Below are 67,653 nucleotides of genomic sequence, written 5' to 3'. Positions count from 1 at the left end.
AAAGAATTTTAATTGCCTGGAAATGGAGGGGCCAGCCCAGTGACCAATTTAAAGAACTTCAATGTATTATTGTTTATTGTTCTATTTATTATGAGGCCCATTTTCAGTACTTTTCTATACAATATTTCAAGGAGTGGCAACATTTGTAGAAATTTTGGGGGTGTCTAGAATGCCAAAAGCCCACACCATGTCCCCACCCAACTTCCCCTGACCTGCCATAGGCCAGATTTACACTAGAGCTGGAAGGTCAGGTTAAGGTATGCAACTCCAGCTATGTAAAATGTATAGCTGGAGTTGGCTTACCTTAAGCCGAGCTTGTCACCGTCTTCACAGAGGGAGGCCAATGGGAGCAAATGCTCTCGTTGGCTTCCCTTACTCCTCGTGACTGCGAGGAGTACCGGTACCAATTGGAGCCACCTTCACTGTTCGATTTACCGGGTTTTAACTAGGCCTGCTAAATCGAACTCCAGATGATCAGTTTCTGGCACAGCAAGTGAAGACGTGGCCTAAGGCCTTGGGTTGGAGAACATTAATTGCTGGTGTTAGGAAAATACGGGTTGTCCAGAATGCTCTGTTTCTTGCATTTTCCTGTTTAGCATCTGGTGAGGGGGAGGGGGCTTGGTCTCTGTTGGAGATAGAATGCCACACAGGATGGAATACTGGCCCATGCTGTATAACACTTCCTACATTCATACAGATATGCAATAGACATCCTCAGGCAAATGCCTGCAATGAGATGAGCTTCTAGCTGATGAGGGGCCTGAGCTATATATTTTAGAAAGACGAACAACCCCGCAGAAACAAGTGAGTGTCTATATATTCTTTGCGTATATCATTTTGATTAGAATTTTTCTCAAGTCCCGCCCCCCCTTTTAATGGTCTCTCTTTGTCATAGTGCTCACTACTTAATTTTTCACCTGTGTTTATAATGATTGTTTCATTCTGTTTATTTTATGTATTTGCTCCCCCCAGTGGAAAGCACAATCAATAACCTAGAGTTTGAGATGAACTTTTAAAACTTGCACTGGTTTAGTCAGTTTAATATAAGTCAAAATGAATGTCTCCATTTCTAGTTTCGAACAAATTAGAATGACAGAGCAGCTGAGTCAGACATAGTTGTTAGTCTAATCCTATAAAAATCTATATCTGTCTATCATTTCTCCTGTTAATAACCATTTACTGACTTCGGTGGAACTATCTGTGTAAGTTCTCACGAAAGTGAGGAAGGTCTGCAAAACATAGCCCTAAGTTCCCTACTCTTAGCATTGAAGTTGAATTCTTACTTTGCCATCTTATAGAGTTTCATTGTACATTTGAACCAATTAATTAACTGCATTGTAATAGCTGGAAAAGCAACCAGTTTATATGAAAACCTTGATCCAGGTTTTATTGCAGTTTGCAGCACAGAATTATACTGCATTTAAAGGCTTTTGTATTAGAGCCTTGCGACCTCATCCAAACCAGATGAGACCCAACCACAAGCACTGGATTCAGGTTAGTGGAAAAACAATCCACTGTGTGAAATCCATTCTTTCTTCTGGGAGGAAGACAAACATGGCACACTCCGTGCAGGTAATAACAGCATCCATCGCTGCTGTCCTGGAAAAGGGATTTAAAAAGAAAGGCAAGAGAACCTCACCCCCTTCCCAACTCCCTCTCTAAACTCCCTGTTAGCACTCACCTGTTCATAAGCTTCTTGGTTGCTTCCTCACTGCCTTATAAAGCCCTGGAGTGCCTAAAAGTCCCTCCCTCTACCAAGGCTCAGCCAATCAGCAGAGGCTTCTTGTAGCGCGCTACCCACCCCGCCACAGCGCCACCTGCCGTCGGGTCAGGGAAGGGCCGGTAGGCCTTCAGGAGGCAGTTCCTCTGCCTCCGGTACAGCGGGCGATACGCCTGTCCCACTGCGCTACCGTGCCTTACAATAGTCCAGGGTAGTCTAGATGAGTAGGAATATGTATTCTTGATCTTATAACTCAATTGGTTAGGTCCAATAATGGTGTCAGCGGAGTAAATATGTGGACAAAGCTGACAATGGGGTTTGTTGCAAGGAAAAGTTCCAGGGTTGGTATTAGTGTGGTATATCCTGTGGTTGTTGGTAAGAATCATCCTGAGGTTAGGTGGTTGTCTGTAGGAGACTATGGGTCTGTCTCCCAGAACCTCTCAGAGTGTAGTATTGTGTTCTAGTATAGGTTGTAGTTTATTGATAATGTGTGGGACGGGTTTAAGTTGAGGGCTATAGGTGATGACAAGTGGTGTTCTATTGTTTTTCTTGGGTCTGTCTTGAAGTAGATGGTTTCTGGGTATTCGTCTGGCTCTTTCAATTTGTTTGTTTATTTCTCCAGGTGGGTAATTGAGGTTTATAAATGCTTGGTAGAGATCCTGAAGTTTCTGGTCTCTGTCAGTGGGATTAGAGCAGATGCGGTTGTATCGACGGGCTTGGCTATAGATGATGGATCGTATGGTGTGTTCTGGATGGGAGCTGGAGGCATGAAGGTAACTGTATGAGTCAGTGGGTTTTCTGTAGAAAGTGGTGTCTAATTTACCATTGGTGATTTGTACTGTGGTATCCAGGAAATGGATCTCTTGTGTAGAATGGTCCAAGCTGAGATTGATGGTGGGGTGTAGGTTGTTAAAATCTCTGTGGAATGTCTCCAGTGCTTCTTGCCATTTCAACCAGAAAGGGCATTGTCTCAATGACTTGATTACCTGCATACTGCTTCAAAGGCATTTTCACACCAGACTTGAAAGAGAAACCTCTGAACTGTCATTCATGCTTAAATTTGACACTTTACGCAGGGGTCTTAACAAAGACGATAATTACCTTACCAATTACAAAGATAGTTTCCCCAATTATCACCTCTAATATCATTAGCTCACAGACATTTACCTCCCGCCCCCACCCCATCCTGCCTCTGTTCTGAAATTTGATTTGTCCTTTTTACGTGTTCACTTTTTTTGATTGTATCCCTTTGGTATATGTGGTCATGCCTATTTTCTTTCACAATTTGATCTGAGGAAGTGGGTCTGGCCCACGAAAGCTTATCGCCTAATAAACCATCTTGTTAGTCTTTAAATTGCTACATAGTCCTGTTTTTTAAAGCTGCTAGAGTTCTTTGAGGGGGTCTACAAACGTGTTCAAGGGGGATCCAGTGGATATAGTATACTTAGATTTCGAGAAAGCCTTTGACAAGGTCCCTCACCAAAGGCTCTTAAGTAAAGTAAGTTGTCATGGGATAAGAGGGAAGTCCTTTCGTGGATTGATAACTGCTTAAAAGACAGGAAACAAAGAGTAGGAATAAATGGTAAGTTTTCTGAGTGAAGAGAGGTAACTAGTGGGGTCCCCCAAGGGTCCATCCTGGGACCTATCCTATTCCACTTATTTATAAATGATCTAGAGAAAGGGGTAAACAGTGAGGTGGAAAAATTGCAGATGATACCAAACTGCTCAAGATTGTTAAGACCAAAGAAAACTGTGAAGAGTTTCAAAAAGATCTCACCCAACTAAGTGATTGGGGATCAAAATGGCAAATGAAATTTAATGTTGATAAATGTAAAGTAATGCACACTGGAAAAAATAATCCCAACTATATATACAATATGATGAGAACTAATTTGGCTACAACTACTCAAGAGAAAGATCTTGGAGTCATTGTGGAGAGTTCTCTGAAAACATCCACTCAGTGTGAAGCGACAGTCAAAAAAGCAAATAGCATGTTAGGAGTCATTAAAAAAGGGATAGAGAATAAGGCAGAAAATATGTTATTGCCTCTGCATAAAACCATCGTACACACACATCTTGAATACTGCATACAGATGTGGTCGCTTCATTTCAAGAAAAGATATCTTGGCATTGGAAAGGGTTCAGAAAAGGGCAACAAGAATGATTAGGGGTTTGGAATGGATCCCATATGAAGAGAGATTAAAACAACTTGGACTTTTCATCTTAGAAAAGAGGAGACTAAGGGGAGATATGATAGAGGTCTATAAAATCATGACTTTGTGGAAAAAGTGAATAAGGAAAAGTTATTTACTTATTCCCACAATAAAGAACTAGGGGTCACAAAATAAAATTAATAGGCAGCAGGTTTAAAATAAACAAAAAGAAATTTTTCTTCACTCAGCGCACAGTCAACCTGTGGAACTCCATGCCAGATGTGAAGGCTAGGACTTTAACAGGATTCAAAAAAGAGCTAGATAGATTCATGGAGATTAGATCCTGGAGGTTTTTCGCCTTCCTCTGTAGCATGGGGTACAGATCACAGCTAGAAGATTCTCTGCATCTTGGGGTCTTCAAAGTATTTGAAGGCTTCAATATCTGAGATATAAGTGAGAGGATTATTCTGGGAGGGGTGGGTGAGATTCTGTGGCCTGCACTGTGCAGGGGGTCAGACTAGATGATCATGATGGTCCCTTCTGACCTTAAAGTCTATAAGTCTATGAGTCTATGAATGGTGTCCCTGGCCTCTGTTTCTCTGGCGGTGGGTGACAGGGGAGGATCACATGAGGATTACCTGATGTGATCCCTCCTTCTAGGGCATTTGGTATTAGCCACTGTTGGCAGACAGGATACTGGGCTAGATGGACCTTTGGTCTGACCTAGTATGGCCGTTCTTATGGTCATGGTCCATTTTGGTCAATTTCATGGTCAGGATTTTTTTTAAATGGCAAAAGGTCACTATTTCAGCAATTTAAATCTGAAATTTCTGTGTTGTATTTGAAGGAGTCCCAAAAAGGCTCCAAAAAAGGAGTCATGTGAGATCACAAGGTTATTGTAGGGAGATATGGTACTGCTACCCTTATTTCTGTGCAGTTGCAGGAGGAAGCATTGCCTTCAAAGATGAGCAGCTGGACAATAGTGGCTGCTGGCTGCAAGCCCAGCTCTTGCTGCCAAGTACTGAAATCAGCACAGAAGAAAGGATGTTAATATCATGATTCCCTAAAATAATTCTGTGATCCTCTTACAACTCCATTATGGGTAGGGACCCTGAAATTGAGAAATGCTGTCACCCCCTATCAAATCTATAGTATAGGGTAAAAAGCACACAAAAGACCAGATTTCATAACAGTGACACATTTTTCATGTCTGTGAATTTGTTAGACCCGGATGACAGTCTAAAAACATGACTAGAACTGAAATAGAACAAATGAAATATGGGGAGCTGAGAAGGGGTATGAAGCAGGTAGCACAATTTAAATAAAAATGAGCAATCCTAGTAATTTATTATTTTACTATACATTATAGGCTGTGTCTAGACTGGCTACTTTTTCTTGAAAAGCAGTCGCTTTTCTGGAAAAACTTGGCAGCTGTCTACACTGGCCACTTGAATTTCTGCAAAAGCACTGACGATCTCATGTAAGATTGTCAGTGCTTTTGTGAAAATACTATGCTGCTCCCGTTCGGGCAAAAGTCTTTTTCCGAAAATCTTTTGCAAAAGGGCCAGTGTAGACAGCGAAAATGGCGATCGGGGCTTTTTTGTGGAAAAGCGCGTCTAGATTGGGCACGGACACTTTTCCGCAAAAAGTGCTTTTGCGGAAAAGTGTCCTGCCAATCTAGACGTGCTTTTCCGAAAATGCTTTTAATGGAAAACTTTTCCGTTAGAAGCATTTCCGGAAAATCATACCAGTGTAGACGTAGCCTATATTTAATGAAGTAAAACTTAGAGGAAAATGAGCCCAATAAATAGCAAGCAGACAGATGTTTGAGCAAATCAGATAAAACTTAATATTTCTTTTCTTAAAATTAACCAATTATCTGCAAGAGGGAACAAAGCAGTCACACTATTTTGTTGTCAGTAAATATAGCATTTTGTAAAACTTCTCCCAATAATTAATTGTAAAGGGCTTGGATGGGCTTATTAGGGGCTACATCTAGACAACAGGATTCTTTCAGAAGAAGCTTTTTTCAGAAGAGATCTTCTGAAAATACTTCTTCTGAAAAAGAGCATCCACACAACCAAAGTACATTGAAAAAGTGATCTGCTTTTTCAAAAGAGTGGCTACATCTAGACTACATGCCTCTGGTGACAGAGGCATGTAGATGAGGCTACCAGGCATAGGAAAATGAATCGGCGATTTAAATAATCGACGCTTTATTTAAATTTACATGGCTGCCGCTCTGAGCCGATCAGCTGTTTGTCGGCTCAGCGCGGTAGTCTGGATGCGCGGGTGTCGACATCAAAGGCATTTGTCGACCACCCAGGTATGCCTCCTGGAATGAGGTTTACCTGGGTGGTCGACAAATGCCTTTGATGTCGACACCCACGTGTCTAGACTACCGCGTTGAACCATCAAACAGCTGATCGGCTCAGCACAGCAGCCATGTAAATTTAAATGAAGCGGCGATTATTTAAATTGCCGCTTCATTTTCCTATGCCTGGTGGCCTCATCTACATGCCTCTGTCACCAGAGGCATGTAGTCTAGACGTAGCCAGTGTGTCCAGACTGAATGGACGCTCTCTCACATGTAAGCTGTGATTGCAATGGACAGAATGGCCACTAAGGCACCTGTGCTTTTTCCTCCTCTGTCAAAAGAACTCCCTCTTCCCCATCCACACATGCCTTTTTGTGAGAGTTCTTTTGCAAAAAGGCGTCTTCCTGGTAGAATGAGGATTACCAATGCCAGAAAACCCCCTCTGTTCTTCTGATTTTCTTGCAGAAAAATGCATAATGTAGGTTCCTCAAGTTTTGTCAGACAAACAGCTGTTTTTCTGACGAAACTCTGTAGAGTAGACTGAAAAGTGCAAAGGCTAGTGGAAAATAGTGGATGTTAGCTAGCTTCCTCTGGTCCATGACAGTTACTGAGACCCACTGACTTTTAACACCTGGATATAATGAAAACCAAATTAAGTGGGCGTGGGAGGGGGAAGCAAAGGGACAAGTATGTAGCAGCACTCTCAGGACCCATGGCCCACAGTGCAGTGTATGGACAGAGAAAGGTGGTAAGAATCCGTTCCAGGGGAATAATTTAAAGAGTGACACAGGCGCCTATACCCCACTGGCCTATAGATGTGGCAAGGGTCGTACATCAAAGGGGCCCTCCAGGAAACTAGCCCAAGGACTATTTGCTGCGGATAAAGCTAACCCCGCCTGCGCCGGAGACAGCGAGAGACAACAGCAGCAGCGCTTCTACCCGCGCACGTGGGGAGGAGCCAGCCACAGGCAGTCCCTGGGAAATCACTTGCGACTAGCGAGCGCCCCGCAGGAGGAACACACGGCTACGGATGGGGGGGAGGGGTGGCCTTATTTTATAGTCCCGTCCGCGCGCCGCCCCGACGACTGTGATTGGCTTATTGAATTGACGCTCCTTTCCCCCCCTCCCCCTGTTACCAAGTAACCTCGCCCATGCAGCCTGCCAGGCGCCTGGTGCTCTGTTCCCCCGCTTTGGTCCCGCCCCCGGCCCGCAAGTACGTCATTGCTGCGCGGCTGGCCCCGCCCCTTTCACTTTCCCTCTGAGACCCGCGCCGCCGGCACCGGCTGTCCCGTGCGCGCGCGTCTCGCCCCGGCCGCCAGAGGGGCCCCGCGTCTCCCGGGGAGATGTCCCGGCCCAGCAGCGTGTCCCCCCGGCCGCCCAGCACCGCCCTGTCCGGCGGGGGCCCGGCCTCTGCCTGCGGCTCGGGCAGCGGCCGGGCCAGGGGGCTGAAGGACATTCGCATCGACGAGGAGGTGAAGATCGCGGTGAACATCGCCCTGGAGCGGTTCCGCTACGGGGACCAGAGAGGTGACCGCGGCCGGGCTGATGGGGAGGCCCCTGGGAGGGAGCCGGGAGGGATTCCCGGTCAGGGCTTGAGGGGGGCGGGGTAGGGCTGGGGATGTGAGTTGACCTGGGCAGGGGAGTGGGGAGTGGGGGCCGGGTGAGAGGTGGCGGGGGAGGTATGTTACAACACACTGCTGCCCCCGTTCACGTGGCTGAAGCGCTCTGAGGACACCCTGGGGCTCTTATTTTGGGAAGCCGGCTGTAGCTATTGACACTGACAGGAGTCGCTATTGAGGTGAATTTAGGGTGATGGGTCTGGTAGCGAGTCACGTTTGCGCTATATGTGTCTCAAGTGCTTTTATGCGTTTTTGACTGGCAGACACTGCCCATTTAATGAAGCTCAGTGCCACCCTGTTACCTTTTGAAGTGCCATGGATGCTTACTGCATCTTTTATCCCCGTCAGTTGTGTGAGCTCTAGCCCAGTTTATGAGCCTCCTATACCCAGTCCTTGAATTGCCTAACTGCCATATTGGCCAAAGCATTCAAGGGTGAATGATGGACATGGTTCCCTGGCACTGGTTTTGCTAAGATCTGACCTGGGCCTGGCAAATGACTAGATGCTTGGAAAAAGCTAAGAATCCCTACTGGAAGTAGTAGCATGGATTTTATATATGTAAGCGGAATATAGTTATATTTCGTTAGTGACATGTACAGATTTGCCTCCCCTTTTGGGAGGTTTAGATTAATTTGTTGTAGTTTAGCAGAATGGAATTTATTTAAATCATTGATTTAAGTCAAGTTACCAAAAAACCTAAGACTGACTGCTTAGAATACACTTAATTGTGGAGTAAGCCCAATTTCTGTTTTTTGAGAATACAAATATAGAATGGGGTTCCTTTAGAAAAGCTGAATTAGGCTGAAGTAAAATAGGAATAAACATATGGCATCACCATTATGGGTTTGTGGCTATGATATTCCAACATAAAGGGCATGTATTATGTAATACAAAATAAGAAAATGACACTCCGTGGTTCTAAACCTAGTTTAGCTAATCCTTATAGCTTGTTTAGTTAACTAAACTTGTTTTCTAGCAACATCCAACACAGTAAACAGCTTGGGAATTTACTTGTCATATCACCCTTCTTCTAAAAGGCATAGGGAGTTTCTTGAAGAATGATGCATTGCAAAGTGAATTATTTACGTTACTAACCAGCTGATTCACTCAGCCATATCCACATCTTCACTTAGTTTTCTCCCAACATGCAGTCTACCGTATGATATTTTAATTCTTGCAGCTAGGCCTTGGATCATCTTCTTGCACTGCTTATACTTTATCCTTTTTCCCACAGGGAATTAATTTCTTCAAAGTATTCCCAAATAGTGTGTCAGTTTTTCTGTGGCAAAAATGTGGGGGAATATGAGAAGCTGTGGGTGTGTTGAATAATGTCTTCCCTTTTTCATTTTGGTCCACTCCCCTGTTCCTATCTACGTTGCTTCCGTCCTTTCCTTCATATTGTCTGTAAGACAATGTCTTAACTAATCTCTACCATACGTGGCCAGGGAACTCCACCAAATAAGCACAGATCTAAATCAGTCCTGTCTAGGTTGTAGCTTTCTTTGAACATGTTACTTTCTAATCTGTTGAGAAACAGAAATCGACAGCACGTAAGTTTCAAGAAGCAAGAGCTAGTAGTTAGGCTGGATACAGTAGAGCCATTAATTCACTTTTATAAGACTGCAAGCATATGTATAGCATGATTGTGATAAGATTTAATTGTAACTGTTAGTTTTAAATTAGAAATTTAGTATTTTAATGATTATTTTTAAAAAATCAGTAAATCTGATTTAAATTTAAAAAAATCAATTTTTATCAACTCTGCAGATTAGAGATCTGTGCATATGATTTCTTGGTGAGATTGCGTATTTCCATGTGAAAACAAGCAAATATTTTCATTTTGTTTGAAATAGGAAAGAAGTAGTATGTTAGTTATGTGATGTTATATCTGCTGATTTGTTTTTGTTTCTAGAAATGGAATTTCCTTCTTCTTTGACTAGTACTGAAAGAGCATTTATTCACCGACTCAGTCAGTCTCTTGGTCTGATTTCGAAAAGTAAAGGGTAAGTTACTGTGAAGTTAGTCATTTTAATTACTGAAAATGATGGTCCAAGAGTCTCTTTAAAAGGCAATTTATACTTCTGATTTTTATTGTACCTGGGTGGAGGACCAGATCATTTATTCTTTTCCAGGGAACAACTTTTGAGGAGTATCTAGTTAGGGAGGAGATACTGAGATTCCTTGCAGGGCTCTTTGAGTGCTATTTCTGTAGTCAAAGAAATTTGTAACCTGTACGGTTTAGGAAGCCTTGCCCCCATTCTCTACCTTATGGATCCATGAAATTTACGAAGTAAGGACTCTGCACACACAGCCAGGAGTCATTCTTTTCTGAACTATATTACCTCCTGACCAAGATTCTGGATGGAATCTGGGAGCTTGATAAGGGACAGTATTATTGAGAGCAGCACCTCTTTTCCTCCTAGAAATTTGTGGGAGTATCTACAGAAGAGCATCTGTACAGAGTAATGGAGGAAGTAGGTACTGCAGGGATGGATTTACTCCCCCAGTTGTTCCACATGCCAACCTTGTAAGTAGAAAAGGAGAGATCTTCATTCAGAGAACCCCTTTGACATAGAGATAAACAGAAGCTGATCAAGGTCCAGAAGTTGTAGGGTCACCCAATAGAAGAAAAACAGATCAAAGTATATATAAGGGATATAAAAATCTGGATTTGCTGATAGTTCTGTTGGAAGTATCCTAAGAAATGTTTTGCTCAAACTCAGTCTTTTTTCTTCCTATGATTCTTGAAATAACTTCTGAAGGTGAACCGTCAAGGTCCAAAAGCCTCATCACGACTGCTTAATCATCACTCTTAACTGCTTTTGCTGAGTTTAAAATGTCTTCCTGAATCCTGACAGTAAAATTGATACTTCAGAACAGGAGATCAACATTTTTATAAAATTCACTTATAGTATCTTTTGGTATTACTTAAAATTCTGTACACAGCAATTCCTTGAACAGGAGTATCTATATAAATAATTGTAGTAGTAGCAATCATGTATTTCATAAATAGATGTGGATGGTAGAATTTATGCCAGTGAGAAAGTGAAGTCACTAGGTTTATTAACTTTTCTTCTTGAAATGTGCCATTTATTTTAATTTTAAACTGCTACTTAGACATTCACTTGACACATGCTTTTTAACCACTTTTTTAGATAAAATTTGAGTAAGTTTTAGCCTTCTGAGGTAAGTATGATGTGCTGTTCAAGTAATGTAAATGATTAGATGGAATTTGATTTATTTTGCAGTAGAAATAATATCAGTTTTAAACATTTTATCATGATCTCTGATTCATGAAAATATGGAGTACTATTAAAGATATTTTTACTCATTAAAATTAAAAAACCCTTTGAAACAGAAATCTAACGATTTTTGTGGGCACTGGGGGTGGGAGGTGGCAGGATATGGAATTTATAAATTGTATTAAGAAGCAAATAGAACAGCAGTTTCTTTGAGAATCAAAATACAACACATAATAACTGAAAAACCCCTTTGGAAATATGCCACTGAGATAATAACAGGTCATAAAACCAGGTTGATGTTTTTGTTAGACATCCTTTTGGATCTCTTAAATTAATAATGTGCTGGGTGTTTTTCTTATTCTGTATTTTTTGTGGTGTTTGATATGTTATTAGACTTACATTTTTTGTAGATTACCTTAATGCAATTTAGGAGTAAATTGTCAGAAGATCTGTAAGTATAGGTAAAATGATTGCTGCTTAGCTAAATGAAAAAATTCCTATCTCTTTCAGCAAAGGAGCAAATAGATATTTAACCATTAAGAAGAAAGATGGATCAGAATTGGCTCGTACTGTAATGGCATGTAGTTTGACACCCAATACAAAGCATGCAATTAGAAGCCTAATTCAGAGATTTCCTGTGACCAATAAAGAACGCACTGAACTTCTACCAAAAACAGAACGAGGAAATGTTTTTGCTGTTGAAGCTGGTATGTGTAGTATAATCTGATAAGAGTTTCTTAATCCATAATGTGAAAAATGTTGTTTTCTATTATTGACAGTTTCCTATTAAAATAAGAAGGAATATTTGTGTTCCATTGAAAATATTCCCATTGTAGACATGGTCTGTAACATACAGAGTTTACAATTCAGACTTCTTAAATCTCTAACTGAGAGAACGAGTTAAAACACACATTTGATAAATTACTTATGCCAGAACACTGACTTTTTAAAAGATTTGTTACTTGAACATGTATTCAGCTATGAGGCCTTAGGTGGTTTTCTGTGTAGGAGGTTTGGTCTAGTGCACAGAAAATTCTTCTTCCTTTGCATTTCAGCTTTTATGAGGATTATGTTCTAAATACTGCATGTCTTTTGATAGTCTTAAGGTCATATTATATTAAGGTTAATAAGACATGAGTTTTATGTGGTTGGAAGTCATGGTTCAATAGCTGGGTGGCAGTCCTTTATGAGGATGGGTGTGTATGCCTTGATACAATAGTACACAAACAGTAAGTGTATTTACCTATTGAACCTGCTTACCCAATTGTTTGTTCCTGTCCAGGTCAACCTGGTGGCCTGTGTCAAGAAGTGGAAATAAAGGGCTCAAGTTTGTACTGAATTTGCATCTTCTGACTTTTTCCTAGTATGAGGGTGTTTCTTAAAAGTTAGATGTGACAGTCATAGTAATCTTATACTAAAACTGATGTTTTGCAGGATGCATGAAAACCTTCATAGAATTAAGTTTATTCAATAGTAATCAATATAAATTGGTTTTAGGCACTCTTGCAGAATAACCTTTTGTGTGAAACATTTTTGTGATCCTTGCATGTTTATGGTTAGAGCCCTACCAGTTTCACAGTTATGAAAAATGCATCATAGAGCATGAAAACTCATCTATCCCTCAGTGAAATCTTGTCTTTTAGTATATAGACTTCCCAGGGGAGACAAGTGTTTCTTGAACAGGGGATCTAACCGAAAAAGGAGTTTGTAAAGGGGGCGGGAGGGCATTATTTTAAGAGGGTTGCTACTATTACCGTGAATTAGCGAATATAACTTGCGGGTTATACACATTTTTGCAACACCCCCCGCCCTCCACCGCGGGGTATACATGTCTGCATCTTATACAAGCTGATTTTTACTCAAATTAAAAGAATACCAGACCAACATGATAAAATCAGCATCTTCAATTTAATAAGAGCGGCAGTGTTGTTGTGAGTACTAAAATACATTAAGGCTGTGTCTAGACTGGCCAGTTTTTCCAGAAAATCAGGTGCTTTTCTGGAAAAACTTGCCAGCTGTCTACACTGGCCACTTGAATTTCCACAAAAGCACTGACTTCCTACTGTAAGAAATCAGTGCTTTTTGCGGAAATCCTATGCTGCTCCCGTTCGGGCAAAAGTCCCTTTTGCGCAAAACTTTTGCTCAAAAGGGCCAGTGTAGACAGCTGAGATTTGTTTTGCGCAAAAAAGCCCCGATCGTAAAAATGGCGATCGGGGCTTTTTTTGCGCAAAAGCGCGTCTAGATTGGCCACGGACGCTTTTCCGCAAAAAGTGCTTTTGCGGAAAAGCGTCCGTGCCAATCTAGACGCTCTTTTCCAAAAATGCTTTTAACGGAAAACTTTTCTGTTAAAAGCATTTCCGGAAAATCATGTCAGTCTAGAAACAGCCTAAAAGTTAAAACATTACTTACTGTGAAGCTACTAAAAAATAAATAAATTTATAATACAATTTTAAAAAATTAAAGTTTAAAAAAAATCCATCTACGCATTGTCATAAAATAAATAGTACATGCTGCGTGCTGAATAAGTTTATTCTGTATCACTTGAGTCAGAACTAGCGTCCTCCTCCTCAGCGTCTGAGTTTTCAAAACCGTCAAAACTTTCATCATACTCGCTGTCTTGAAAAACTTCCATAACCTCGGCTAGTCGTGCTTCGGTGATGGTTGAGGTCTGTGGTGCTGTGTCAGAATCGCTATCGTAGTCACATTCAGAGCTAGACAAGTCGACTTCTGGAAGAATTTTACATTTACGAAATCCATTGAGAACAGTAGCCGGTTTTATTCTTTCCCAAGCTGCCAATACCCATTTGCAAACTTCCACATAAATTGCACGGTGCTGTCAATCTGCCAGAGTGAAGGTGTGCTCCCCATTTGTCATCCAATTGTCCCATTCCTCATGGATGAAGCACTTGAATGGGTAGTTGACCGCCTCATCAAGCGGTAGCAACTTGCAGGTCAGTCCACTTGGAATTACGGCGATATGTGCTCCCACGGTGTTGATATGTTTTTGAACCAAAGTTTCTTTATGGGTGGCCAAGGCATCTAAAAGTAGCAGAGATTTTGGATTAAAAAAACTGTCTTTTAATGCACAAAAGCAGCTGTCTGTCCACGTCTTCATCACATCTGTGTTCATCCAGCCCTTTTTGTTACAGACCCCTGAAACTCCGGCTTGTAGTTTTTCTCGAGGCATCGTCACCCTCTTAAAAATTACCGTGGGTTTTAATTTCTCACCACTTGCCGTGCATGCCAAGACAACCGTAAAACAGGTGCGTTCATGACCTGTGGTTGCTAAACTGACTGTCTTCACTCCAGTTGCTGCAACAGACCGAGTTGCGGGTATATCAAAGAACATGGGCACGTTGTCCATATTACTGATGTTATTTGGTTTCAAGCCCAGCTGGTTAATTTCTTTATGGACAAAATATTTAAAATCACCCATCTTCTTCCATTCATCAGGAAGCCGTTGCCCAACAGATGTCCGTGCTCGAACTGAAAGGTTGTTTCTTTTCATAAATTTGTAAACCCAGTTACCTGAGCTCCCTTTAAAAACATTGATTTTCATCTCCACAGCAATAAGTTGAGCCTTGAGCTTTATGGCTACCGTTGACACCGCACGTTGGCTATCTCTCTATGTAAGAACCCACTTCACCAGATTTTCTTCTAGTTTTGGCAATTTGGCTTTCTTTCCTTGGCGCACTCTTTTCTGAGGATTTAATTTCTCAATCTCTGCTTCTTCTTTTCTCTACTCCCGAACAGACTTTTCGTTGACGGAAAATTTTCTCCCTGCTACTCTATTGCCATTTTCTTTTGCATATGTCAAAACAGATAATTTAATATTGGATGTATATGATTTGCGTTTAGGCATCCTTACAAATATTTTGTTATAAACTGAAGAGGTTTTAAAACAGTGTGGTTCATAGGGCTTACATACCAGTAATAGGGTAGTACTTATTGCTCAGCGGCCTCAGCTGTGGTTCATTAGCAGTTTATTACCTTCATTACCTGCGGGTTATGTACGTTCGCGGGTAATCTAAGACTTTTTTTACTCATGAAAAAAAACCCGCGGGTAATACACGAGTGCATGTTATACATAGATGCGGGTTATATTTGCTAATTTACGGTACTTCTGCATTGTTATCAGATCCAGGTATCAGACATCAGCGGCTGTTAGCCTGAGGCCTAGCTCGGAAGGCAGCATCCTGCCAGCAGCAGCACAGAAATAAGGATGACCATACCATCTTTACATCTGCAGTGCTGCTGGCAGCAGTTCTGCCTTCAGAGCTGAGCTTCCAGCCAGCAGCCACTGCTGTCCATCTGCCCTGCTTTGAATGCAGTGTTGTTGCCGGCAGCAGCTTAGAAGTAGGTATAGCAATATCACAACTTCCCCCAATAACCTTGCAACCCACTTCACAGCTCCTTTTTGTATCCAGATCGCTATAGTTATAACACTCTGAAATTTCATATTTAAATAGCTGAAGACATGAAAGTTATGATTTTAAAATCCTTTGCTCATGAAATTGACCAAAATGGATCATGTTAGTGCAGTATGTGGTGTTATTTTATTAATACAGAGGATTCTAAAATTGTCCGTATTCAGCTTTGCATTGAGCTATAGCATTTTTGGGGACACCTTTAACACTATGCCATTAATTCTGTTTTTTCTCAGAGAACAGAGAAATGAGTAAGACAAGTGGGCGACTTAACAATGGCATCCCTCAGATTCCCGTGAAAAGGGGGGAATCTGAATTTGATTCCTTTAGGCAATCTCTGCCAGTTTTTGAAAAACAGGAAGAAATTGTCAGAATTATTAAAGAAAATAAAGTTGTTCTGATTGTGGGAGAAACTGGATCAGGAAAAACAACTCAGGTATGTCTTTTTGCTTAATGAAATTAAAAGGACAGAATTAGTTGTGTATACTGCTGGACTAAGCATATGTGTTCTCTGTGTGTCAAAATGAATTCCTGAACAATATTTAACTGGGGTCTCTTCTTATTACGCTATCGGCTGTTCATTGGCCTGTTCTCCATTTAAAATAAATGTGGAAATGTTCTCCATTAAAAGAAATCACGTTTTCTATCTACTACAGTTGAAATATTATCTATTTAATATAAACACCTGGTTTATAATATAGAGTTGTGAACTTCCCCTCAATAATACATGACAGAGGAGAGAGCAGACAGCCATGAGTTCCTATACCTTTCACCACTTGTCCTTCTCTTTAGTGGTTTATAGCGATCTGCCTCTATGCGGAGTACCCGTATTAAACACCCAAATACACTAACATAAATAATTAAAAGAGAGTTGCAATGAGTTATTACACACTGAATCTTCCTCTTTATAACATGAGGGTCAATATAAACTGCTTTAATCAATAATGCTGCACAGTTATATATTGTGTTTGCAAAGATAGGAAGGTTGCAATATTATCAAATTAAAAAACACCCTTTTTCTTTTAGATTCCTCAGTTTCTTCTTGATGATTGCTACAAAAATGGAATTCCTTGTCGCATATTTTGCACTCAGCCAAGACGTTTAGCAGCTATTGCTGTGGCTGAAAGGGTTGCTGCAGAAAGAAGAGAAAAAATTGGCCAGACTATTGGCTATCAGATCCGATTAGAAAGCAGGTAAAAAATTATTAATCATTATGTTAAACAAACCCTTTCCTTCATTTTTCTATGCCTGAATCTAACTCTTTGAAGAAAAGTTAGATTTTAAGTTCCTCCTGGCAGCTAATCTTAGGTAATTTAAGTGACATAAGCAACATTCTTATATGTGATGCTGCATAATAAATGATCGATTAAACACAGATATTGTGTAAAGTGTAAAACATCAAGTTCCTTCTGATCAGACACCATGAAGGTGCAAAACACAGAATTTTGTTTGCATAGATTGCACTTTCTGGTGGTAGAATAAACATCTCTGCTGACACAAAAAGTGAGCCTTAGTTTGATCTGGAAATAAACATTTGATGAAATGAAGACCTAAGTTTTTTCTCAAGCACAAAACTCAATCTATTTTAGTGAAAATAAAAACATATTTTATTCATTATTTGTATAGTTCTAAAAGTTTTAGGAGCTCTGCCGAAGACAGGGCGTTGTCCTAAATAATTTAATGTAATATATACTGAATAATATTTAAAAGTGTAGAAAACAGTGGGGAAACAAAAATCAGTTGAGACCTTGCCTTGTGGTTTTTTTATGTTTTGTTCATTTTTATTTTTATTTTAATTACCTAGTACTTTTCAGCAGGAGGTTTATTAGACTGTTATGCGACGTGTGTGTGTGTTTTTTTCAAATGGGGAAAAAGAGTGTTTGGATGTATGGTGAACAGAGAATGGGGTGGTTCCAGGTATATGGTGTCCTACAGAAGGTAGTGAGGAATCAAGTGGGACGAGGACACTATGGGCTTTTTACAGCATGAGTGTAGTGGAGGTGCTAAGGTAAGTGCAGAAAGCAACAAAAGTAGAGGAATAAAGGAGCTAGGTGACCTTGAAGGTGAATACTGAGGCATACATTTGGTGCAGAAAGTCACAGGCAGCTGATGAAGGGTTTTTAAGAAGGGCTGATGATTATGAAAATAGCAAGTACAATGGATGATTGACTTGCATTAGTGTTTTAACAGTCTGAAGAGGGCTTGGGCAAGATTAGTTTCTGGCAGGCCAGAAAAGAGGCGGTTGCGGTACCTGAGAGGAGGGGCAATTAGTTTCTGTAGGGTTTGGTGGCAGGGATAGATAGGAGCACATGTTTTCCTAGGAAATATCTCCTAAAACAATAAGGCTTTGTCTACACTGGCACCCTTTTCCGTAAAAGGGATGCTAATGAGACACTTCGGAATTGCAAATTCAAGTAGAATATAAACAGAATATAAACTTTCAGGTAGGAATAAGGGATCTTCTGGAAAAGGGCTTATTTTCCGCAAGATCCCGTCTAGACTGGCGCTTTTCTCCGGCAAAACCCCGAGCTGGAAAAAAGTGGCAGCCATGTTCATGCAAATGCCGCGGGAGATATTTAAATCCCCCGCGGAATTTGCAATTCCGAAGTGTTTCATTAGCATCCCTTTTACGGAAAAGGGTGCCAGTGTAGACACAGCCTAACTGTTTTCTAGAAGGAGCTTGAATGGGAAAGAGACAGAGAGGATAGTGGAATTTCCAACAATAATGACAAGACAAGGGAGTATTGGAGATGAAAAGTAATTTTTTAAAAGTTCTGTTAGGTAGTATGTGACTAGGGACTACCCAGAATCAGAAGTTAAAGAGGCTGTTTCAGATTTGGAATCTGAACAGAAGTAGATTAGGGATGGAGAGAATATACCTTTCGGCTGGTTTCATGAGCTGTCTTCCTTTTGAGAGGCTGAATGAATTCTCTGCTCTGTTATCCTGTGTGTCTCCCTTTGCTGCTGCGCTTTGTGTATATTGCTAGAGGTGGATGTTAGTCAGGCATTTGTTGGGCCTTGAATTGGTGGGGGGAAAAAGTAGTGCAATCTCCTCACACAGCTAGCTCTGCCTATTGGGGACACCAAAATAACATCTGAGTGCAATTCAGTTTTGCAGATAATAATAATATAATCACATGGGAACTGATGACATGGAGCTGAGATTCTGGAGAATAAGATACAGCCCCCCTTTGGCTATGTCTACACAATCACTTACTGTGGCATAACTTATGTTGTCCAAGCGATGTAAGTTGCACCGACCTAATCACCAGTGTAGGACTGGGTTAGTTAAGCTGACAGGAGAGCTCTCTCCCATCTGCTTAGAGTGGTCGCATTGAGAGCTTATAGCAGTACACCTGCATTACTGCAGCTCCACACTGTACGCTCTCTGGTGCAGTTGTAGCCTAAAAAAGACTGGCTTGCCAGCCAGGCTGGTGTGACGTATCTGATTTCAAGCACTGATAGTTGAAAATATTATTCCGTGAAAAGCTGGAAAGTTCAAGAGCATTTTTTTAACAAACTAGACCATTCTGTAGATTTTTTCCATATAACTAAACAGGTTGACATATTTGTACATTGTCCAGGTTCTAATCTTAGGCTTTTTTACTTTGAATCTGACCCAAGTTAAGGAGTCATTTCTTAGTGAGCAAGTTGCATTCATTTTTAATAAGAATATGAAATAATGCGTATTTTAAATTATGTATAAATTATAATATTTCAGAGAATTAGAACATGTCTGTTTCATAACTATTTAATTAGGGTTTCCCCGAAGACGCTGCTAACATTTTGCACTAATGGTGTACTACTTCGCACGCTAATGGCAGGAGACAGCACACTATCAACTGTGACTCATGTTATTGTGGTAAGAACCCTTAGGTATTCATACAGAGTGACATTACAGAGTCCTTGACAACTTGAAATCAGGCTTTATTTTTTCTCATTAATTGTCTTTATATTATACTAGCCTCAAATATTCATGTCAGCTGAACAGAATATAAACAATGAATACTGTATTTGCTGCATTTGTAGTATGTATACTTATGTTTTTCTGCATTAAAAATGCTGCCTGCCAGTTTGAGCTCAGGTGGTGTTTGAAATTAATAGGAGTACACAGATGTATTGCAGGGAGGATAGAATCCTGAATTGTTTGCAACATCCTTTGGGGCTAAATACAGTAAGTCTTAGGACAGCTTATATAGTAACTGTGGAGTCTGATGAATCTATATCTGAATTCCATGTCTTGTGTTTCTATTTGCAGTCTAAATCAAAGCAACACTTCTATAAGTATTCTGTACTTCAAAATGATGAGCATTCTGGTCTTTATTCTGCAAATCACTTAAGCGTGTGATTTGTCCCATTGCAATTTGTGTGTGGTGATAGTGAGATATTTGTATGCTTACGGTTAAGTATGTATTTAAGAGCTTTTCTTCCTAGAGGCCAGAGAGCTCAGAACTAAGTTCTTAGTCATTTAGGTTACGTCTAGACTGCACTGTAAAATTGAAAAAAGATATGCAATTTGCGCTACACAAATTGCGTATTTTTTAATTTCATTTCGAAAGAGGCTATTTCGAAATTTGGCACAGCTACATGGCGCCAAATTTCGAAATAAAGTGCTCTTTCAAGCCATCCCTTATTTCTCATAGAATGAGATTTACAGGGATGGCGAAAGAATGTCCGTTAATTAAAAAAAAAAATTCAAAATAGTGGACGCGTTCCTTGGACACAGCGTTGCTATTTTGGGATACTTCCGGTATCCCGAAATAGCAATGCAGTGTAGCTGTACCCTTAAGAGCTCAGGATTTGTGATAATTTTAGCATCCTTCTCACTTGCAAGAACAGAGTTAAGTAGAACATTGTGTTAAATGCTTGTGGATCTCTTAAATTCATTATTTTGGGTTGTTGGAATCTGTAAGCAGGAGTTGGTATTAGTAGAAGTAATTGTAGTAGCACTACAGTAGTACTTAAAGGACTTCATTCAGGACCATGGCCCTATTTGTGCGAATTACTGCACAAACATATAGAAAAGTCCCTGAGCTAAGGAGCTTAAACTAATTATTTGTGTCTTGCTTCATATTATAAAAGAGAACAACAGAGGTAACAATCATAAGGACATATGGTTACATAGAGCAAGATATGTTCAGAATTTAGTAGTTCTGATTTATTTGACTTCTTAGAAAAAGTTACACAGTATATATACTTTGTACAGGTCAGCTATCTGTGACTAAATTATCTTTCATTGAAGATTGTGTGACTTTTGTTTGTATGTTCTTAAGGTAAATACTGATAAACTCTGAAAAGTTATTTTACAAAAATAAAATTATGGGGATCCTAGTTTGTCTCAGTGATTTCCAGATCAGATTCCTTTAGGGAGAAGGAGATGTTTTGCAACTGCCAGTCTGAACATGTAATTGAAGATCTGAAAATCTAGCTGTGTTTTGTGAATCATGCGTTATCTTTAATAATGAGATTTAGCAGCTGAATTTCTGGTCTGAAAGCTGTGGAAAAGCCTTTTTTTACAGCTTTTTTTTGCTTAACGCTATTAAAAAGGTATTCCCTTTTTGTCAAATACTTGTGTAACTTATTGGCCAACTGTACAGATTAGGAAAGGTACAGTTTTCCCAAACTTTCATCCTGAATCTGGGATTTGTCCTTTTTCTGCTTATTACAGGATGAAGTACATGAGAGGGATCGATTCAGTGATTTCTTGCTAACAAAGTTAAGAGACATATTGCAAAAACAGACAACTCTGAAATTGATTCTTTCTAGTGCTGCCCTCGATGTGAATCTATTTATCAGATATTTTGGAAGCTGCCCAGTGATACACAGTAAGTCAAATAATTGTGTATGCACAAGTATTAAATCTCACAAATTTTAAAGACAAATTCTAGATAGGAAAATAAAAGTATCACATTAAAACATAATGTAATTGAATAAAGGTTTATTTAATCAAGGATACTTAAGTAAATCAGAGTTGAAATGGTATTCTGATCTGCATTCCTTAAATTGCTGGATTTTGAAACATTTCTATAACCATTCCAGATTAGTGTATTTTACGGAAAATTTTTATATTTTTTTGTGTAGTTTAGTGGTAAAGGAATAAAGCAGGATATAAAAGACAAGAAAACAAGTCCAGCTTTATGCAGAGAAAATTAGAAGCAACTTTGAGTGGGTAATTCCTGCCATGTTGTATTGATAAGGTTTTAATCCAGACTTCCAAGTGTAAAAAATTTAGCTGGTTTTTGAGAGGAAATCCCATAGTTTTATTTTTCTATGTAATTTATGGCCCGGGGAAGGAGGTGTAGGAGGGGGTGCAGGATCTGGGAAGGAGTGGTGACCTAAAGGAGGGGAGTATAGAGGGTTTGGGGAAGGAGAGGGTGGTGATCTGGGGAAGGGAGTTGCAGGGGAAGAACGGCCTGGGGTGCTAGAGGCAAGCTGTGGCCAGGAGGTGCTTACTTAGATGGCTCCCAGCCAGTAGCCCTAAGGCAGGCTCCCTGCCTGCTGCAGCTCCATGCTGCTTCCTGTGGCTTTCATCTCCAGGTGTTTGGGGGAGAGGGAGGCTTTGCATGAAATCTGTCAGTTTCCATTGGCCGGTTTTCCCCGGCACCCAGAGTAAAGTGGCATGTGAAGCAGCCAGCATCTTAAAGCAATGTGGAGTTGCTCTGAAGCAGCTGGCTGCTCTGTGCCTGAGGCTTCCAGCGAGGCAGCCCATGGGTTGGATCTGGCCCTCAGACCGTATCTTGCCCTCAAACTAGGACTATCCCATGAGGCCACTACTTCTTAATACAGGCAGTCCCCGGGTTACATGGATCCGACTTACATCGGATCCCTACTTACAAACTGGGTGAGGCAGCCCCGCACTAGCTGCTTTCCCCCAGCAGACCATGGAGAAGCGAAGCTAGCGTGCCCCCCAGCAGACCAGGGAGACGTGGAGCGGCTTTTCTCAGCAGACACCTCAGCTTGAGAATAAAGGACTGAGGGAAGTGAGAATAAAACTGAGCTCTGGAGAAATGTTTGGCTAGAGTTTCCCCTACAATATGTACCAGTTCCGACTTACATACAAATTCAACTTAAGAACAAACCTACAGTTCCTATCTTGTACGTAACCCGGGGACTGCCTGTATACTATTCTTTGAAAGTTCCCATTCTTGCAAGATCTCATATTTATCATAGTGGGCTTATAAATTGTTACTACACGTTATTAGCAGGGCTCGACAAACTATGTAATCTACAAGCCCGTGGCGAGTAGATTACAACCCGGAAGAGCTGGGTTCGGGCGATCTGCACATGTGCAGATCGCTGGACAGTGCGGCTGGCGGGTGGGGCTCGCCGCGGTTCGGCGAGCCCTGGTTATTAGAGTAAGAAGAGAATGTGTTAGGCCTGATTTATGGAGGGATAAACTCAGTTAGAAGGGGAAACAGTAACCATATTATCCTTCATCAATACAACGCATATAAAGGTATCATTGAACAATAAAAGCAGTCAGAAAAATTGAACTGCTTCCTGAATCAAAAAATGTTTGAGCTAACCCCAGTTTATTTGCATTCATAAGCAGGTGTCAGAGAGGTAGCCGTGTTAGCCGTGCAAAAGCGACAAGGAGTCCTATAGCACATTGTAGGCTAACAGATGTATTGGAGCATAAGTTTTTGTGGGCAAAGACCCTCTTTGTCAGATGCATGTACTGGAAATTTCCAGAGGCAGGTATAAAAATGCAGGGAAGAATCAGGCTAGAGATAATGAGGTAAATTCAGTCAGGGAGGATGAGGCCCACTTCTATCAGCTGATCTGGTGGTGTGAACACCAAGAGAGGAGAAACTGCTTTTGTAATTGGCTAGCCATTCACAGTCTTTGTTTAATCCTGAGCTGATGGTGTCAAATTTGCAGATGAACTGCAGCTCAGCAGTTTCTCTCTGAAGTCTGGTCTTGAAGTTTTTTTGCTGCAGGATGGCTACCTTTAAATCTGCTATTGTGTGTCCAGGGAGATTGAAGCGTTCTCCTACAGGTTTTTGTATATTTCCATTCCTAATATCGGATTTCTGTCGGTTTATTCTTTTGCGTAGGGACTGTCCAGTTTGGCCAGTGTATATAGCAGAGGAGTATTGCTGGCACATGATGGCGAATATTACATTGGTAGATGTGCAGGTGAATGAGCCAGTGATAGTGTGGCTTATCTAGTGAGGTCCTGTGATGGTGTCGCTGGTGTAGATATGTGGGCAGAGTTGGCACCAAGGTTTGTTGCAGGGATTGGTTCCTGAGTTAATTACTGTGGTGTGGTGCATAGTTGCTGGTGAGACTATGCTTCGGGTTGTCTGTGGGCGAGGACTGGCCTGCCTCCCAAGGCCTGTGTCCTAATCAGATATTAGGAATAGCAATATAACGTATTTTCCGGCGTATAAGGTTACTGGGCGTATAAGACGACCCCCTAATTTTTTAGTTAAAAGATAGGTTTTCGTCTTATACCCCAGCACCCCTCCGCCTCCCCGGCTTTGCTCCCGGTGTCCCTGGTCTGCTGGAGACGGTCCCCAGCAGACCAGAGGCACCGGGAGCAAAGCCGCAGCAGCGGCGGGGTCCCGTGCCTCTGAGGCTTTGCTCCCGGTGCCTCTGGTCTGCTGGGGACCGTCTCCAGCAGACCAGGGACACCGGGAGCAAAGCCTCTGAGGACGCCCCGGCAGCGGGAAAGCCCCGGCGCGCCTGGGCTGCCCTGCCCGACCGGAGCCCCTCCGCGGCTTTGCAAAGCCTCGGGGGAAGCCGGCGGCGGGGCAGCCCGAGCCTCTCCGAGGCTTTGCAAAGCCGCGGAGGGGCTCAGGCCCCGCCGCCTGTATACCCGGCGTATAAGACGACCCCCGATTTTTGGGGGATTTTTTTTAGCATCAAAAGTCGTCTTATACGCCGGAAAATACGGTACAAAAACCTGTAGGAGAACACTTCAATCTCCCTGGACACACAATAGCAGATTTAAAGCTTCAGGACCAGACTTCAGAGAGAAACTGCTGAGCTACAGTTCATCTGCAAATTTGACACCATCAGCTCAGGATTAAACAAAGACTGTGAATGGCTAGCCAGTTACAAAAACAGTTTCTCTCTCGGTGTTCACACCTCCAGATCAGCTGATAGAAGTGGGCCTCATCCTCGCTGATTGAATTTACCTTGTTATCTCTAACCTGATTCTTCCCTGCCTCTGAAAATTTCTACTACATGCATCTGATGAAGTGGGTCTTTGCCCACAAAAGCTTATGCTCCAATACATCTGTTGGCCTATAAGGTGCTACAGGACTCCTTGTTGTATTCATAAGCAGGAGGCTCTTCATAAGGGAATCTCAGACTGATAGTGGCTGAAAACATTCTTTGGCTCACAGTGGTCAACTCTGCTTTTCCACACTTGACTTTCAGTTCTAATTTTAGGAAGAGTGGCTTAGAAGTTAAGGGATGAAGTTTTAGAGCTAGTTTTCTTCCTGTCAAAATAGGTTCATTTTAGATTGTTGAGAAACAGGCTTAGAATTTCCAATGTTTTTTTTAAGAGCTCTGGTGAGCTATTACACTTTCATTTAAAAGTTAATTCACTGGGTTGGTTTGTTTGGTTTTTTAAGATGCGTGAGTATCATTGTTTATCAGTCTGACAACGGCAATTAGCATCAAAGTTCATCTGGCTAGCCTGACCATGACTGAGTTAATTTTTGAAGCTTTATGAAAATGAACTATTCTCTATCTATGCACATTTCTTCTTCACACAAACGCCCTGTAAATTTAAAGAGATTAAAAAGACAAAGCACCCAATTGGTATTTTAATTATTTTTGTAAAATGCACATCCGTTGACTCAGTACTCTTACCAAAGTTAAATAAAAATTATTATTGAATATTTAAAATAGCCTTTAGAATTCTGTAGAAATCGTTTTCTTCTCCATACCAAAAGCAGATGCATTTATTTCCATCATGTAAGGATAACTAATGGAGGCAAGGAAAATCTAAAAATTCTAAAGATGAACAATTTATAATTTCAGTACAAGGAAGACCATATGAAGTTAAGGAGATGTTTCTTGAAGACCTCTTACGAAGTACAGGATATTCAAATAAAGAGATGGTAAAATACAAAAAAGAAAAACTGCGAGGTTGGTGTACTTATTTTGTGATGGGGAGAAAGGAGACATTGATAGCAACTGTTTTTAGTAGCAAAACATGACAACATTTTTGTTCAGAAATCTGTTTTGTTTCCATTACAAACTTCAGTGGATCCCATATAATCCCTAAATTATTTACTTTTTTGTTTTACACTTTGTAATAACTTGAAATAATTTCCTGATTTTTTTTTTTAATAAACTTTTTTTTCCCACTTGGTGAATGTTTTTCCGTTTCCCCCCCGCCCCCTTTTTTCTGTTTCTAATGGAGCAGAACCCCAGATAATTCATCATCAGTAATACTAGGAGGTACTGGCAGCTGACGCTAAGCATGGTGCCTCCTTGTAAGGCAGAGGCAGGGAGCAAGAGACTTCCTGTGCTCGCCCCATCCCCAGGCCCTGATTGATTGGTGGGTGGAGAGGAGGAGGGAGCGTGCAAAGTCTCCTGCAGTTGCCAGGGGCATGGGTGCCTAGAGGGACCTGCCAGCAGTTCAGAACAGCAAGCAGTTCTCTCTGAGCTGGGGCAAAGACTTCATGTGCTCCCCACACTTCCAGGCTAATCGAGGTCTGTGGGTGGGAAAGCATGGAAGTGTCCTGGTCCCACCCCTTCTGCCTGAGGTCCCGCCCCTTCCGGGGAGGCCCAGGGCAACTTCAAAAATTTCTGAAGTGGGGCCCTCCTTCCCTCCCCCCCCAATCTAAAATTATTGCTGACACCTGAGCTAGGAGCCATTTAATTCCTTTTGCTTGATCATTTCAAAAGTTTTCAAGAAACTTTTTGTAGTAATTCCTTACTTGGAACTAGGGATATCAATGTGTAGACGACTACACAATTAACCGATAAGCATTATCTAATAGAGAGGCAGCAGCGTTGAGTGTGAGGAGGGCAGGCAGGAGCTGATGCAGAGAGCCAACTTTTAAGCTGGCTTTCCATGTGTGCTGGCTCCACAGACCTCCCTCTCCCTTCCCCCCACCCCACTGGCTCCTACAGAGGCAGATGGCGGGGATGGGGAGAGGAGCCAGTGATGGGGGAAGGAGGCTTAAAAGCCTCTATCAGTTGCAGCAGTGTGAAGGGGGGCAGGGGAGCCTCTGTTCATGGAGAGCCTGGGCTCACCTCAGACAGAGATTGCTCTGCGGCAGCAGCCCCGTCCACGAGGGGTCCAAGCTCGCTGCAGACAGAGGCTTCTCTGGCATCCCACTGAGTCGCTTCTGTCTGCAGCAAGCGCGGGCCTGCCTTGGACAGAGGCTGCTCCACGGCAGCAACCTCTGAGCTCCCTGAGGACAGATCCCTCGCAGACTGGCTCCCGCCTGCCACGTTGCGTTGCTGCCTCTGATACGACTATTCAATTACTTGCTATTTAACATCCCTCCTTGGAACTCCTGTTCCATTACAGTTAATAGTACTTTGTCCTGATCATTTCTGGCTTGAACCTTCTTCAAGGTTGAATCAGGACTCCTGGGGCAGAGCAGCTGGGGTGCTGCCGGGTTGGTCCAGTAGCGCCCAGAGCGGCACTACGGGACCAACCGGCAGCGCCCCAGCTGCTGTACCACAGGCGTCCGGAGCAAAGCCGCGGAGCACGGGGGCAGCGGGACAGCCCAGACGCGCCGCGGCTGTCCTGCTGCCCGCGTGCTCCGCGGCTTTGCTCTGCTTTGCTCCCCGTCTCCCTGGTCTGTTGGTCTCCAGCAGACCAGGGAGACGGGGAGCAAAGCTGCAGAACACGCCGGCAGCGGGACAGCCGCGGCGCGTCTGGGCTGTCTGCTGCCCGCGTGCTCTATGGCTTTGCTCCCCGTCTCCCTGGTCTGGGGAGGCGTGGAGCAAAGCCGCGGAGCACGCGGCCAGCGGACAGCCCAGACGCGCCGCGGCTGTCCCGCTGCCGGTGTCCTCAGAGGCTTTGCTTCCCGTCTCCCTGGTCTGCTGGTCTCCAGCAGACCAGGGAGACGGGCAGCAAGCCCCGTTCGTAACTGCGGATCCGACATAAGTCGGATCCGTGTAACTCGGGGACTGCCTGTACAATATTTGTTTCTATTTATGCGTTTTGGTCAGTATGTATGGTAATGTTCCCAACACAATTTTAAACTTATTAATATATGAAAGTATTAGGTAATAAAACGGTTACTTATTAGTGCTTTATTAAAATTATCGATATTTTAGAAGAGAAACAGCAAACAACTCTTACAGAATGGTATTCCGCTCAAGATGACACTAGCAAACCAGAATCTCAGAGACAGAGAACTGTTCCAAGTGTGGCTGAAGAGTATGACTTGCTTGATGATGGTGGTGACACAGTATTCAGTCAACTGGTATGCTTTTCTTTTAGTCAGAACTGAATGATCAAATATCTGGTATCTATATTGGTAGTCTGAGTTTTTTAATCTGTTGGTTGCAGGAATGAGTGAATATTTTCCAGAAGACCTCAGATTGCTATGAACAGTAAATGAATATTAAAATATTATGGTCTCAAAAGTGACTGTAAAAATCTTTACTCAACAGGCTTTCTTCTTTTTCTTCTAAGTCATACTTGTTTCAGTGACAGAACAATTATACTGGGCAATGACCCATCCCTTTCAGAGTTCAAGCAGAACTGTCAGTACTGGAAAATATCTTCTCTTTGTTGTAAACTAAGCTAAGCTGATATGGAAGTCCTTGAAACAATGGTCCGTAAGAACCATTTACTGATAATCTTTCATGTTCATATTTAGCTAATCTTCTTAAATAATATTACTTATCTAAATGTTTAACAGAATTTATTTGATGAAAAATGCAATAAGTTCAAATTTAAGACCGTCTTGACAAATGTATTAAAGTACCAATTAAAGATATTTTTGATTAAAAATTTGCACCTATCATGCAATTATCATTTTTGCTTAATATATAGTAGACAAGCGGGAATGCTTATCACCAAAGCATTTGATTAGTTAATATCACAGAAATCTTACACTTCTGTATATATAAAAAAATAGAAGACTGATCCAGAGTTACCTGGGTCCTTCAGGGCAGGGGGCTGGCAGTGTGGGGGTGCAGGAGTCAGGACAGGGCCTCAGGATGTGGAGGGATCAGGCCAGGAGGCTGGAAGCATGGGGGTCAGGAGTCAGAGTGGGGGGTTGAGCTCATGGCAGGGGATTGGGGGATGTGCAAGAGTGAGGGGAGGTGAGGAAGGGCTCGGGGGGTAGAGGTGGAGAAGCAGTGGGGACCTCGCACCTCGCCTGCTGACTTTTCCCCCGGCTACAGGGGTTATCCAACCGGCCTTCTGGCTTCTCCTGGGCTTGGGATGGTGGAGTTCACGCCCTGCCTGCTAGCTTGGCCATGCGGTAGGAAAGGGGGACTGTGCACCCTGCCTGCTAGCTTGTCCTAGGGGGCGCTGGACTGGGGCGGAAGGTCCTGGCCCAGGAGGTAGAGGGGTGGAGAGTGCAGGCTCATTCCAGGCAGATTGCATTTTCCTGGCACAGCCAAATCTTGATCTTACTTTAAGATAAAAGAAGAGGAAGCTGTATATCAAATTTGCTGGTCCTAGCTCTTACCATTTAGAAGTTCTTGAATAAACAGACTCAGACAGACAGATGCACATTTCTAAAATATATAGATAGATAAGGGACTGTTCCTTTATAAGCAGTAGTAGGGAGGGAACGAATGTCTTGTTCAGGCAACTGCTGCAAAGTGAAGGCACCTTTGTTTACAACATCTTTGCAGTTCCAAATTAGTTTAATTTAGATGGAATTGTTTGTAGTTTAGTCTTAATGGGTGTGTGTCTCAGTCTTGAGTGATAAAGTGAAATTGAGTTCTGGTCATAATATTCTGTGTGTGATCATCTGAGAAACTTTCAGCTCCGAAACGTGTTTGTGACAGATTTTCCTGTGTGATATTTAGGAAAGAACTGAATTGAACATAAACTACAAGTATATGTTTACATGTAAGATTATATATTTGCATGTTTAGAGGTAGTGATGTTTACAGTTTTGTGTTTAGTAAGTGTAGAAAATGGGTTAATAGTGAAATTGTTGATATGGAGGTTTTTTAGAATAACAAAAATGCTTTTAAATGAAAAGCTTTTATTTCAGTTGTTACTTAAAATATTTTCTTCCATTCTTTTACAGATTAGTGAAAATGATTTAACTCTATTAGATCTTACCCTATTTTACACAAAGCGCCCACATTTACTATTCTTTTCTCTTTAATAATAATTTTATTTGAGGAAATGTGACTTTTGTATGCCACAATTCCAATTTCTGTGATAATGTAGTGGATTCTTCTAGTACCATATTATTAAAATAGTGAGAGGTGGGTGAGTTGGAGGGTGTGTGTGTGTGTGTGTGTGTGTGTGGAATGTAAAACATTAGATTAGTAGATTTAGAGAAGATTCAAATACATTTTGTTTTTCAAGTCCGTTATCTTTTTTCAGACTGAAAAAGATGTGAATTGCCTGGAACCATGGCTAATAAAAGAAATGGATTCTTGTCTCTCTGATATATGGTTGCATAAAGATGTCGATGCCTTTGCTCAGGTGTTTCACCTTATCTTAACTGAAAATGTCAGTGGTAGGTTTCTCTTACCTTAGTGAACTTATCTTTCTTACTGGGATGCAGAGTTTCTTACATAGGCTTTACAAAATAATGAAACAAGTTAAAAGTATTGTGAATTCTGCATCGACCGGTTTTTCAATTTTGTTTATTTTTACATTAAAATACCTCTTTGAGAATTGATTTAAGATCTGTACAATTAATATTTTTATCCTTATTGGTTATTATTATAGTCTTCTTGAAGTATACACATTTTTTAATAGAATTGGTTTGTGTAGTACGTTGTTAATCCTCATAAACTTAATGATGGAAAAATAAATATTTTTTCTCCTTTATCCAAAAAACTAATCTCTCCCTCAGTGGGTGGAATTTAGCAAGACTGGTAAACATAATGTTTGGAGGAGTCAGTAGCATTGCTTAAAGAATTTCCATTTTGCCCAGAACACTAATGTTCTAATTTTTCCTTATTAGTTGATTACAGACACAGTGATACCAGTGCAACTACACTAATGGTTGCTTCAGGGAGAGGTTTCTTAAGTCAGGTAGAACAGCTGATTGGAATGGGAGCGAATGTCCACAGCAAATCATCTAATGGCTGGTAAAAAATCACTTGCATTTTTTCAACATATAATTTGTTTACATTTTCTAAGTAGGCAAGCTTTTTGTTTACAACCAGAAATAATTGTGTATTTTGGTATTATCTTAATCTTGACAAACTGTAGTTTTTTTTTATTCTGCCCTGTTTTCTTTACTCTATCTGCCTAGTGTCATTTCTTAATTTCAAAACTTTTTCAAAATATTTACTTGTAGAATCTTTGCTTTGGAATGGTTTTTAAGTGCACTGGCATATGGCTTCTGTTTCTAAGAGTTAAAGCAGAACCCATTGAAGTAAACATAGTTATTTCCATTTATTTCAATAGGCAGTGGACCAGGACCAAAATGCTTTCCATTTGTATTAAAGGGGAGTTTTGTATTCATGACTGAAAAGAGATTACACACTATTCTGACCTTCTTTCTCTTCAGGAATGATTTGTGGTACAGCCTTTTTAACCACAAGATCACTTTTTCAATTTAAGTGCAATGTAAGACCAAACCCAAATACCCTTGCCCCGCTTCTACTGGCCACAGTTCCCCATTATTGATCAGTGAGAGCTGCAGTAGTGGTGTCTGCAGGTCAGGACACATCTGGAGACCCCCCTGCTCTGCCTTTCTCAGAGGCTGGTGAGACATGCCAGCCACTTCCAGGATCAGCAATTACCACAGGGATAATTACTCTAGCCAGGATAGGTTAAGCATTTTAGAACTCACTACTCAAAGAATAAATTTAAGTGTAAAAGAAATGAAAATGATGAAATGTTCAGACCAGTAAAAAAACAAACATAACACTTTGCAAGCAGTAACAGAAGTAACAACAACCCCCCTCGTGTGTTGTCGTGTCAGGAGATTAGAAGGAAGGACTGTGTGTTTGTGAGAATGACTCACTCTCTCACTGTGAGTGTGTGTGTGACACACACACACACAAAGATTTGCATTGTCAAGCTTCCTCCATCCCCTTCTCTCTGGGTAGAGAAAGGGTACAGAGGTGGGGGGAGGAGGGTCACCCTGACATCAGTGCCCCCCTTTTCTCCCTCCCACACCCTGCACAGCAAGTTGGAGGCTCCTGCTGGGTAGCTCCAAGGCAGGGGACAGGAGCAACATGACAGTGGATGGAGGAGCAACTGAAGTGCCAGCACTTGATAGCTACCTGGCCAAACCAGTCAGGATCACCTGTCAGAGGCTGCAAGATCCCAATTGGTGGATCCTAATCTACTGATTGGTGACCGCTGAAATAGAATAACCTTGATTTTTCAGCCATCTGTAGCCATTAATTCATTGTTCTAGTTATTAGGAAAGATAACTTAAGATGATGGTAGATCATTGTAATACAAATTGAAGTAGGACTTGGTCTACCAGTGGATTTATATCAGGCAGATACTGATACTGATATCAGAAACAATATAGTTGGCCTTATGAGGAGGTAAAAAACAAAGATCTTAATTGTAAAAACCAAATTTTTGTACATATGAATCTCTTAATTTATTTTGAAATAATAACTTCCAAATAACTATTTCAAAATAATGTGTCCACGCTACAGGGAAGCCTTGAAATTAGTCGGAGGCAGGCTCCCTTAATGTGGACACACTATCGCAACTTAGAGCCCCAGGAAGCTCTGGGGAATAATTACTTTGAATCACTCTGGGGAGTAGTTACAGTAAAACTCCATTAGTCAGTCATCCAATGCTCCGGAACTCCTGATGGTCCGGCACCATCAGAAACCCTGAAGTGCTTGGGGCAGCCGGACAATTGGAGCTGCTCTGCGCCTGGCTTCCCCGATTCAGCCGCTGCTGAAACTGACCAGCAGCTGAATCGGGGAAGCCAGGGGCAGAGCAGCTGGGGTGCTGCCAGGTTGGTCCGGTAGCGTCACCCCTCGGCACTGCGGGACCAACCCGGCAGCACCCTAGCTGCTCTTGGGGATGCCTGGGACAGAGCAGCCAGAGTGCTGCTGGGTTGGGGCAGAGCAGGGGTGCTGCCAGGTTGGTCCCGCAGCGCCGAGGGGCGACGCTACCGGACCAACCTGGCAGCACCCCAGCTGCTCTGCCACAGGTGTCCCCGATTCAGCCGCTGCTGAAACTGACCAGCATCGGCCAAATCGGGGATGCCTGGGGCAGAGCTGGACTATCGGGCTAAGAGGGGTCTGGAGTGGCATTCCTCCCACCCCAGACTCCTCATAGCCCCCCCTTCTGATAGTACGGCATATCTGATAATCCAGCACCCCCTGGGTCCTAAAGGTGCCGGATTATCAGAAGTTTACTGTATTTTGAAATAGCAGCAGTGGAGTGTCCACATTATTGCTATTTGAAATAACTATTTCAAAGTAAGAAGTATTACTCATGGAAAACAGGAATTATTATTTTGAAATAACCAGCCCATTATTTAAAAATGTGTGGACGCTCTGCTTGTTGTTTTGAAATAGAAGGAGTTATTTCAAAATAACTCCCTAGTGTAGACCAGGGCTTCCATATGCACTGAACATACTAAGTTTAACTTAGTCTTCCACATGGGTTTGTCTTTCAGCTGAAGAAGTAAAATTATTTTGTATTATAGCTTGTTGGTATTTTCTCTTGCACAGAGCTGTCAAATTTACTTTGTGGGGAATTCTTTGGATATCATATGCTTCCAAGTGTGAAAACATATATCCAGTGAATACTACATTGATGAGAGCGCAAGATGTTAACAAGTGTTCAATAAAGGGGTGTATTGAAACTGTAGTTGATTTATTATAAGGTCACGTTAGTATTTTTAGTTCTAAAATGAGACAGTAAAGATTTATAACTATTTCAGGATGGCTTTAGATTGGGCTAAACACTTTGGACAGACTGAGATTGTAGATCTTCTGGAATCTTACAGGTAAGATATTCCTGCTTTGCTGAAAGAGTTATTCAACATGTAAATGCCCTTTATATTAATGCATATCTTTAATGGATACAACATTGTTAGTTCTCTAGCTTCTAAAATCTGGCACAAAGAGCCAATTAGCAAAATCATGTATAACTCCAGAAGATATTCTCACTTAAAAAAAAATATACCTCCTGTAATAGTACAAGGTGGCTTAATATGTATTTCAAATACGTACACTGTAGCATTCCCCATTGCTGGGTGACTCTGTGTAGAAACCAAGAGCAGTTCAAACGCTTGGTTTGAAAGCCCTGAAACTGTAAGACATACTCAGTCTTTGCTTTTCTGCTTGGATAGCATGTTAAAGTTCTTCTCTTTCTGTTTAAGTCTCTTGTTTTGCTTTTCCTTCCCTTTTGCTTTCAGGTGGGGGAGGTTTTTTTAATTTACTTGTTAAACTGATGGTTTGAAACCCATAAGGATCACCCATTAAACACTCACTGAGTCCTTCAGTGATGGAACAGCTGACGCAGCTCAGGAATCCATTATTTTTATCCCGTATGGCATCAGTGAGCCCCCTTACAGAAAAACTCCTTGTCAGTCCTTGTTTTCAATGTACAGAAAGACCAAGATTGGCAAAAATGTTAAGAGTTCAATTCATTCTCTTGCATGATGTCAAAATAACTCAAGAAAGAATATTGCCTGAATGTGACCTGAATAATCTGATTGGGACTATGAGCAGCCTCATGAGTGAACTGGTAGAAGAGCAAGCAGGAAGATTAAAGTTTTTACTTAAGAATTTTATGGCATCCTAAGGATTTCTCAAAATTGAAGAAGTGCTAGCTCTTTAAAAGAGTTCCTGGGTACTCAGTGCTTTTGAAAAAAATCAGACCAATACCCAAGATGCCTAAACATGGCCATAGGAGCTGAATTTTAGACAATTTTGCCCAATCTTGCCTAAGTTAATAAAGGTCTCGATGGGGGTGAAAGTAAATTGTTCAACTACAAAATTAAGAAATTCCATTGGATTCAGGCTTAAAAATCGTAGCATCCTGGAAAATGCTGAAATATTTAAAAGTCTCAGAGGGGTAGCTGTGTTAGTCTGTAACTTTAAAAAAAAAAAAAAAAAAAAAGCAAAATAAAAAAACCTACCAAAAACAACAAACTGTAGAGACTAACAACAAAATATAGATAGTATCATGAGCTTGTGGGCACAACCCACTTTTCTCCTTGCCCCATTCATCTGAAGATGTGAGTTTTGCCCACGAAAGCTCTTGATATTATCTGTATTTTGTTGTTAGTCTCTAAGGTTGGGTTTTTTTAGTTACAGACTAACATAGCTACCCCTCTGAGACTTGTAGATATTTCAGAATTTTCCAGGATGCTAAGATTTTTAAGCCTGAATCCAATGGAATTTCCCAAAGTCTCTTAAGGTACAACAGGACCATTCATTGCTGAAATAGGCAAGAAATACCTAGATATCTCACATGATCATGTAAAAAGGCTAACACTTTCTATAAGACAGATGATATCCAGTTTTTTCATCCCAATACAGACCTTAATGGAAAATTCCAAATACTTCCAAAGGAAATATTGGAATTGAAATGCAAAAGAATGTCCCCCTATAATTCTTCATCCAGCTGTTATAATCAGTTATCTTGAATCATTTGTGGTTTTTATTGGCTAAGTATTCTCACATTAGAGGTTACAAAACCAATTCTTGCACTTGAGAGAATTTGTGAGCTGCATGCCATGCCTTTATAGTTCAGAACAGACAGGTGCAGATATTGAATTTCTGGAATAAGTCAATTCCCCTTGGGTTCAGCGTTTATTACAATGTCTCCAGGGGAATGTCTACACTGGGGAGTTATTTTGAAATAACTATCCTTATTTCAGAATAACAAGGTGAGCCCACATAGCAAGCCCATTATTTTGAAATTATTTCAAATAATGCCTACTTTGAAATTGTTATTTTGAAATAGGGTTAGTGTGGACGCTCAAATGCTGTTTTGAAATAATTGGTCTCCAGAGGCCTCCCACTACTGCATTTGTGACCACTCTGGTCACAGCCCTGACAACTCTAATCCTTCCCTTCTCCTGCAGTCTTTAAAGCTTCAGGCAGAAGGGAAAGGGCTTGTGGCACCACATGAGCCAGACCCAGAGGGTAGCACAGTCACATCCAGGACCAGGTGCAGATGAAAATTAAAGAACTGCGGCAGGGCTACACAAAGGCAGGGAACCAGAGTTTCCATTCTGGAGCGGCACCTCAGACCTGCCACTTTTACGAGCATCTGGATGCCATCCTGGGAGGGGGGCCAGCCACTTCTTCCCCCCCTCCTTTATTGTGGACTCAGGCCAAGGCATGCCCACTGTCAGTCTCCAAGAGGGTGGGGCTGTGGAGGAGGAGGTCAGCCAGGATGAGGAAGAGGACAGGCCAGCCTGGACATTATGCCTGCTAGCTATGAGGTTGTCATCAGCCTGGAGCCCATCTTCCCCCCCCTCCCAGGATGTCTCCCAGGGTTCGGGCAAAGCTGGAGGAGGCAGTTCAGGTGAGTTCTGTCACTTTCCCTATACACATGCAGGGGTGGGCGGCGAGGGACTGCGTATTTCTCAGTTGGCCGCCTTGGCCTGGGGCTCGCAAAGCAGCCCGTGCATGTGGAGCACCAGACAGGAACTCTCAGCCCCATGACACTTTCACAGAGGAACCCCTCAGTCCTTCTCACAAGCTTCCTGCACAGACCTGCCTTACTCCAGCCTTTGTGGTAGGACACCTTCCCACCGCAAGCCACCACTAAGGAGGCTGGGGTCTCGGAAACACAGTAGTGCTGCACATGTTACAGGTTCATGCCTGCACTCTTGGGCAGCATCCGCTCCCGCTCAACCTCAGAGATGCAGCGGACACCGATCCCCTGCATCGGAACCTTGTGGGGGGAGAAAAAGGAGGGGACTCCACTAACACGCACTCCAGCAAGGCGCATCTGCTGCTCACACACCTCTCCCTCAGCATCCTCCCCACCTTCTCCAGTGGTCAGGGATAGAAGTTGTCCCTCTGCAAGATGCTGCTAGTTTTTGGTCTGGCATGTGCGGGATTCAGAAGGAAGCTGAGACGCCCTGTCCCCTCCTCTCACCCACAGGTTCCTGGCCTGGCTGGCACCTACACATGTCTGCTTGTCCCCGGGATGTGGGGATAGTGAGGCTCCCCTGGGACTTCTGTAGCCCTGTAGGAAAGTGTCTGCTGTCTAGGCAACAGATGGCATTGCTTGAAGAACATTGCCATCATCTGAACTAAGACCTTCTGTATTGGCTCAGAGATTAGGACTAGGCTTCATGTACTTCTGGGATGACTGCCTTTGTCACTTTTCTTCACAGCTGAACGAGCTGTCAGCGTGGCGCATCCACCACCTCCCACACCATTCTTCTAACTCCGTGAGAGCCACAAGTAAAAGACCTCTGTTCCTTGAACAGGAACTTTTAGGATGGGCTCCAGGTGTGCCAGGCTGACCAGGAGCTGAGAAGGATGATCTGGCAGCAGCTGCCCCGCCAGCATGACACCATGTGCTCTTCCATCACCACCGCAGTGGAGAGCCTGGTCGTGGCTATCAATTAGTCCATCAGTCATGCCCCACACCTGCCATCCCTCAACTCCCAGCACCAGCATCCACCTTTTGGCTTCTCGTCGTAGCCCCCCCAGGGGCCTCTGAGGCCTGCAGACATGTGGCAGTGGGACCTGCAGCTGAGGTATCCCAAGATACCTGATGCAGGCATCGGTGTCCCCTCCCTCCTCTGAGATTCTTTCTCCAATCCCTCCCCTGTTACATATTCCCCATATAAAAATAACAGTTGCTTTTCAAAACAAAAAGTCCTTTTTTCTGCAGAGCAAGGGGGAAAGGTGGGAAGGGTGGGCAGGGGAAGGGAAGGGTGTGGGAGGAAAGGCACACATCGGCAATGCAGAGGCCCCTTGTGGAAAGGCCTGAGGGAGAGTCTCTCAGCAACCCTTAGAACCTCCCTGATGAGCACAGCCCCCTGATGAGTTTGCCAAATGGCAGCAGTGCCCAGCTGCTTCAAAGCCCTGGCTCAGCCGCTCTACCCCTGCCCCTGCCCCTGCCCCTGGCAGGAAAGTCTCTCTATTGTTTTCACATATATTGTGGAGCACACAGCAGGCTGCCACCATCTGGGGGATGTTCTGGTTGCCGAGATCCAGGTAAGAGAGGAGACTCTGGAACTTCCTCTCAAGGTGGCTGAAGGCATCCTCTACAAACAACGATATGGCACCTGCTGAGCCTTTTGTTGAACTATTCTTTTGTGGGGTCCAGCTGTCCTGTGTAGTGCTTCATTAGCCAGTGGAGCAAGGGGTAGGCTGCGTTGGTTATGATGCACATGGGCATGTCCACTTCCCCAACCCTGATGGTGCAAACAGGGAAAAATGTGCCAGCATGCATCCTGTGGAAGAGGCTGGAGTTCCTGAACACATGGGCATTGTGCGCCTTCCCCGATTACCCGATGTAAATGTCTGTGAACTGGCCCAGATGGTCCATGACAACCTGTAGCACCATTGAAAAGTATCTCCTCCTATTGATATAGTCCGGGCCCGTTGATCAGGGGTCAGGATGGGGATGTGGGTACCGTCAATTGCTCCCCTGCAGTTGGGGAAGCCTGTAATGGTAAAACCAGTGACAATGAAGTCCGTCACCGAGGATGACCCTCTGCATCAGGATGATGTTGATGGCCTTCACCACCTATAGAATCATAGAACTGTTAAACTGGTTTCCCACTTACTCAAAGAAACGTGGTTGTGAGTGTTTGACTGGCTAAAGTTACATGTTGGTGGAAAAATGTATTTTGTAACTATTGTTTAAAAGATAAATTGGGTGTCTGGTTATTTCACTTGTTTTTAAAACCATCTAAGGCCCTAATAAAACAGTATTTCAGTTCATTAAGTATGAGTTGAATTGTCACTTAAATAATTAAAATCTTTACATTAATCCACTGTTGTGAATATTCTGTTATTACCTAAACCATCTCAAATATTTTAGTATTAAATAAGACCTGGATAACTTGCTAGTTTTTATCTGATTTTTAAATTCATTGCTGCAGTAAAGCCTGGTAGTATAATGCATGCTTCCACTCTTGCTGCTTGAGGATTAAGCTTATTTTATATGTGTGTGTTTCAGTGCTTCATTAGAGTTTGGAAATCTGGATGAAAGTTCTCTAGTGCAAGCAAATGGTGGTGACCTTAGTGCAGAAGACAGAGAACTATTGAAAGCTTATCATCACAGTTTTGATGATGAAAAAGTGGATCTGGATCTGATTATGCACTTACTTTACAACATCTGTCATAGTTGTGATGCAGGTAAGCACAAATTAAAATATTTTTGTTTTAATGAGTTACTGTGGATAAAGTTTGTTTCAGATATATCAATGACCACCCTTTTTGTGAATAGTAATAAGTAAGGCTAAGTTTTAGTCAAAAGTATTTAATAAAAGTCATGGGCAGATCAGAGGCAGTAAAGAGAAATTCATGGCCTGTGATCTGTCTATGATGTGCTTATACACCTAACTAAAAATTGGGACGTGGGTGTCGAGGGGTGCACAATCCTGGGGCACAAGGATGTATGGGTGGGGTGGAGGTGTAGGAGGAGGAGGGCTGGTGGCAGGCTACCCACCTGGCTTTCCACAGTTCCGCAGAAGCAATCCGCATGCCCTGCAGCTCCTATGGGAAGGGATGGGAGTCTGGGGAAGCTCCTCCATACACTGCCCCATCACAAGCGCTGGCTCTGCAGCTCCCATTGTCTGGGAACTACAACCAATGAGAGCTCTGGGGACAGCATAGGGAGGAGCCCCCAACATAGCCTCTGGTTTGGAGCTTCAGAGACATCCCAGCAGCTTCTGAGGAGCGCTCCCCTCCCCCGGAGTGTTAAACACTCCTCTGAGCTCACCCCAGACTCCCACACCCAAACTGCCCCAGCAACAGCCCATGTGGCTGACCCTGGGGCCACTGATTTGTTTAGGCATCCCTGGAGCCAGCCACTGCAGAAGACTCAGACAAACGCACAGCCTTTGTGTAGTAACTAAATACACTGATGTATTACATGTAAGTCCTTTGTGTATTACAAATACATATTATTGGTGCACCTTTTTCCTGTGATTAAAATGAGTTTCCTATGTAACGTCTGTATCCTCCCTTTTTTTTTTTTTTTTTAAAGGAGCAGTTTTAATTTTTCTTCCTGGATATGATGAGATAGTTGGCTTGAGGGATCGAATTCTCTTTGATGACAAGAGGTTTGCTGATAATGCTCACAGGTAAATTCTTTGGTTTCTATTCCTGATACTTTTCCCCCAACATTTTAAAAAAAGTTTTCATTCTGAAACAATTTCACTTCTGTTTTACCATTAGATACCAAGTTTTTATGCTGCATTCAAATATGCAAACATCAGATCAGAAGAAGGTGCTAAAAACTCCACCACTGGGCATTCGCAAAATAGCAAGTATCAAATTACTTTTTCAGCTGTTCACTTTTGATTCATGCTGTCTTTACTTCTATAGTAACTACAAAATAACTTTATTGTTGCAGATTCTTTCTACTAATATTGCGGAAACTAGCATCACAGTCAATGATGTTGTTTTTGTTATTGATTCTGGCAAGATGAAAGAGGTATGGTTGTATAAACTTTGGACTAATATTGCTGAAATAGATAGTGCAGGGAAGTGTGAAGTGGTGCATATTTTAAGAAAGATGTTAACCTGTAGGAAACCTTTATTGGCAAGGTTATTGCTGGCACGTTATCAAATACGTTTCATGTAACTGAACTCATTGAAGAGTCTTGAGTGCAAATCTTTATAACATTCTTTAAGTTGTCACAACATGTAGTAAAATTCTATTTAGCACTTTTATGTCAAATTTAGGAAAATATTGTAAGTTACAAATGTCAAAGAAAAAACATTTGATCAAAGTGCAATAACAAGATGTTTATGCTTTACCCTATGATAAAGCAAGAGGAAATGCAAATCACTTTCTGTGCTACACTATACATTATAAATGAAAATAATCTTACAGATAGCAAGAAAATTTAACAGATTTTGGTTTTGACTTTTGATTATAGTTGACTAATTTTAAACATGACCAGGTCCAATTGCTTTAATTATTGTAGTTAAATTAAGCTTGTTAAGATTTGCTCATTGTTGTTTTTCTTTAATGTACCCTATTAAATCCAGTCCTTGCTCTTGTGATATAAACTCTGCTTTAATATTGTAGAAGTCCTTTGATGCGCTGAACTGTGTTACCATGCTAAAAATGGTGTGGATTTCAAAAGCAAGTGCCATCCAGAGAAAAGGCAGGTAATGTACATTTCACATGCCATCTTATTTCACAAACATCAACTTTGCATGCTTTATATATGTAGCAAGGAGACAGACCATTACCTTTATAATAGGAAGTATTATGATGTGAATGATCCATCTTGTGACCTATCAATGTATTCCTTTCATCCAAATGTAATTAAAATAATTTAAAAACTTTGTATCTCTGTTATATTGAAATTACTACTACACCGAAAACATTGAGGCTCTAATCAGGCTTGAATAATGTTAGAAGATTTCACCTAACCAGAGTTCTGTATTGGGGGAAATTGTTCTAATATACAAGTCTGATGAAAACAGAAATTCACTTATTTGCTTTGTTCTTAGGGCTCATCCACATTGCAGATGGAAGAATTCTTCTGTTGACCTAGCACTGTCTCAGGGCTTACGTTAGCTGAACTATTTTTTGTGAGGGGTTTGAATTTTTCACATCCCTGAGTGATGCAGCAAGATTGATCTAAGTTTTTGTTGTAGACCCGGCCTTGCTGGTTTTTTTTTGTTTTTTTTTAATGTTTGGGCCTTGTTTTCATTCATATTACAAGCATCACTTCGTTCTACTCTGGGAATGTAGAGGGACTTTAGAGAGTGAAAATTACATTTACCTACTTCAAAGCCTCTTCTTACTCAAAGAATAATATAGAGTTAAAGGCCAGAAAAAACTACCAGACCATTTAATCTGACCTGTATATCACAAACCATCACGACTGCTGCCAGAGTCATGAGAACTGACCTTTAATATAAGTGAGTGACAAATCCATTTGTATTTAAATCAGGTAGTCCTGGAGAATTTCTATCTGCTCTTTTGGACTGGCAGTGGAGTCATAATTGTCCAGTTTAGTGATTTGATTTTCATTTTCCTGGAAAATTTCAGTTTTCTTGTTTAAATAAAGGAGCATATTTATCTTAGTGTTAAATGGATTTGATTGTAGATCTTTTGAGTTGCTTTCTGAGCATTTCTTTGCAGTTTCTTTTTATACATCTTGTATTTAATTCTCAGCTGTATTTCAAGTAATATTTTGTTTCTAAGGGCTGGACGCTGTCGACCTGGAATTTGTTTCCGACTCTTCAGCAGGCTGCGATTTCAGAATATGTTGGAATTTCAGACTCCAGAACTTCTAAGAATGCCACTCCAGGTGGATTTTCACTTGAGAATTATTATTTTTTTCTGTTGTTTTACCTTAAGTCTGAATATTGCTTTATAAAACAAGTGCTGAAAAAAAGATCCATGTCTTGAATATTTAAAGCCTGGAGTACATCATTAGGGATGTAAAAATATTTATATGGGGTAATTCAATAGGTTCCATGAAAATGTAAAGGTGTCGTGGGAGCAGAGATGGGTTCCAGAAGTAATATAAAAACATAGATGTGTGCTTGATATCTGTCAGTTGGGGAAACAGCTTAAGCCAAATCATTCATAGTTGAAATATAAAGTGGAGGATGGGAGGAGAAAACAAGATGGACAGTTGGAGTGCGTCTGGAGGAGCACAAGTGTAGTATTAGATGTAGGTGGATAGTTCAGACAGCAAGTCAAAATTACTATATTTTTTTCCAGGGATCTTTAATGTGGCTGTAAACAATATCAGTGCTATAATACAGAAAATAAACTACAAGATCTGAGCCTATAGTTAAAATTTAAAGTTGAGGCTTCATTTCATCAGCTTCCTAAATTGATATATTGTACCATACAGTAATATAACAGCTACAACCATGAAACTGATCCTATTGTCAACAAACTTCTAAAGTGGCCAAAATTGTTTTGCTTGCACAATGTGTAGGTGCTTAAGTATTGGAAAGAATATTCCGTTATTTTTGATGCAGAGTTACTCTGTCACATTTTGCATTCACTGTATGTCTAATGATGATTGTTCTGTGGCGAAAAGGTATAATATTTTATCCATTTGCTTTGTTGATTACACATTTTCTCTTATGACCTATATTTCATGCCATAGGTAAAGTCCATATTCAGTATAAGAAACTGATCTATTGGAGGTTTTCTTAAATAGTTTTATTTTTAATTTATAGGAACTTTGTTTGCACACAAAATTGCTAGCACCAATTAACTGTCCAATTGCTGACTTCTTGATGAAAGCCCCAGATCCTCCACCAGCCTTAATTGTGAGAAATGCTGTTCAGATGCTTAAGGTGAGTAAATTAAATAGATTTATACGTTAATATTTTGGTTGTTGCTTCTGTTATTGTTGGCACACACCTTACTGTAGGTGGGAGGCAATAAGTTCAAGAGGATCACTGTTTCCAAATGGAGGCTTTATCTTGGTAGTGGCTTAATGAAAGTTGTCTTGTTCAGGCTTTCACTTTGTGCTGACTGAGCTAACACTATACCTGGTGTAAGGGGAAGAGATTGATTTATTCTTCACCAAACTTAACAATAATTTATCTGAAGCCTTTATCCATGTTATACAGGCAAATAGGGACATAAACAAATACATAGCTGCAACATCTTTGTTTTCAGACACTTTTTTTTGGTCTTGTTACTACTGCTTACTTGTAGAGAGAGTAGCCTTTTTGACCTTCTGGTTGAAGGAAGTGGGAGGAGGAATAAAGAAGTCATTCCAAACGCAGGTCTGATCATGTTGCTTAGGATATAGTGTTTTGCTAATCCTGTTACTCAAATGGTGTTCTCTTCCTGCTACTGTGCTAAATTTCCTTGCTTCTCTCTCTCCCTTTTTTTAAATCAGACAATAGATGCTATGGATACCTGGGAAGATCTCACGGAACTTGGTTATCATCTGGCTGACTTGCCTGTAGAGCCACACCTTGGTAAAATGGTGTTGTGTGCTGTTGTTTTGAAGTGCCTGGATCCTATTCTTACCATTGCTTGTACTCTTGCATATCGAGATCCTTTTGTGCTACCTACACAGGCCTCACAAAAACGTGCAGCCATGCTGTGTAGAAAACGTTTTACTGCAGGAACATTTAGTGACCATATGGCACTTCTCAGGGCATTCCAGGTATTATTTCATCTACAGAAGGAATATTAATGGCAATAGTTAGATTAAATATAAAAGTAATGTTGCACTTTACAAAGGACTTGTCATCCAGCTATAACTTTAAAGAGTTTCAGTATTTCCTAAGAGACTCTCTGCATTGAACCCATTAGTAATGTTATGTGATAAAATTTTTTAATCTCTAAAGCATGATTTTGCTGACCTAATTCTACTCTAGATGTTTTTATTTCTAAATTTAAATTACATTTATATTACCAGAAAGTAATAATTTTGAGAGATGATATATTGATTTGAGGAAATAGAGAGAATTTTGCTTGTTAACAGGAAAAAAGTCCAGAAGGCTTAATGCTTTTAGACTTTTGTTTCTGTTTTCAATTGAAGTACATTGCGCTATACTAAAAATAAAACAAAACACATATAAGTTTTGAGTTTAAACACATTTGTAGATATTTGAAAAAAATATTTTCCTGCAGGCATGGCAGAAGGCACGAAGTGATGGCTGGGAGAGAGCCTTCTGTGAGAAGAACTTTCTCTCTCAAGCTACTATGGAAATTATCATAGGAATGAGAACACAGTTGCTTGGTCAGCTCAGAGCATCAGGTAACTAATTATTTTTAAAAATCAAGTTTTTTTTTCTGAAACTATATTTATTATGAAGTAAATTATTCAAATTTTAACTAGAATGAAATTCAGGGACATCCTAACTTCTTACTTGTGTAGTAGTTATTAATTCTGTCATTCAGAAAGCCAAGTTTGATGACTGAATTATGCAAAATAAACTTGTTTAGCTTGAAATGAGCTAACACACAGTGAGTCTGATTCTTAAATCGGGGTTGAGTTTTGAATGGGACAGATCTTAAGAAGAAGTCGAAGATGGCTCTGATCTGTCTTTCCTTTTCTGGGCCTAACTGGTGGACTGACTTGGCTTCTATGGTGTAACTTGAAGTGACCTAATGGCTATTCTAAATTATTCTGGCTAAAATGGTCCAGGATCTGGCTTGATATTTCTTTGGGATTTCTGTTTCATTAAATAACTTACTTGTACAATGTCTTTATTCTCAATACTTCTTTATGCAGTTTAGTACTAAACTGAAGGTTCTCAACCAAATTCATGTATTAAATATGAAAATAATACATATAGGTTACAGAGTATGAAAATTATAATAAGTGGTGTGGGATTTCATAAAATAAAGCACAAATAATTTTCACTCAAAATGGAAATTTAAAAATGTGTAATCTGTAAAAACATGCAGTAATCTTTTTTTTTTTTTTTTTTTTTTCCCCCCCCTCCATTTAGGTTTTGTTAGAGCCAGAGGTGGTGGTGATATTCGAGATGTAAACACCAACTCTGAAAATTGGGCTGTAGTGAAAGGTGCTTTAGTGGCTGGGATGTACCCTAATTTAGTGCATGTGGATAGAGAAAACCTTGTATTGACTGGCCCGAAGGAGAAGAAAGTGAGATTTCATCCTACCTCTGTTCTTAGCCAACCTCAGTATAAAAAGGTAACATTTCTGAATGAATAGCCCACAAGAAAGAACAGATTTCATTACGTTTGTGAAAAATTTAAAAAAGACTTCCTCTTGGTTCTGATTCCTTTAAAAAGTGTGCACAATTTACCAATATCCGGAAAATAAAATGTTATTGTAAATTGACTGAATGGGTTGGAGCCAGCTTAGGTTTTAAAAAGATTATATATTTAAAAGCTTCAGAGGGGTAGCCGAGTTAGTCTGTAATTGGAAAAACTCAAAAAACACCGAATAGTTTAGCAGCATCTTAAAGACTAACAAAACATGTAGATGGTATCATGAGCTTTTGTGAAGTGGGTTGTACCCACGAAAGCTCATGATACCATCTACATGCTTTGCTAGTCTTTAAGGTGTTGCTAGACTAGTGGTGGTGGTGGTGGCGTGGTGGTGGTGGTGGTGGTTGTTGTTTTTTTTAAGTTTTTTCCAGTATATGTTTAATCACCTTCACCTGGACCAGAACCACAGTAGTCTTACCTTGGGGAATGAGACAAGATTACCAAACAAAAATGTCATGGAGTTGTTTTGAAGGTTTATTGGTGTTTACTGGCATTCAAAACTCATTAAATAATACAGGTTGAACCTCTCTAAACTGAGATTCTTTAGTCTGACATCATCAGTGGTCCAGACCAGAGAGTCCTGGAAGAGAGCTGGCAGCTGGGAGCTTTGTGGCCGGCAGGTGCAATGGGCTGCCAGCAACTAGGCTGCCTGGAGAGGCCAGGAAGCCCGGTGCAGTTGACAGGGCAGCAGGGCTGCCAGCAAGCTCCGGCTGGTGGCTGGGCCAGGTCTGGGGAGACTGCTGGTATGGAAGCCAGAAATGACCTCCCTTGGTCTAGCAAATTTTCTCATCCAGGACCAGTCAGGATGTATCAACCTGTAGCAACAAGGATTTCTACTCTGAAGCATTACCCTAGATTTTCTTTGGATATTTGTGTTTTTAACTTGGCCATAAAATGATAATATAAAACTATAATACATTTTAATTTTTACTGTACCTTGTTTTATAATCCTGAACTGTCTTTGTTCTTTGGGCTGTAGTTTTGTCATATTTATTTAAAAAAAAAAAATTCCAACAGTCATTAAATTTATTAAAAGTCACAGGCCTGGGAGGAAATGCTGTGTGTGTAGTAATGGGAATACCATTAAAGAGTGTAAGGGGAAGTTATGGGTAGGGATGGGGAAATGGGATCTGCCCATGGGGAGGGACTGCAGTAGGGGACTGTAGGGCCCTGCAGCAGTTAATCCTATCCCATGGTATTTAGCGCCTCTCCTTGCTGTATGGGGGTCTCATGGTGCTGCTCAGTTTTGGTCTGTCCATGGTAAGTGGTCCTATGACCCCGTGCCCTAGATTGCAACTCTGTGGGACATGAGCCACCACTGAAAAGTGAATTTGTTGTGGACTTACGGAAAAATCGGAGTATCATTGTTTTTAATTTGTGGATTGTATCACAGTCTTACAGCTGGGACAACCCTGCAACTCTAACAATTTATTTTAAATTGATCCTTCTCTAACAAATAAATGGTATGAGAGCCTTGTTTGCTTTTGCTAACAGATTCCTCCAGCAAACGGTCAAGCTGCAGCAATTCAAGCACTCCCCACAGACTGGCTTATATATGATGAAATGACTAGAGCACACAGAATAGCGAACATCAGGTGCTGTTCAACTGTGACACCTGTCACTGTGTCCCTCTTCTGTGGTCCAGCTCGGTTGCCAAGTAATGCTTTACAGGAGCCCTCCTCATTTAGAGGTACAGCATTCTTGGAATTAGACATTTTCAAATACCAAACAATAGTCTGACATATTGGAACTTCGGTGCTGCATATACAGGAATATTTAATGAATTTTTGATAAGTTGTCAGGTCTAAGCCAAAACCATGGTTCTTGGAGCCATCTAAAATGTGTTAATTGTTCCATATCAAACATCCTAGACTTTTAATAAAATATACTATTTAAAAAGTAAATAAAAGAATAACAGAAAATAGAAGGAAAATGAATGCCTTTTGTCCAGGATTAGCAGCATTAGATCCACATAGGACTTGAGGAATAAAAGTGTATTTTCTACTCTAATACTGATGTAGATGTAGATACTCTAAATTAACACACTCTTGTGAGAAGTTGCATTAGTCCTACATTACACAGTTATATATTAACTTTCACCTTAATTCGAAGTACAAGGGAAAAAGAGAAAATGTTAAACAGGAAAGTTTCCGGACTTGTAGGGGAAGAAATTTAATTTTCATATTTAAAATCCAAGTACACTATTTTAATACAAATGCTGACTTTTATTTTTTGAATTATATTAATTTAGTGGATGGTGTTCCTAATGATAGTAGCGATAGCGAGATGGAAGACAGAACTACTGCTAATCTGGCTGCGTTGAAGCTAGATGAATGGCTACATTTCAAACTGGATCCTGAGGTAGGTAATGTAGAATTATTCAGTTAGTACCCCTTTTCAAGGAGAAAGTGCAGTTTGCTTTTTGAATTTCCTCCCTTTACTGTCGTTTTTAAATGTTTTTCCAGAATTTTGAGCAGTCGAAAAATGTAGTGCATCTTTCTTTAAAACACACACAAATACCAAGCCACTCATCTGTAGGAGACCTAAACAGAAACACTTGGTTGAAATGAACAGGAAGATTTTTATTTTATTTTATTTTTTTAAAAGGATTGAGTAACTGTGGTGAAGGCATATCCTAGATAAAGATAAATATGCTAACTTTCCCACCACTTTTTAAATGTCTTTTGCAAATCACATATTTGTATAAGATAGAAGGGCTTTTGTACCACATTCATTCTCCTTAATTAACTGAAATAATAAATATAATGTAATGCGCTTCTCCTGTTGCAACAAATTAATGGCCTTATGCTGCCATTAATGCCAGATACTTGTATGAATGAGTCCCATTAACATCAGTCACTTGGAGTTTCATAGGTACAAGGATGTACATTTTCAAATACAGGATGAGAACCTGATGTTGTAAACTGGCTTATAATAATACAGGTAACTGAAAAGTAAGATGGTAAGGAAAAAATTATTATAAATGGATGGAATACAGAAACACTGGATATTATTTTCCCTATAAATCTGGGATTCAGTGTGGGGGTTATATTTTTTTCCAGTGTATGTCACTTTTCAAAATCTGTTTACCCACCTTCTTTACACCAGAATCTTTTATAAAAGTAACAGCCTGGTAGATGTATACATCAGAGTTTTCTTTAAGGCAAAATAAGGAACAGAAGTTAATGAGTCTTACATTTGAGGAATTCCCTTAAAACTTGTTCAGTAAATAAATGTTGGTTCTCATGCAGTGTATGTGTGGCAGTTCAACAAAACATTATGAAAATGCACAGTCTTAGCTGTTTTCTTCTGGTAGCTGCTACATTTCCATAAAGGAAACTTCCTTTCATGTTTTCCTGTTTTATCTACACATGACCATTAAGTGAATCTTATTGAGCATCAGACTCCGACGGTATGCTACTTCCACTTCCCTAGGTGGTGCTGCGCAGCAGCTCAGGGTAGACAGCCTGAGGAAAGGTGGTAGTAGAAGCTAGAGCAAGCTTGGAGGCAAATTGATTATTTCTGGAGTTGAAGAGGGAAAGTGGAGAGAGCTAAATATGAGAACTACCATGGGTGATTCTAGAGTTTGCAGAAGGTGGGGAACGAGTGGTAGTGGTAATAATGATGATTGGGAAGTGCCAATCTTGGGCAAATCTGAGTAAAAGAATCTTACTAGGCACTCTTGGCAAAGCCGGGCACCAGTTCTGTAGGGAGGAGATGTTTGGCTGCAATTTGGAGTGGCAGGAGAAGGAAAAGGCAAAGATTGTTGGAAGGAAAAATAGAAAATAGTGAGATATGGAGTTTAGGGGAAGAGGGAAGAAATTGTTTAGGGAGCAGGTGAAAATACACTAAAGAGCTAGGCATTTTAGCGTAATGCTCTCTTAAAATTGTATTCTACCTAAAACAGAATGAGGAGTGTGGGCTGCAAGGCAAAAAGCTTATAAGACCCCAGACCCAATACTGATGAATGTAGAGGTGTGCAGAAGGCTTTTAAAATCAGCTTGGAAGACTTTGATTCCACTTAATGTCCACACTCAGCTCCTACTTACACCATCCATTCTAGTTATAAATCTATTTTAAGGAAAGGCATTCAATTAAAACTTTCTTTTATCGAACTGTTACAGAAGAGTGCATGTATTTGGAAAGAAAGAAGCTAACAGAAAAAAGGCATAAGATAAGAGTAAAACAGATGAATAATGAAAACTAGGTTCTAAATAAAAAAAACTAGAGAACTGCCAAGAAAGTGGAACAAGAAAAACTCAGGAAATATTATGTTTTGTTTATATTTTACATTAAAAATGTTATTTAAAAAAAATAAATCTCAGGAAATTGAATTCCATAAGCAAAAACTCATAGGAATGATTAAATAGAGAAGCAAAATAAGTGGTTTAAAATTATTTCAGAAGAAAACTTGGAGAAGAATATCCAGAAAATAAAACTATTTGATTGAGTAAAACTGAAAAATCAATTTTAAAACTAAGATATGTTACATTTTGGACACATTTCTCTCTAGACTGTCACACATTGTCTGCTTAGTGAGGGGACTCTTCTAACTGCAATCAGTCCTTTATTAACAGAGGTGAAATTCATTACAGGCTGCCAGTCTGCTGCTACAACTCAGACAGAAATGGCATAGTTTGTTTCTGCGTCGTATGCGAGCTCCTTCTAAACCTTGGTCTCAAGTTGATGAAGCAACTATAAGAGCAATTATAGCTGTTTTAAGTACCGAAGAGCAGTCTGCAGGCTTACAGCAACCTTCAGGTATTGGGCAAAGACCAAGGCCTATGTCTTCTGAGGAACTTCCCTTAGCCTCTTCTTGGAGATCAAACAGCAGTAGGAAAAGTTCAGCAGAAACTGAATTCTCTGATGACTCTTCTAATGCTGAAAAGTAAGTTGGTAGAAACCTTGCAGAGTCAAAGTTTTGGTAGGTGGAAATATGTTTACCTGTGTCTCAGTCATGATGGTGATTGTGGGAGTAGAGTGAAATAGTAGTTTTCAATAGCACAAACTGAAAGCAAGTCTGGCTCAAATGTATGTATTAAACAGAAAATGTTACTTTCTGCAGTACAACGATTCACAAAGTAAACATTAAGTCATTCTGTGTAGGCCTTACTTTCTTATTCCACTTGTGCTCATTCATCTTTCTGTCCTCACACTTCTCCCTATTCCATTTTAATTCTTCAGTCTCCACTTTGTTTTTGTTTCTCTTTCCTCCACATCTACTCATAAATAGCACTATGAAAAGCTGGTGCTTTGTTGAGACAGGAACAACTTATCAAATTTACTGGTGTAACCATTTTTATATTTCAAATAAAATGTTACCTAAAGTGCCATATTCTTTTAGAGGGCATGGTTGAGAAAACTGACTAACAGCTATTTTTATAGTAACTTTTACAAAGACGATCACATTTGAAATCAGTCATGCCTGAAGCAGATGTGTAATTTTTATTGTTGTAGTGGTACGTTTATGGCTGTGCTATAGGTTTGGTTCTTGTAAAGGATTCTTCAAAGATCTGTGTAGAAAAGTGTTTTAATTATACAAGGGTAAATTTCAAATTTGTCTTACAGTTGCTTAAACGTTGCACAGTGCCTGTGGATCATGATGCTAAACATAGGTTTGTCGTGAGAAACAAACACTTCTCTTTTCAAATTGCCTTTTTGAAAATAGTTGGTCTGAGGTTTAGTGTCTGTATAAGTCTAATACTAAGAGAAATGTATACTTTAATAGTAAAACACCAAACTTTGCTGCGTGATACATGCGTGTTTGTTAGACATCTTATACATGGTATATTGTGATGGCGTTAAACTGGGGTAGGGAACCTTTTTTGGTTTGGGGGCTGCTGACCCACAGGAAAATCAGTTGGGGGCCGCATACAAGTGAGAAGCAAAGGAAAAACAAAAATTGACTGAGAGGAAGGCACTCTTGCATACTAGAACTTAGGGGGACCCATGTTAGTAGATCTTGTGTGCTCCAGCCCTGTGGGAGGATTGTGGGGGAGCTGGAGTGCCTGCATGGGCTTCCCAATGCTGAAGGGAATCTGAGCCCTGTCAAAGTCAGACAGGACTCACAGATTTGTCAGACCGCTCTGTTTATTTCAGCAAAGCTCTGCTAAAATGCATCCAGAAAATGTGAGCCCCATACAAGGTTCAAACCCCTTGATTTATACAGTCAAAAGGCCAAGTTAACAGGATCAAAAGAGGGGCAAAACTTCACATTATCAGTGTGGTTAAGTATCTTCATTTCAATATCAAGCACACAGCAATCTCTTGTCTATATCTCCCTGATTATCTGGAATTGCTTTCTGCCTAACACCTAATGTTCCTTTTCCTGTTAAACATAGGCCCATCTGACTAGCACCTTGATCTGCATACCTACAATCAACATTAACATACAGGCAGTCCCCGACTTACGCGGATCCGACTTATGTCGGATCCGCACTTACGAACGGGGCTTTCTCACCCCGGAGGTCGGGGCGAGAAAGCCCCGTTCGTAAGCTGCTCCGGTGCCCCTGGTCTGCTGGAGACCGTCTCCAGCAGACCAGGGGCACCGGGCGGGTTCCCGCGCTTCTGAGGCTTTGCCAGAGCAAAGCCTCAGAAGCGCGGGGAACCGCCGCTGCTGCCGCTTCAGTCCGGGTGCCTGTGGTCTGCTAGGGACCGTCCCCAGCAGACCACAGGCACCCAGACTGAAGCGGCAGCAGCGGCGGTTCCCCGCGCCTCTGAGGCTTTGCTCTGGCAAAGCCTCAGAGGCGCGGGACCCCCCGCGGCTGCGGCTTCAGTCTGGGTGCCTGTGGTCTGCTGGGGATGGTCCCCAGCAGACCACAGGCACCCGGACTGAAGCCGCAGCCGCGGGGGGGTCCCGCGCCTCTGAGGCTTTGCCAGAGCAAAGCCTCAGAGGCGCGGCACCCCTCTGCCGCTGCAGCTCTGCTCCCTGTGTCCCTGGTCTGCTGGGGGGGGGGGGGGAACGCAGCTAGTGTGCTTCCCCCCCCCCCCCCAGCAGACCAGGCTTTTTTGTTTTGGACTCTGGGGCGCTGCCGATTGGTCCTGCAGCGCCGCTCTGGGCACTACTGGACCAACCCGGCAGCACCCCAGCTGCTCTGCCCCAGGTCCTGATTCAGCCGCTGCTGGTCAGTTTCAGCAGCGGCTGAATCAGGACGTCTGGGGCAGAGCAGATGGGGTGCTGCTGGGTTGGTCCAGTAGCACCGAGTGGTGCTACTGGAGCAACCCAGCAGCACCCCAGCTGCTCTGCCCCAGGTGTCCCAAGTCAGCTTCTGCTGAAACTGACCAGCGCTGACTACAGGAAGCCCCAGGCAGAGTTGCTCTACCCCGGGCTTCCTGGAATCAGCTGCTGATCAGTTTCAGCAGCAGCTGACTTGGGGACGCCTGGGGTTCTTAAGTTGATTCTGTATGTAAGTCAGAACTGGCGGTCAGTTTCAGCAGTGTCTGAATCTGGACGCCAGTTCCGACTTACATACAGATTCAACTTAAGAACAAACCTGCAGTCCCTATCTTGTACGTAACCCGGGGACTGCCTGTACTTTTCTTCTTCCTTTTAAAAGACAAACAGAATTCCTTCAACTTATTCAATTATTACAGCACAATTCATCTTTCTCTTACAGTATAATTCTTTCTACTTTCACAGCCCTAAGGGCCGGATCCAGATAAGCTGGGGGCTGCATCTGGTCCCCGAGCCTGAGGTTTCCCACTGCTATGTTAAATGTTGCTTCCTGCAGTGGTCTCTCCCCTTTCTTGTATGTGTTTATGATGTTAAGTTTCTTCAAAAGTAAAATGTTCTAACTTTTCTTAAAAATAAAAAGAATATATTTTTTAATTATCAAATAGTGATACTCTGAGTCAGTTAAATTCAGAACCAGATTAATTGAGGGGTAGAGAAGGGCATGATTTTTATCTCATGCGTCATTAGGAAGGATGACCAACTGAAAGATCTTGCTGTCTTAAGTATGGCGGTGTGTGACAGAATACTATATATTTCTAAACATGTCTGCCCTCTGAGGGGGTAGCATGCAAGCAGTGCACCCTTTCCACCATATTTGTTTCTGGAAAGAAGCAGCAGAATCTCTATCATCCAAAACAAATAACTGGTATTTAAAGTTAACTGAAAATTGTTTAACCTGTGTAAGTAATATAATGCATGTAGTCATTCTTCAGGCTTTTGGAACTTTAGCTGAAGCTTTTTTAAAGTTTCTGCTATGATTGCTGTTTGTACCAACCATTTGTTATATTGAATAGTTTTATAGCTTCACTGTCCTCCCTCAGAGTCCTAATGAAATCTACGTCTCCAGCATTTCATCCGCCACAGAAATACAAAGAAAGAGGTATCTTGCACTCTAAACGAAATTCAGATGATAGGTCAGATCAGTCATCGGTGAAGTCCACAGACAGTAGTAGTTATCCTAGTCCATGTGCCAGTCCTTCTCCTCCATCATCTGGAAAGGTAAAGTGTCCTCTTATTCATAAGTGTCAAAAACTGTAGAAAATCTAAAGTAATCATGCCTATATTCTTCAGCGGTAAAAAGAGCATCTTATTATTTGTTTTGAAAAGGCACCTGTGGACCCTATTCAAGGTTCTGGTCTTGATGCATAAAGTGATATAAGAATATAAAGGGATTTAATGCATTTAAGAGCTTACACTCTAGAATAAATTACCTTAGTGCTATAGTGATAGAAATGTAGCCATGTTAGTCTGGGGTAGCTGAAGCAAAATGCAGGACAATGTAGCACTTTAAAGACTAACAAGATGGTTTATTAGATGATGAGCTTTCGTGGGCCAGACCCACTTCCTCAGATCAAATAGTGGAAGAAAATAGTCACAACCATATATACCAAAGGATACAATTAAAAAAAAGTGAACACATATGAAAAGGACAAATCACATTTCAGAACAGGAGGGGGATGCGGGGGGGGGGGGGGGGGGAAGGAAGGAAGGTAAGTGTCTGTGAATGGGCATTAATATTTTTGGATGTAAAATTGCCAATCAATTTAACAACTTTGTCTTAACTGAAATTTTCTTTTGCTGCATTTGAATACCTGTTACTCATTCTCCCCTTTTCTTTGAGTGACTTCCACTTTGACTTCCTTTGTGTTCATCAGCCTCTCTTTTTGGCTTGCTATTATAGGAAATAGGTCTTTCCACCAGAATTACACTGTATTCTTTGATTATCTGTTTAATGTAACTGAAAAATTTAAACTTCTTAATTACAAAATTTTTTCTAAATCAGAATTTAGCCACTCTACTCAAACATTTTGTCAGGTAAAAAGATATTTTAATAACTTCTGTAGCTGATATTGTTAGTAAAAGTATCAGGTTGCCAGTGAAGTTGGTGTGCAATTTCTTAGTAGATTGAGTTTGAGCACCTGGTTTCTCTTGCTATTGTGGCCTTTCTTTAATGAGTGTCTTTTCCTTTCCACTTCCTTTAATGGAGTGCATCAAGGACACACTCTGGTTCTCATTTGAATTTTGTGGAACTTTCATTATGTCTTGTAGCTTCATTGTGGTAGGTATGTGTACTCCACAAGAACAAATATGTCAATGGACTGGTTGAGTCCTGCTCCCCTGACATCTGTAGAGAGTATGCCTTCAGTCACTGATACTTCCCCTTTCTCATAGTATCCCCATAGATACTGATCCAGTCTGCTTCTTGCATTTCAGTAAGTATGTTTAGGGCAGGAGGCAATTTTGACTAGATCTGCTCTGTTTGCTCCTTGTTTATAGCAATATATCAACCCCCCCCTCCCCCCATCCCCAAGTTCTGTCTCTGGCAGATTTTTTATTTTTAGGAGGTATTTTTGTCCTAACCCTGAAATACAGAGGGGGCAAAAACTGCAATTCTTGGAAATGAGAAGGACATTCATAAATTATCTTAATCTTATAATGTGTAGCCTGCCTGATCATCTGCTTTAATGAAAGGTCTATCAGTTTCTGATTGCTGCAGAATACTTAGGGCTATCCTATGAATTATTCTCCTACCCACGTTGTTAATGTTCCCTAAGTCAATAGCCAAAGATTAATTGGTTCATCTCAAGTGGGATGTTTAGCTAGTTATTATAATTTCTTCCTCCTTGTTATTTTGGATAGTGGTACTTCTATCTCATAATCTGATGCGGTGGCAGTTGATCTGCAGAAATGGGAATTTCTTACATGTCAGTCTCTGTCTGCAGATTTGTGTCAACACTTGTCCTTCAGTCACTATTAGTCAAATACCTAGTTTCAGTTGGCATGTCTTGTCACTTGGCTTGTTGAAATTGAAAGTTAATACATTACCACTTGACATTTCTATCAACAGAAGCATGTCTGTGGCTGACAGAGTTACAGGTGTTACTCGTTGTGCTTTTCTTTTTTTTTTAACATGATGGGAACCAAATCTATCCAGTCTGTACTGGTGTAGTAAGAAATTCCTGTTTCTGCAAGTCTATAGTTCTGCTAGAACTTAGTGAAAAGATGACTAAGCAAGGAATTTCTGATAATTTTAAATACTAGAAATGTAATTTGCTCTATTTTTTTTGCAGGGATCGAAGTCTCCTTCACCTAGACCAAATATGCCAGTTCGGTACTTCATTATGAAGAGTAGCAACTTGAGAAATCTTGATATTTCTCAACAAAAAGGTATCTGGTCTACAACTCCAAGTAATGAGCGAAAACTAAATAGAGCTTTTTGGGAAAGCAGCATGGTTTATTTGGTATTTTCAGTTCAAGGATCAGGACACTTTCAGGTGAGTTTTAAATGAACATTTAAAATTAGCTGAGTCTGGTGGGTCTCATAGCTGTGCAATAAAATACCAATGCATAGAATGGGAGTTTTGCTTATAATTTTAAAACTTTACAACTGATATAATATATAGAGAGAACATTTCATCTCTCTGGGATCTCTCCTAACATAGAAAAGTCTGAGTCCACAGAAAAGCTGAGGAAATCTGGATGCAGTTCAGTCTTAGAATGTTTGTGTCCTCCATGATTTCTCTGGAAATAAACAAAAAACAATTAAAATTCAATTTAAAACAAAAGGGGGGAATAATTAAGAGTATCATCATTCTTTTCTTTTTCTGATTGCTGAAAACATATATGTAATAATGTACATTTGTGGTCTTATTTTGGCAATTTGTAATGATAAAGGGACTCTGCTGAATATTTGTCCTAGATCGTTAGATCTTAAGGCTGGAAGGTGTGGCCATCTTATGATCAGCTAGTCTGATCTTCCACATAATACAGGCCGTGTAATTTCACCCTGAAACTTCTGCATCAGGTCCACAACTTCTACAGGTTGAACCTCTTTAATCTGGCACCCACGGAATCTGGCTGGTGCTGAACCAGAAAGTTTGGCAGACCACAGGAGGTCAATATTTTCTAGCAGCATTACCAACACTTCCTCTGTGTACTGGGCCACTAGAGGACATTAGGCTATGTCTACACTGGCATGATTTTCCGGAAATGCTTTTAACGGAAAAGTTGTCCGTTAAAAGCATTTTCAGAAAAGCGCGTCTAGATTGGCAGGACGCTTTTCTGCAAAAGCGTCCGTGGCCAATCTAGACGCGTTTTTCCGCAAAAAAGCCCCGATCGCCATTTTCGCGATCAGGGCTTTTTTGCGGAAAACAGTACTGTGCTGTCTACACTGGCCCTTTTGCGCAAAAGTCTTTCGGAAAAAGACTTTTGCCCGAATGGGAGCAACATGGGATCGTCAGTGCTTTTCCGGAAATTCAAGCGGCCAGTGTAGACAGCTGGCAAGTTTTTTCCACAAAAGCAGATGATTTTGCGGGAAAAACTTGCCAGTCTAGACACAGCCTTAGAGGTAAATTAGAGCTAAATAACAGTGCAGAACACTGAGAATCAAGACTGGTAGCTGTAAACAAACTTTATAGAACCACAGGAAACTTGGCCACACCCATAAGTGGACATCCAACTAACTGGATCATGCCAGACCAGAGAGTGCTGGACTAGAAAGTTTAAACCTGTAGTTGAGCTGGAATCTATTTTCCTAAAGTATATGAAATTGTGTTTGAAACACGGTAAGTGATATAGAATCCACCACATCTCTAGTTGTTCCAGGGATATTTAGCATGGATCTTAAAAGCTTGGTGCCTTATTTCTAGTCTGAATTTGTCTAACTTCACTCTCTAGCTACTGGCTTTTGTTATGGCTCTGCTAGATTAGAGCCTCCAGTGGTTAGAAATTTACTCATGCAGGTATTTGTACACCAGGATCAAGTAACATTTTAATCTTAAACTAAATACATTTAACTTCTTGGTCAGGACCAGTGCTTTTTTTGTGATGGTACTGTCCGGAATGGTGTACTGTCACCTATTTTCCCAGCACACAGAAAAGGAATGGTATTTCCCCCGTGCATACTGGCACTTGTGTTCTTGGGGTGGCTCAGAAGCCTGTTCGGGACAAGAGGCGGGTTTTTTTCCTGCTCTCAGTGTGGCGTTTCGGCTCTTAAAGGGGCTGTGACCGCATTTCAATCCCCAGCGCAAACTCCCCCCCCCCCCCCCCCCAAACAAATTTGAGCCTTGAGTACCGGCACCTTTTTTCTTACAAAAAAAGCAGTAGTTGAGACTGTTTTCTTTGTACATGACAAATATATTTAGATTGTGATCTCTTGCCCCTACACAATTGATGTTTGGTTCAGTGGTCAGATGTTCTAGATATAAATATAGACCAACTGGAAAATGGAAATATTATTGCCATGTGCTTTGTTGCTTTAACCATACTTTTAACGTTGTTTGCATTTCAGTATAGAAAATAATAAAATACTAGTCATTTTTTCTTGTTTAAATTATCAAGACTTTGGGGGAAAATTCACATCAGTGTTGGACTCCCTGATCAATATATTAATTCAGGCATTTAGGTGAAAAAAACTAAAGCAAAATTGCAATTAGTTTCATTTGTCACCATGACATTTTCTGTATGGATTACAAAGACTACTCCCACTATGTAGAAATAATAGCAAATATTGCGAGCAACCAATTAGTCTTAACAGAGAAATCTTTGAAAAATTTTAAAACACAAAAACAAAGCTTACAAGAAGTGGAAACATAGTCAGATGATTAGGCAGGAATATGAATATATGGCTTGAGCATGCAGAGATGTAATCGGGAAGGCCAAAGAGTACTTGGCGTTGAAGTCGCAAGAGTTGTGAAGGATAATGTGGGTTTCTACAAGTATGTTAGCAATAAGAAGGAGGTTAGGGAAAGTGTGGATGCCTTCCTCATTTAGTAAGGGTATCTAGGGACTGATGTGAAAAAACCTCAAGTACTCAATCCTTTTTCTGACCCAAAGAGAGGGTCATATACCAGACTTCTACACCGAGTATGGAGAGAAGGTGAACAAACCTCTGTGGCAAAAGAACAGTAAGAACTACTTAGAAAAGCTGGACATGCACTACTCCATAGGGTCAGATCTAATGCATTTGAGGATACTGAGAGAGTTGGCTCGTGATTGCAGAACCATTGGCTATTATCTTTGAGAAAATATGGGAATCCAAGGGAGGGCCTAGATGATTAGAAAAAGGCAAATATAGTGCCCATCTTTTAAAATGGGAAGGCAGAGAAGCCATATAGACTGGACAGCCTCATCTCAGTCCCTGGAAAAATTATGGAGCAGGTCCTCAATAAATCACCTTCCTCTCCTCCAAGTATTTCAAAATGGATCAGACACGCTCAACATGGATTCACCAAGGACAAGTTATGCCTTGACCCAACCTAATTGTCTTTTATGATGAAACTGGCTCTGTGAATATGGAAAAAGTGATGGACATGATAAACTTGATTTTAGCAAAGCTTTTGATATATAATATTCACATCAGTAAGCTGAAGTGTTATGGATTGGATGAATGGACTATAAGGTGGATAAAAAGCTGGCTAGATTGTCAGTCAATGAGTAGTGATAAACAGTTCAATGTCTAGTTGGTAGCCAGTATCAGTGGAACGATCCAGAGGCTGGTCCTGGAGCTGGTTTTGTTCAACATCTACATTAATGAACTGGATGAAGGGATAGAGTGAAAAGGAATAAAATATACATAGGCATCTCCTAGGGGTGAGGTAATGGATTGATGTTCGAATGAAGCACTTTGCACCTTTAATTCAAGAATGTCAAATGACTATTTTATTCCAGCATGGAAGGATAGTATGTGATCATATATAATCTCATTAACTTTGTCTTTTAAATATGCATTTCCTTTTAAAAAAAAACACACATTTTCCAACAGGGTTTTGCTAGAATGTCTTCAGAGATAGGACGTGAAAAAAGTCAGGACTGGGGCTCTACAGGCTTGGGAGGAGTGTTTAAGGTGGAGTGGATCCGGAAAGAAAGTCTTCCCTTTCAGTTTGCACACCACTTACTCAACCCTTGGAATGATAACAAGAAAGTACAAATAAGCAGAGATGGCCAGGTAGCATTTATTCTTATTTAAAATATTTTTATACTGCTCAGTGTTTAATATACAGTGTATGTAAAAGGATATTGCTGTGGTGGTTTTTGTGATTTCCTTATTCTCCATTATATATAACCATCTTAATGCATGGTGGGAGTTTTGTTACTATTAAGTTTCTCTCACTTGAACCTGTCTGATCTGGTAAACATTAATTCAGGTTATTGTCACACTGGGTTGTACTACCATTAACTTACCTAACAAACCCTACAGCCAAGCTTTTAGGAAGAAAAAGGAGCCTGTTTTCAAAAGAAGTTTGAGATATTCAGTATAAAGCAGATGATCTAGTACAGGTTGGACCACCTGGTCCGGCACCCTCGGGACCTGAGTGGTCCTGAACCATGGAATTTGCTGGACCAAGGAAGGTCAAGGCTTCTCTCTGGGCTGTGGGTATCCCCAGAGCCTGGGCTTCCCTCCCCACTGCTGCCCCCGGGTCAGTCTCCTCGGGCTGGAATTTTCCCCCAGCCATGCCAGCCCCTCTCTGCCAGGGTCCACAGTTGAGCTGGGGCTTCCTGCTGAACCCACTGCCACCGGGGTTCCAGGCTGGGTATTGCCTATGGCCGCTGTTGGCTGGGATTCCTGGCTGGGTATTCCCTGCACCAGCTACGGCGCCAGGATTCCCAGCCGGAGCTGGGGATTCCTTTCAGCTGCTTGAGGGGCTTCCCAGTCTGGGATTCCCCAGGGCTGGACTCCCCACCCACTGCAGGACCAGACCAGCTGGGGTTCCCTAGCATCTGTGGGACTCCAAGCTGGATTGTGTTCCCCACCTCTGGGGCTATCTTGTCCAGAAACATCCATGGTCCTTCCTTCTGGACCATGGATGTTGCTGGAACTGAGAGTCCCAGATTTGGGAGGTTCAACCTGTATTGCAGAAACCATACTAATTTATTATTCCCAATGGCTACGTCTAGACTGGCCACAAATTCTGGAAAAGGGATGCAAATCAGGTAAGTCAGCATAGGGAAATCCGCGGGGGATTTAAATATCCCCTGCGGATTTAAATAAACATGTCCGCCGCTTTTTTTCCGGCTTGGGGAAAAGCTGGAACAAAAGCGTCTAGACTGGCACGATCCTCCGGAATAAAGCCCTTTTCCGGAGGATCTCTTATTCCTACTTGAAAGAGATCCTCCGGAAAAGGGCTTTATTCCGGAGGATCGTGCCAGTCTAGACGCTTTTGTTCCAGCTTTTCCCCAAGCCGGAAAAAAAGCGGCGGACATGTTTATTTAAATCCGCGGGTGATATTTAAATCCCCCGCGGATTTCCCTATGCTGACTTACCTGATTTGCATCCCTTTTCCGGAATTTGTGGCCAGTCTAGACGTAGCCAATGTGTTTAACACATATATTTAAACACATGGAGTACATGTCATAGTGAATTATACCTACTGTAAAGCCTCCTTTTATGTTGTTAAAAGAAATTAGTCTCTAAACCAATCAAATCTGCATGAAGTAGAATTATAAATCCTTTTTTTACTGAATATTCATGAAATGGAAGGAAATCATAAAATATAGGTCTTTTGAACACTTTCTGCTATATGCTTGACTGTAATGTTTTAAATGATGATGCCAAAAAGGAACTGGCAGGCAGTTTGACTGCTTCATGAACTGTGGGGATTGACTTGGATTACCACTTCCAGTTTTGTTAGAAATTTATTAGATGAACACATTAACATTTTACTTTTGCTTAATGGCAGAGCCAGGCTAGGTTGTACACTGAATTTTTCTATTTTTAATTGTACTCTAAATATACTTATATCACGTTTGTCATTATATTTGAGTGTTTAACAAGATAATGTCTGTAAAATAGCTATTGAACATCTGTAAATGATTGAACTTAGATTGTATTCATAGCAAATGGGATTCACTCTTCCAAACAAAACAGAAAAACAAATACTGCTAATTTTGTCTTTACCTCCATTGCTGTAATTGGTGTCTTTGTGTTGTGGTCATCCTGTAATGTATTGTAGCATAAAATGCCATCAGTTGGTCACTTAATTTTTTTTTCTGGTCTGCAGGAATTGGAGCCACAGGTTGGTGAGCAGTTGCTACAACTTTGGGATCGTATTCCTTTGGGAGAGAAAAACACAACTGATTGACAATATACAGTAATACATTTGAGGTAGTATACTAACACATAAAGTCATATTTTTCTGGTGATTAATCATCAGTAATCTTTTCCTGGTCTTTATAGTATGTCTTTTCCCCAGTTTCAAAGGTAACTACCAGAGTATAGATTATTTTAATTTTGTTTTTCCTGGAATTTATAGCTTTGGATGCTGAGAAACATCTGTTTTATAACCACTAGAACCAACACTGCTCAGCACCTGCACAAATAGAAGAGGGAAAAGCCATGTAATGAAATGGACTGTCGGAACTGATACTATTTCTCTAAAATTAGCATAATAAAAAAGAACAGGTTTTCAGTAAACGCATTTTGCTAGTGTGGTTTTGACCAAGTGAAAAATGATGTATGTGTTACTTGTAACATTCAGCGTGCAATTTATTTCTAAACACTTAATTTTGAAACTTCAAATATTAAGTTTACAACAATGGAGCAGACTGAAGTTGCTGGTGGATTTTAAATATTACAGTAAGCAATTAAATAGACCCTATTTTTTCATAGCAGCTCAAGCTAAAGATGGTTTTGGAGCAACTAATGTACCGGTAATATTAATCAGTTTTAGAATTTAACATTTTATCGTTTAGTTTTTTAGGACAAAATTTTCCAGATATAGAAAAAATAGACATAGTTGTTGAAGATTTCTCAATGATGCTCAAGGGTCATCATTATTTTTGAGGTACAGCAAATATATGCTGACAAGTGATTGGACTGATGGTATACCTCCTAGCTAAATAAAAATTGCATTTAAATGTGTAGCATGAACAGAAAAAGAAGGTTCTCCCTTGCATGAAGCTTGTTCCAGGGAGTTTCCAGTCACCACTATCTTTGTAACCTGTGTACCCATAATTCTGTCTTCATAAAATGGATACTCCCTTCCTTGCTGCATGCTTTTCATCTGGACAGCAAGTTGATCAGTTTTTTTTTTTTTTCAAAGGCTGAAGCCAAATGCAAAATCTTTGGTTTCCAACAAGTAGCATCTTTTGATCAAGACCTGATTTTCTAATTGCTCTCTTCCCTGACCTGCTCATACGCTTTTTGTATTGCTGTACATGTAAATAGGGACCCATACTGTATTACTTGACTTAAGGATATACATGAAGTTCGTGCACTTCTTTGATGGGCAAGATAGAAGGCTAGCAGTTTAACAATATCTTTCACTGAACTTTAAGTTGAACAGATAGCATACTTTCCCTTTCTATGCTCATTATTGTTTAGGGAAGATATGTAATCTTAAAACTTTGGAAAGGACTGTACTTCTATACAACATTCACAAGAGGAAAAAAATCATGAGTGGCCTTTGCAGCGGGGAAAAAGAGTGAAATAAGAAAAGCCTTCTGTTACCTGTGGGAACATTGATATATACATCAACTAAGATTAAAGCTATTCTCTATGCCAACTGACTTCTGCATAGATTTTTATTATTTAACTTAAATTTTTCTTGTATGAATTTGACACACCTGCTTCTAGATCACCTGCAATTAGATTCCACTGTACATGATTGTAATTACATGTTCCCTTGTTAAATTTTACTAAAAATGACCTTAGTTTCATATTTTGTCTTTAGCCATTTAATGTTTTGAAATTAGAAGAAAGGAATTTCTGGAATAAAGTTGTTTCAGTTTTAGCTTTGTGATGACTTCAAATCATTAGTCTTTGAGAGGATTATTCTAAGAGGGGTGGGTGAGATTCTGTGGCCTGCACTGTGCAGGGGGTCAGACTAGATGATCATAATGGTCCCTTCTGACCTTAAAGTCTGAGTCTGAGTCTAAACTGAATTGCTGCAATCTTTTGCAGCATTGGACAGTAGCAGGAAGTGGACTGTCTGGTCATCTTTGTCTACTCCACTGCTTTAGGTCACAGCTATATAATAATCTCCTCAAATCCTGCTGGTGCAAACATGAACACTAGAATACTCACGCTGCAAAGGGTCTCTACCTTTCGGAGTGTATGTGATACTAGCAAACTAAATTTAATGTGCCCGATCTTAAATAACGTTAAATGCCTTTGTCCCAGAAGATGGTCCTCCCTGAAAACTACCGTATCTAATCACCAGCAGATTTCTCAGCTCCAAAATGAAGCACAGACATGAATGTCAAATTTAAGAATATATTGTAAAGTACAACAGGTAATAGGTAAATTAAATCATGGATTATAAACACTGAACAAATTAACCAACCCCTCACCCACTGATATAATAGAAGATAGAATAGGTACATGAAACAGTCTATACTAAGTTTGTCAGAGGCTCTGGTGGTTTTGAAGCTCAGGACCTTCTACCCTTTAGCTGCTGTTAGCTTTAGGGGGGGAACACTGAGGCATCCTGAACTCCGGTGTGTTAGTGATAGTATGGCAGAACAGTTCAGTTCTTTGCTTAGTTCCTGCGTTAGCAATGGATCAGTATACTGTTCACGGACAGCAAGCAAAACAGTTCCTGGTGCTGTAGAGGGCCTTCACCATAGCAAGCGAATGGAGAACAAGGCTCTGATATATCATGACCAAATGGTGTGGGGAGCAGGTAGCTGGGGTTCACAATGCTGAGCATTGCCACAGCTGTGGACTGGAGCACCCTGTTGGCGGCAGTGGAGTTAGGTCTGGTCCGTCACTAGACGGTCCCGGCCTTCGTCGCAGTCTCCAGACAACGGAACGACTCTCCTCCAGGGTGGAACAGGAAACTGCTGATCCGATCTCCTCACTAATCCAGATTATATAGAACCCAAGGCGGGACAACACTGAAGGTCCTGAGTGCAAAAGGCAAAGCGTAACCAATGCAAAACTTTGGGGCCTTGTGCAGATTCAATGCAGTGTGCAGCTTGATGGTGCCGTGAGCATAGCCACGTGCTGTGTGCAAAGGTGGTGTTTTGGTGGCAAAGTCACTTGGGTTCCATCTTGAATTCTTTCTCAATCCACAGTCTCCATTTTAATTTTCAATGTCCGTACAGTTAACATCTATCAGTGTTTTATGATTACTGCGTTTTGCATATTTTCCTGGAGGTTATCTTCATTGGCATGAGATGCAAGAATCACATTTTGTTCCAGATTCTGATTTGGAGTACTCACCTCCCTTTTCCCTGGTGAGTACCCTAACTGCTACAACAGGGGTAGGTGTTTCTGTTGAAGCTTTTCCAGTTTGTATACAATATTTCAATATTAATTGAAGTAGAGACTAGAACCTTGGTCTCCTACTATATTGTCCCATCTGCTGGTTTGTAGTCATTTTTGGCAAATGCTTATTTAAGTGTTTTATGCAGAATAGCCTGTAACTCAATGGTTAGGACTTACCTGGGAGACCTGAGTTCAAGGACCCTCTCTATAAATTGACAGCACGGGTATCTGAACCTGGGTCACCTACATGTTGGGAGAGTGCTCTGATGGCTGCATTGTTGGATGTAAGTAATAGCATTATGACCACTGCCTCTGTGTTTTGCAAGAAAGGACTGACTTGACTTAGCACCTAATTCCCAGGGAGGGATCATGGTGAAACTCAAGAGGAGGTAGGTGCTTCTTGTTAGGCACCTGTCTCCCTTTGGGGGTGAGAGTTATCCCCTGCTCTTCACTTCAGTATTCTTTACTGGACATCCTAGGCAGCTTCCTCTCCTTAGCTTGATGACTTTTTTTTAATTGCATCTAGGATGCTTCACTCTGCCTGTACATTTATACTGATTCTGCGTGCCTAGCTTGGGGCAGAAGATTCCACTTGGCAGAAAGATTCCTAAAAATTAAGTATGACAACATTGAGTCTAAGTCCCTTTTCTGCATCTAGCGTGCTGGAGGTGGGAGAATGAGATCCTTCTTGAAAAAGAGGTTATCTCCACCCATATCTGTGGTAGTCATGGCCTGGCTTGGAGGCAGTCTACCATGATCCATTCTGGTGCAAACTCATACCCAGGGATATATGGCCACCTTTCCAGAGAGAGCATGGAATTCAAAGATAAGAGGTCCTCATCTAGTAAGCAAGTTATTTTATTGTGTCCCTTTTAGCCAGCCAAGTGGGATTTGATCCAGCAAGGTGGTCTTCTGGATTTGCATGGCTACCACCGTTACAGATTGTGACAAGGCAGATACGGCTATACCAAAGGAAGAAGTGTCCATCCTTGGTTCTTTTCCTTCTCTGCTTCCTCCACTGTTTCTGTTCTTCACTAGCAGCAGATGGACCACTCTGCTGCTAGGATAATGAGATGTCCTGATATACAGGGATTTGTCATATAGACACCCACTATCCCATACCCCCATCCCATTTCTTCACACCTGTGAGGTCACCCTACCTGCTGACTATTTTGGCTTAATTGATCCCTCTCTTTCCATCTCAAACCATTACCTTCCCCTTTCTTCTATGCACCATATAATCTCATTGAATTGTTGGAAACTGGAGTAGCACAATACCATCAAATAGCAGTTCTTTGGGGTATGGTTGATTTGTCTGACCAGTGCATGATACAGGTTGGATGTCAGTATAATGTAACACCTGTATAGTGTTTGCTGGCCTTTAATGTCCTGTGAACATCACATCTTTAACAGCCTTAGAGATTTTATTTGAATATATGAGCTTGAAAATCTGTAAAGGGCCAGCTATGCTGGAAAGAACACCTTGAAGTAGCTGTAAGGCCTACTGTACAAAAAGTAGGCTGAAATCTTCTACGTATGAAGAAAGTCAATGTCATTTTCATGAAATTAATGTTTTAAGATGATTCTAAAATATCAAGTCAATAAAATGTACACATCAGCTTGTGCGACGAGGAGTCCTGTGGCACCTTATAGACTAACTGAAGTGTAGGAGCATAAGCTTTCGTGGGCAAAGACCCACTTGGTCAGATGCATGTAGTGGAAATTTCCAGAGGCAGGAATAAATATGCAGGCCAGGATCAGGCTGGAGATGACGAGGTGGATCCAATCAAGGAGGATGAGGCCCACTTCTAGCAGCTGATCTGGAGGTGTGAATTCCAAAGCGGACAGGGGACTGCAGACAGGGGAGTTGAAGAGGGAGAGCAAAGCGACCCCACCGCCGAAGAGGCTACCCGGTGAGAGTACAAGCTGTGGTGTGAGTGTGTGTGTGTCTGACTGTTTGAATTTTACAGTTTGAAGTGGTGTGAATTGAGTCTGATTCCAGTGAGTGCTAGCAGTTTCAGTTTCAGCTTCTGTGGCAGTTGGGACTGAGAGCCTGCCATTGTTCCCTTGATTGCCTCTGATTAGCCTCAGGCTCAGCCTTCCCCTGTGTGACTCAGAAGGGGGCAGGCCTGACCTAGGCAAGCAGGCTTTAAAAAGCCAGAGCAGTGCGACCAGGGGAGCGAAGCGGACAGGGGACTGCAGACAGGGGAGTTGAAGAGGGAGTTGAGCAGAGGGAGTGACTGATGGTGATGAAGACCCGAAGCGCTTGTGCCAGTACTTCTCCTGTCTCCTCCACCTGTGCCTGTATCCAGACAGAGAACCTGAGCATGGATGCCTCTACCCAGGTCCTGGTGTGGTCTTGCTGTATTTGTGGCTTGCAATTCCCACTGAGTGATCTCCAGGCTGGGGGAGACAACCATTGTGAAAGGTGCCTGCTGGTGGAATCTCTCAGGCAGCAGGTGGGAGAGCTACAGGAGGAGGTGGTCAGGCTGAGGAGCATTCGAAGCCATGAGGAATTCCTGGACAGTATTCCTGTGGAGTCCACTGAGGTCACT

General features: G+C 41.2%; 1 protein-coding gene across 3 annotated transcripts; it reads left to right on the top strand.

The window, feature by feature from the left end:
- Window positions 1-7,406: 7,406 nt before the first annotated feature.
- On the top strand, window positions 7,407-63,620 carry YTHDC2 (YTH N6-methyladenosine RNA binding protein C2). 3 transcript variants are annotated; one of them, XM_075931998.2, is made up of 30 exons: window positions 7,407-7,717; window positions 9,722-9,812; window positions 11,562-11,758; window positions 15,715-15,914; window positions 16,505-16,671; window positions 19,238-19,340; window positions 21,147-21,303; window positions 25,475-25,582; window positions 27,737-27,885; window positions 29,982-30,117; window positions 30,571-30,697; window positions 33,481-33,546; window positions 38,703-38,881; window positions 39,735-39,831; window positions 39,926-40,013; window positions 40,104-40,184; window positions 40,785-40,867; window positions 41,916-42,021; window positions 42,911-43,030; window positions 43,585-43,857; window positions 44,328-44,454; window positions 45,152-45,357; window positions 46,932-47,127; window positions 47,689-47,798; window positions 50,033-50,325; window positions 53,712-53,889; window positions 55,962-56,165; window positions 59,654-59,836; window positions 61,890-61,993; window positions 63,212-63,620. In XM_075931998.2, exons 1-29 carry the CDS (start codon window positions 7,534-7,536, stop codon window positions 61,968-61,970), a joined length of 4,290 nt encoding a protein of 1,429 aa, XP_075788113.1. In that variant the 5' UTR covers window positions 7,407-7,533; the 3' UTR covers window positions 61,971-61,993; window positions 63,212-63,620. The 3 variants fall into 3 exon arrangements, with proteins under 3 accessions (XP_075788113.1, XP_075788112.1, XP_075788111.1); XM_075931997.2 differs by having other exon boundaries at window positions 62,142-63,620; XM_075931996.2 differs by having other exon boundaries at window positions 61,890-63,620.
- Window positions 63,621-67,653: the final 4,033 nt, after the last annotated feature.

Source organism: Pelodiscus sinensis, chromosome 6, assembly GCF_052426305.1.
Source record: "Pelodiscus sinensis isolate ZL-2025 chromosome 6, ASM5242630v1, whole genome shotgun sequence".
Taxonomy (NCBI): domain Eukaryota; kingdom Metazoa; phylum Chordata; order Testudines; family Trionychidae; genus Pelodiscus; species Pelodiscus sinensis.
This window is presented reverse-complemented; position numbering and strand designations above follow the sequence as displayed.

Coding starts and splice junctions, on each gene's coding strand:
- YTHDC2 (XM_075931998.2), top strand. CDS start 7,534: ATGTCCCGGCCCAGCAGCGTGTCCCCCCGGCCGCCCAGCACCGCCCTG. Junction 40,185..40,784: donor ATTCTGGCAAGATGAAAGAG/GTATGGTTGTAT, acceptor TTAATATTGTAG/AAGTCCTTTGATGCGCTGAA. Junction 53,890..55,961: donor CTCCTCCATCATCTGGAAAG/GTAAAGTGTCCT, acceptor TTTTTTTTGCAG/GGATCGAAGTCTCCTTCACC.